Below are 72,089 nucleotides of genomic sequence, written 5' to 3'. Positions count from 1 at the left end.
CTAAAAGATTTTGGGCAAATCTTTATTAGTATATATGTTTTTGTTGTATAAGCACACGCTACATCTAATGAAATGTTGACGATGAATCTAAACTTGTGGATTTTGTATAAGTTTAAAGGACCTCTCATGTTTAAGATTTTGGAATGTTAAGTTTAATTCGTTTAACGATATGAACTTATGGTAAATTGTTGGAGTTCTGATTGTATAAATTACTTAGCTTGTGGATTTGTGGATTTATAAATGTTGTTAATGTTTGTTACGTTGGCTTGGGTTGCCATAAATGTGAATTATCGAGTGATGTGATATATGATTATAAACTGTACAGGTTTTATAGATGTGAATTTGATAAAATGTTTTTCAGTGTCCTCAAATGTTAGTTTGGATTCCGGATTGATTTATTTTCTTAAATTTTAATATCATGGATATATTTGAGGGGGCGTGACACATACAAGCCATAAATACAAAGACATCATGTCATGAAAGATAAGACCTCTTGAATTATAAAAGACATGATTCATTTTATCAATTCCTCTTCTTTTTATAAATAGCAAAAATTATAGGTCTACAAGGAAGATCATGATTTGAGTTTCAAACTCATTCAAATTCCAATCGTCAAATCAAAATCATTTTCAGGAGATTCATAAAAGGATGATCAAATAGATTCATCAAAGTCAATAAGATAGAGAAAAAGAATGTTCAAGAAAATTACATTTCTCTTTTTAATTATTTCAATTCATGTGATTAACTTTATTCAAGTGTGCAACTTTTTTTATTTATATCAAATAAAAATATGCATCAACATTTAGGATCGAAAAATAAATTTTGTCATAAAAACCATTCATCTTACTTATAACCAAAAAAGCCACTTTTATTACCGTAAAAATCAATAATCCATAAATCTCAAGAATCATCATATATAATTTTAAAATTTATTAAGCATGATCATTATGCATCATTACATTATTTCATCAAACTTAAAGCATTTTCAATCAAGTTCATTGTAGTCATGCATTTTTTTTTTAGGTGAATCTAACTTTTCATTCTTAGTTTCCATACAAAAGCCATGCATCATTTTTAAAATCGGAAGGCAATAAGAAAATCATTAAGATATACATTATTGCTTCTTAAGCACATACATAAAATTAATCATATTTGGTGTGCAAGCATTAGATTAATATTTTATTATATTTTCATACAAGTTTCATGATCATTTTCAAAAATTACTTAGAAAGATAAGCATGATTCCTAATTTTTTGCATTTTCATTACATTATGTAATTTTCAAAAAATAATTTTTCTAAACTAAATAAAAAAGAAAATGCATCATGGAAAGTATCAAGTAATTTCAAAATAAATTAAGGGGGTTTCGATTGCCTCATCATCGAATGTCGTTAAGGCATAGTTTGCCACCTTGTCTTTCTTGATTTTCTCCTCGTCTTTGGAGGAGTTTGATTCATCCCAATTTGTATTCTTCTTCTTGCGTTCATAGCAAGTAGTTCCGTTCTTTTTAATTTTTAATTTTTGTTTCATGAACTTTTTAAATTTCATTTGTAGTTCAAGTTCACCATCACTTGAGCTTATGCTCGAGTGGTCTTCGATTGTTCTTAGTCCGAAATCCTTCCTATCCTTTGGAAGGTGGTTCTTAAGTTCTTTACATATATTGCATGTCATTTCATAGGTCATCAATGACCCAATAAGTTCTTCGAGAGGGAAATGGATCAAATCTTTTGATTCTTGTAAAGCCGTTACTTTTGAATCCCAAGTTTTAGAAAGTGAGCATAAAACTTTACTAACAAGTTCAAAATTCGAAAAAGTTTTACTAAGAGCTTTTAAACCATTGACAACATCCGTAAAATGGGTGTACATGTCAACAACGGTTTCGCTTGGTTTCATATGAAAAAGTTCAAAATCATACATTAAAAGGTTATTCTTAGAATCTTTAACTCTATTCGTGTTCTCGTGTGTGATTTCGAGAATATGTCAAATATCAAAGGCCGTTTCGCATAAAGAAACCCGATTAAACTCCGATTTATCTAAGGCACAAAATAGAGCATTCATAGCTCTAGCATTTAAAGAAAAAGTCTTCTTCTCCAAATCATTCCATTCTTTCATTGAAAGAGAAGACCTTTTAAAACCAAATTCGACTATGTGCCATAAATCAAGATTCAATGAAAGCAAGAAAACTCTCATTCAAGTTTTCCAATAAGCGTAGTTCGTTCCATTGAAAAAGGGAGGACGAATGAAAGTGTGACCCTCTTAAAAATCGAAAAGAGCCATTTCTCTTGTATGTTAATCCAAGTAAGAAATAACGAAGCTCTGATACCAATTGTTAGGATCGGGGTCGGCACTAAGAGGGGGGGTGAATTAGTGTAGCGGTAAAATATCGTCGGTTTAAAATCTTTTGTACGAAAAAAACTGATTTCGATGTAAACTGATTTCGGAAGCTTAATAACTTGGAAGCGTATGAAAGCGTAGTGACTAAGTAAAGTAGTTTGCAGTATGTAAATGGTAAGAATAAAATGTAAACCAGAGAACACAGCAGTTTTAGAGTGGTTCGGTCAACGTGACCTACATCCACTTTCGACGAACTCCTCCGACGAGATCACCGACATCCACTAGAGGCCTTCCTTTAATAGGTGAAGGCCAATCACCTTTTACACCCCTCTTCTCCTTTTACCGGGTTTAGGAGATAACCCTTACAAGCACTCACTCTCTTCTCTAAACAAAAATCTAAGTTTAAGCTAGAGGAGGGAATACACTTATGATCACAGCAGCGTTTTCTCTCTTATAATCTCTTTGTGCTTGTGTGTTTTAACCAGAGATGGGAGGGGTATTTATAGGCTTCAAGTTGATTCAAACTTGGTGCCTAAAACTTTCCTATCCCGGGTTCCCCAAGCACGGACGGTACCACCGCCTGCGCTGGACAGTACCACCGCTAGTGTCAATCTGGCTGACACTGCCCTGGGCGGTACCACCGCCTGGCACCCTACTAGGGGTGATACAATCGCCCAAACTGGTGGTACCACCGCCTGACATAGTCTCGAAGATTGTGCCACGATGGTGAGACTTCTTGGGGCACTATTTGGGCCTCTTATTGGGCCTAACATAGTTCTTACATGGGCTTAGCTGGTGTCTAATTGGGTTAGCCCAAATCCAAGCCCAATTACGTGCTAACTATGAAATCCTAAGACATTGCTAAGCTAAACAAGTCCTTATGTCTATTCTTCCGATGATCTTTCGGCGACCTTCCGACGATCTCTCGGCAATATTCCGGTGGACTCCCAGCAAGCTCCTAGACTTCACGATGATCTTCTTGGTGAGTTTCGACGAGCTTCTCTGGCAAGCTCTGAGACTTCTCGGTTGGTTCCTCCAGAACTTCTGACGAACGTCCAGACTTCCGACGAACTCTCGAACTCCCAACATAATCGCGTCCTTGACTCCGGGACTTCATTTTGCTTTATGTCTTGCTATCAATGTTAATCCTGCACATGTAAAACACACTTTGATCTAGACAATTAATACTAAGCATTAATCAAGTTGTCCGGCATGTCATTGGTCACTCAATGCTTCATCTGATTCTTCGACACATCGTCCTCTCTTGCGGCCTATTGCCCAATCAACCAGTTGACTCCATGTAACATCCCCCATTTTTGAAAATTTAGTAAAAGGTTTGTTTGTAAAAAATAAGGATTATTTAATAATTATTTTATATTAAATGATTAAATATTTATGGCTAGGGACCTAAGAGTAAATATTAGAAGTTTGATATAATTTATTTAAGATTCAGATTTAAGTTTAAAAAAAAAAAAATTAGTGGACATGTGTCACTAGCTAACCTAATGGTGCCACCTAAATTTACTCTAAGGATGACACCTAGCATTTTTCATGCATGCTTGCCACCTTGCAACTTTGCAACCCTTGTGTTAACCAAAAGTAATTAAATAAGAGATTAAAGGAGAAACTAAATGTAACCTTCAGATACTGCAGCCAATGTGAGTTTAAGAAGAGAAGAGAAGGGAAGAAGAAGAAGAAGAAGAGGAATTGAAGAAGAAGCTTTGATTGAGGTTTTGCATCAACTCCCCCCATTTGGGAATCAAATTTGCTTAAGGCAAGTGTTCTAACCTCTTCCTACAGAATTCCTAATCTCTGTTTTCCTTTTAATTCTTCATAATGCAAAAGATTTCAGCTTAGTACCAAACCGTTCTTTCCTTTTGATACAAAGCCATGAATCTGAAATTTTTTGGTAATCTGACTTCTATACATTGTTTTGGATCTACTTTTTAGCACTAAACTCTGATTTAGGCAAAACCTATTCCATTTAAAAGTAGACTCAAATATCTTAATTTTGACACTAAGATTGAATGATTTGGAGTTTAAATGCCTACTAAGACTTCTGTTTCAATTAACCCTACAGATTCTGCAAAATAGGGACTGAAATTTCTGACCTTCTGTTACTAAATTGCTCATCACTCTTTAGAGGAAATTCTGAATTATACAAAGCTTAGTTTTTTGGAAACTAGATTCACATAACTTTCTTTTGACACCTAGTTGGAAATTTTGAAGTATGTTTGCCTTCTAAAACTTCTGTTTAAATCGATTCTATCAAGTCTGCAAAACAGGGATGATCAATTCTGACCTTCCTTTACTCTATTTGATGTAACTTCCTGTTAAGAATTCAAAAAATTATAAATCTGAGTTCATCTGAAAATAAATTGAAACAGCTTTCCAATGACACCTATTTTTAGTGATTTGGAGCATGCTTGGTCACTCAAACAATTCAGAAAATGTACCATTCAAATTCTGTCATAATTGAAAACTTTGTTGGGTTTTGCCTATTCAATTTTCATCCTATTGGAAATATGATTTTTGTTAAATTCTTCTTCAATTGAGCTTTATATTAGTCCTTTGAAGTTCTTGTATTGTTCATCCTGAAATTATTTTATATCTGAAATTTATTATGTAATGCTTTGTTTGCATTTCCTTGTTTGATAAAGGCACATGCATATCTTCGTTGTTCCGCATGTGCTTCTGATATGTGTCAATGTTATTGTTCATACTACCCTTTTTGTACTCTGGTGTCTTGTGGGATATTATGAACCTTTGCCAGAAATGGTAAAGGGAGTTATGCTTAGAGCCCGCGATTACTCTGTCGGCCCCATTGACTTCACTCAGACGTGGGTGGATGGAGCTCCCAAACGTGGGAGACTTATGCTTGGTGGTCATCCAGAAATGGATGGACCATATTATGTTATGATCCCACTTCACCTTCTATCTGTTTGATATAAAATTCAGAGCCGACCTAGCACTTGGGCAGGGTGAGAGGGCTCGAGTAGGAAAGGGCTACCCGTGGATGGAGCCGAGAACTCATCACGGCGTGGAGCCACCACTGAGTTAATTCTCACATGCACTATGCTAGAGTACGACGTTTGAGCTTCTATTTCATATTTGTTCTTTGATATGTTCTGAAATGCTTCTTATGCTTCTGAAATATTTCCATATGCCATTGATACGTTCTGAAGCATTTCATTCACCATTGATATGTTCCGAACTGTTTCATATGCCATAGATATCCAAAATGCTCCTTACGTCTTTGTTATGCCTTGAAATTATCATATGTCATCGATATGCTCCTTATGCCAATGATATGCTCCAATTTCCTTTCTTCTATTGTTATGTCTAATGCCTGTTTTTGAACGAGGTAAACCTTTGTGATTTTATATCAAATGAGATGACTTCAAATGAACACTTGTATTTCTGCTTTTGTTATCTTGATACTAAGCCTGCTTGAACTTCTCCTATCGCCATGGATATGTTAGTCGCTTGCTGAGCTCTTTATGCTCACCCCGTTGCTATATAAATTTTTCAGGGTAGCTTGTTATGCACTGAAAAGCTAGAATTGGGTTGAGGTAGTGGAAAGCTAGAAGGTTTTGGGGGCAAATCTTTCGTAATTAATAAGTTGATATTGTATAAGTTCTTTTGTGTGTATCAACGACAAATCTAGATTGATGTATCTTGTAAATATTTGGAAAGTACCTCTTGCGTTGGGATTTTGGGAATGTTAAAGTTTAAACTGTGTAATGATATAAACATGTAATACATGTTGGTTTTGTGATTGTATAGATTGCTACGCTTATGGATTTATGATGTGGTTATGGTTTAGTTGAGTTGGCTTTGGATTTTGTGAATCATTAAGTGATATTATAGTATGATTATAAACTACACAGGTTTTATAAATTGGAAAATTATAGATATGAATGACCTGAATGTTTTCTCAGTATCCTCAAATGTGTGAACGGATCCTAGAATGAATTGTTGTTGAATTATAATACAAAAAAAAAAGGAAAATTCAGCGGGGCGTGACACTCCACAACTTCGATATCTTTGGCACAATATCCGCTCTTCTTGGCCTGATGCCCGAATCCACGACCCGAAGCCTTCTGTCGATACGTCGACCGATCCTCCGGCCCGACATACAATCTTCTGACATGTTTTCCTCCAACACAACATGATTCTTCCTGCTTTAATTATCTCATCCTGATCAAAGCATCCTGCATCACTCAAAACGTAGATTAAAACATAAACACATATCGATTGGTTTCATCATCAAAATCCGAGATTCAATGGATACCCTTTCTTCTTCATCTACATGTAGATTGTTATAAAATAACCTAACTAGTCTAGGGTAGATAGGTTCACTTATTTGAAGAATTGGGAGAATATCTAGATTTGGAAACCATTGAATATGTTTCAAATCACTTAGTTCATCTAAATCAACATATTTTCCTTTATGAACATATCTAGATTCTATGGATGCAAATTCTAGGGCATGTTGATTAAAATCGAAAAGTAGGAAGTCATAATTTTTTTCTAATCTCCTCTTTCCTTTGTCCCTAGAGGATCTTCTAGAAGACATGAGTCTAAACACATAAATGATACCAAGAACTACACATAAGAGGCAAGATCTATTTATAAATTGAGAGAAGAGGTTTGAGAATTATCCTTGCAGTAATCTTCTTGAAAGGTTGGGATTGATCCTTGAATTTGACAAAGAGGAGGGTTTTCTTGAGTTTCTAGAGGAGGATCAAGGAGAATGAGGGGTGGAGAGGTGTTAGGAGAAATGTAGGAGGGCTTGGGGTCGGTTCTACCGTCAGCCCTAAGTGCCTTTTTATAGGGTAGAGGTTGCGGGTGGTGGCACTGCTAGCTGGACGGTGCTACCACCTGCAACCCGAAACAACTGGCGGTGCTACCGCCTGTCACCCGAGACAACTGGTGGTACTACCGCCAATTGGGCGGTGCCACCGCCCGCAGGTAGTGAGCACTACTCACAAGGTTGTGTGGGGCTGATGTGGGTGATTTCAATTTGAAGGAAGTTTTTGTTTGTGAAGCACACAACCTTATTTTCATCGTCATGTAAAAATTCACATCATAAGAGGAGAAGATTCATACGTTCATAATTGATCACATAAAATGCATGCCATACCCAAACATTATATAGAACTCATATGTTTACAATAAGTTCATGATTCATCATATAAAATTTATATGCTAGCATCGTAAAACTCATATGGAAAAATGCATATGGCTCATTGCGCACACTATAAGATCATGATTCATGTGAGTGATCCAAAGAAGGACCGAACACAGATTCATGATCTTGTTAGATAGACTTCGATCTGAAAAACAAAATTAAGGAAGGAATGAATCCGATAAATTTAAAAATCCAAAAGATGTGAGAAGGGGAATTAATGCATAAGAGTTCACAAGTTTCAAAATTTGAGAGATCAATGTTTAGTGTTTATCACACAAGATTGCATCATGAACTTATACGTATCATTTTGTGATTGATAGTTTTAATTCCAATGATCCCCTTTTTTGTTATTTTGGCTAGAGAGCTTTATGAGTCATTTTGGATCTCTGGTCATAAACCTTGAACACCCAAAAATAAGATACCATCTCTTGCTCCTAGTTTGTGATGGTATATGTTTCTATAAAAGAGGATGATTTTTAGGTACCCATTTGACCTTGGGTGCCTCAAAAATCGATCTTAATTGCTTATCATGTTGTCTTGAGTCATTTGAAGTTCTTTTAGGAACCCAAATCAATTTATGTGGACTACATTTCTTGAATGGATAATGATAAGCTACATGCCCAAATTTGCAACAAAAGTTACATTTCTTTTCAGGTGAAACATGCAAGGTAGAGCCTTTAACAAAGGTGGTTGGATTATGGTAAGAGCTACTCACAAATTCGATTTCACCTTTTCTATAAACGTGACTCCTATTGGCAAAGATCATATTCAAGGACTTGCTACCAACCTCAAATTTCTTCAAGGTATCTTTGAGTAGCAAGTTTTCCTTTCGAAGTATTTCTAAATCATGGCATTTCGTACATGGAGCTAAACTATCATTATGCTTAATTTTTAATTTATCAAAATCACTAATAAGAGAATCATGCTCCATTTTTAACAAATTATATTTTTTACTAATTGTTTTGCATACATCAAATAAATCATAAAAAGCATTTAATAGTTCATCAAATGATAAATTTACGTCTAGTGAACTTGTTATCTCACCTTTAATGGCCATTAGCGCATAGTGAGCAACTTGCTCGGTGTTAGTTGGCTCCTCTTCTTCGGATGCACTTGAGTCATCCCGTGTTGCTTTGAGAGCCTTCTTCTTTGGTGTCCTCTTCTTGGCTTGGGAATATTCACTCTTATAGTGTCCCAGCTTCTTACATTCGTAGCATATTACTTGATCTTTCTTGGGTTCAAATTTATTTTTAGTGTCATTTTTAAATTTGTTCCTTTTAATGTATTTTTTAAATTTTCTTATTAAAACTACCAAGTCCTCATCACTTGAGTTTTCTTTCAAGTGGTCTTCTTGTGTTCTTAGTGCAATATCCTTCGTGTTATTTGGAAGGGTGTCCTCAAGCTCTTCATGAGCTTTGCATGTCATTTTATAGGTCATTAGTGACCCAATTAGTTCTTCAAGAGGAAAATTATTTAGATCTTTGGTCTCTTGAATGACCGTGACTATAGGGTCCCAACTCTTTGGAAGGGATCTTAAAACTTTATTAATGAGTTCAAAATCCAAGAAACCTTTAACAAGTCCTTTTAGACCAATGATGACTTCCTAAATCGGGTGTACATGTCTCCAATGGTCTCACTCGGTTTTATTCGAAATAACTCATAAGAATGAACTAAAAGATTAATTTTTGACTCCTTCACTCTACTAATGCCTTCATGAGTCACTTCGAGTGTGTGCCAAATATTAAAAATCATTTCACAAATCGACACTCGATTAAGCTTATTTTTATCTAATGCACAAAACAAGGCATTCATAGCCTTGGCATTTAAAGTGAAAGTCTTCTTCTCCAACTCATTCCAATCATTCATTGAAACAGAAGACTTTTGAAAACTATTTTTGATAACGTTCCAAAGCATAAAATCCATTGTAATTAGGAAGATCCTCATTCTAGTCTTTCAAAATGTGTAATTCATCCCATTGAACATGGGCGGACGTGTAATTGAATGACCCTCTTGGTTGCTAGCAAATGTCATCTCTCTTGGGTTTAAAACCAACTGAGAGTGAACCTTGCTCTAATATTAATTGTTAGTATCAATAGTGGCACTAAGAGGGGGGATGAATTAGTGCAGCGGAAAACTTTCGCTATTTCAAAAAACTTATTTCGATTGAAACCGATTCCAATGAGAATGGTTTCAATTCAATCTATTTCGGAAAAAATTTAAACTCGAAACCTTTCGTGAAAGTGCAAGAGAAGACTAAGGTGATTTGCATTAATGTAAATTACATAAATAAAAAGCATCGATTTTATAAAGTCTTAATACAATTAAAGCCGAACTCGGAAGATGTTTACGTGAAAGCGTATGTAGATGTAGTTAAAGCACAAGAAGGAGGAGGGGCATGTTAGGACTCTAGCTAGAAGAGTCCTAATTGAGAGGGACATTCATGTAAAACCTACCTAAGCTGACTCCTATTAAAGAGGTGAAGTAGCCGACTAGGGTTAGGAGGTTGTTTCTTAGAGAAGAATAAGGAGTTGTAACGGAATAGGAGTCTTGAGTAGGAGTCCTATTAGGAGTTGGTTAGAAGTAGGAGTCTTGAGTAGGAGTCATATTAGGAGTTAGGGTTTAGAAGCCCTATAAATAGTTATGTATTCATCCTCTTTTTATAAGCAATAGATGAATCTTTTCTGCAGCCTTTGAGCAGCAACTTGGAGGGAGGAACCCTTATAGAGTTCCAAGGAGGCCGATCCCCTAAAGAGATCAACCCCAAGTTTAGAATCTGTAAGGGTTCTAACACCTGGTATCAAAGCAGTGTTCTTGGCATCTCACTACCCTTCCACAGCCATCTATCAACCCTCCACAGCCATCCAAAGCAATTCCCACAATTGCTTAAAAGATCGTCGCCGAATTCCGCCATCATCTCCACCACCGCGGATCATCCTTTGATCTCCCCGTGAATTGCAACAGGTTCTGGTTTTCTACTTTACTGCTGCTACAATTTAGATATCCTTATTCGAAAATCTAAAAAAAAAAAAATTTGTTCCTATATTACTGCATAAACTTTTCGTCACAAAGTTTTCATCTCTACGACGAAAGATACATTGCAGAATTCCAGCCGCATAGCACCATCTGTTTGATCTTGCTACTGTGCTTTTTCTATCCAAATTTCTACGAGATTTTTATGATAGCTTTGACACTTCCTAACAGTAGATTTTCCTTTGGTTTCATCGAAAAATTCTCAATATAAACTACTGATCTTTTATGTCCAATATGCTACACTTGAAAATCGATGCTGCAGAAAATTTCAGCCGCATAATGTTGCCTTAACCCATCTATTTGCAATCTTTTTTGAATGAAATTTCTTATACACTTCATAGATCATATTGGCTTCCATCTAAGATTGATTTATTGAGAAATTCATCTCTAAAAATGATTTTGTGTTGCTGTAAATTTTCGTCGTAAACCATTGAAATTTTTCGACGAGAATTCTGCAATCGCAACTTGCACCAATTTCCTTGCTGTTATACTGCCGAAATTTTCTTGATTAAATTAGACATCCTTGCTGTCATATAAACTGTGATTTTTCTATCAATTCCCTCCTCAATTCTCTCAAGATTTTGGTGAAAATTACGTCGAGAAACTGTTGTTTCTTCCACGACAATTCTACTCTTACAAGACAGCACATACTTGCTGCAACTTCCACTTATTTCTATCAAACCTTTGCTACCATCTACCACAGATCCAAAACTTTCATCCACAGCCCTAAAACTTCACCAAACCACACCCTCAAACTGCACCCAAAACAGCCACAAAACAAGCCTAAACTGCAGCCTATATCTACCAATCCACCAACCCTTTCGACCATCACCTCTCTCAACCTATACACGTCTTTAACCCGACAACAAAAGAGAAATCATAACATCACAAATTTGGAGGTATATACTATGGCATCTGAGGAGGCAATCAATGTTGAATCTCATGATCGACGGAAGTTCACCGGAAGCTCGCCGGAAGAAGCGATTGACGCACCGGAGCAAGTTGCAGTAAATGTCTTAGGGAATATCATAGTTAGCACAATGATTAAGTTGGAAATGGGAGGTGATCCCATTAACTTAATCATGGGGCAATTGGGCCCTTGAAAAACCCAAATTGGGCCGAATGGATCAACCCATTCGGACCCTGATTTCTGCCAAGCGATTGAACCGCCCAAGGCAGGAGGTTGCACCGCCTGGGCTCAGTCTCCGAGCGAGACTGGGAGGTTCAATCGCTCCAGCCAAGCGGTGGCACCGCCTGGGCTCAGTCTCCGAGCGAGACTGGGCGGTGCAACTTCCCCTAACAGGAGGTGGCACCGCTTGGGCTCGGTCTCCGAGCACTGGCTGAGCGGTGCAACTGCCTCAATCAGGAGGTTGTACCGCCTGAGCTCGATCTTTGAGCTTTGGTAGGAGGTGCAACCGCCCCTGACAGGAGGTGGCATCGCCCAGAGGCTCAGTCTTCGAGCTCTGCTAGGCGGTGCAATCGCTCCAATCAGGAGGTGCAACCGCCTGATCCCGAAATTCAAGGAATTGATAGTTTTGAGCTCCAAATTTGAACTGGGTTGGAGCCTATAAATACCCCACCCATTCAGCACTGAAAGCACACAGAATACACGCTAAAATCTTGATCTTGTTCTGTGATTTTTAGAGCTCAAAATTTTTGTAAAGGCCAAAAGTCCTTCTCCCTCTTTTCTTCCAAGTTCTGAGCTGTAAAGAGAGGAGAGAAAATTCTATAAGGGTTGTCTCCTAAGCCCGTCAAAAGGAGTGAAACTGTAAAAGGGTGGTTGGCCTTCGTCTATTGAAGGAAGGCCTCTAGTTGACGTCAGTGACCTCGTCGGTGGAGGAAGCCAAAAGTGGAGTAGGTCAAGATTGACCTAACCACTCTAAATCTCGGTTTGCATTTACTTTGAGCATTTTATCTTTACTGCAAACCTCCTTTAAAGCTTACTGCTTTCTGCGCATATACGATCGGGTTTCAAGCTTTGCACTTTTCGAATCAGCGTTTAGACGTAAATCTATTTTTTCGTACGATCATCATATTTTAGTTTGCGTTTACGTTTTGATTTCTATCTTAACTGCAAACTGCCTTAATATCCTTGCTTAAGCTGCATCTCACCTAATCAAGTGATTTACGAATCAGCATTTAGACGTAAATCAGTTTCTTCGTACGAACGTCATATTTCAGTTTGCGCTCATATTCTGGTTTTCATTATAACCACAAACTGCCTTCATACATTGACTTTCACGTCATCTCGCTTGATCTTAAGTTAAAGTAATCTTAGAATCGGCTTTCACATCGAAATCGTTTTTATCGTTCGAACGTTTTTATCGTCGAAAGATTTCCGCTGCACTAATTCACCCCCCACCCCTCTTAGTGCTCTTGATCCTAACAATTGGTATCAGAGCGGGGTTAACTCTCAAACGGATTAAAACCCAAGAGAGATGGCATACGCCGGAAACCAAGAGGGCCACTCTATTACACGTACACCCATGTTCAATGGGACGGACTACACCTATTGGAAGACCCGAATGAGGATCTTTCTTATTTCTATGGATTTTGAACTTTGGAATCTTGTCGAAAATGGATTTTCGAAGTCTTCTCTTCCAATGATCGATTGGAATGAATTGGAGAAGAAGGCTTTCGCTCTTAATGCAAAGGCAATGAATGCCTTATTTTGTGCACTTGATAAAAACGAGTTCAACCGTGTTTCGGTTTGTGAAACCGCATTTGATATTTGGCACACACTCGAAGTGACTCATGAAGGCACAAGTAGAGTGAAAGAGTCAAAAATCAACCTTTTGTTACACTCTTTCGAACTTTTCCGGATGAAACCGAGTGAGACTATTGGCGACATGTGTACCCGTTTCACAAATATCGTCGACGGTCTAAAAGGACTCAGAAAAAGTTTTTTGGATTTTGAGCTCGTAAATAAGATTCTAAGATCCCTTCCTAAGAGTTGGGATCCTAAAGTCACTGCTATTCAAGAGGTGAAAGATCTAAACAACTTCCCTCTTGAAGAACTAATCGGGTCATTAATGACCTACGAGATGACTTGCAAAGCTCATGAAGAGCAAGAAGACATCCTTCCAAAGAACAGGAAGGATATGGCATTAAAATTTCAGAAGACCACTTGAGAGAAAACTCAAGTGATGAGGACTGTGACGATGACTTGGCACTTCTAACAAGAAAATTTAAAAAATTTATTAAAAGAAATAAGTTTAAGAATGAAACAAAAAATAAATTTGAACCCAAGAAGGACCAAGTTATTTGCTATAAGTGCAAGAAGCCGGGACACTACAAGAGTGATTGTCCCCAAGTCAAGAAGAGAACATCAAAGAAGAAGGCGCTCAAAGCAACATGTGATTGTTAGGATCAAGAGCACTAAGAGGGGGGGGGGGGTGAATTAGTGCAGCAGAAATCTTTCGATAATAAAAAACGTTCGAATGATAAAGACGATTTCGGTGTGAAAGCCGATTCTAAGATTACTTTAACTTAAGATCAAGCGAGAGTCAATCTATGAAGGCAGTTTGCAGTTATGATGAAAACCAGAATATAAGTGCAAACTGAAATACGACGTTCGTACGAAGAAACTGATTTACATCTAAATGCTGATTCGTAAATCACTTTGATTAGGCGAGATACAGCTTAGGCAAGGATATAAAGGCAGTTTGCAGTTAAGATAGAAATCAAACGTAAATGTAAACTGAAATATGATGATCGTATGAAAATCAGATTTATGTCTAAACGCTGATTCGGAAAGTGCAAAGCTTGAAACCCGATCGTATATGCGCAGAAAGCAATAAGCTTTAGAGGAGGTTTGCAGTAAAGATAATATGCTCAAAGTAAATGCAAACTAAGATTTAGAGTGATTCGGTCAATCTTGACCTACTCCACTTTTGGCTTCCTCCACCGACGAGATCACCGACGTCAACTAGAGGCCTTCCTTCAATAGGCGAAGGCTAATCACCCTTTTACAGTTTCACTCCTTTAGACGGGCTTAGGAGACAACCCTTACAGAATTTTCTCTCCTCTCTTTACAACTCAGAACTTGGAAAAATAGAGGGAGAAGAACTTTTGGCCTTTACAATAATTTTGAGCTCTAAGAATTGTAGAAAAGATCAAGATTTCAGTGTATGTTGATTACCTTTCAGTGCTGAATGGGTGGGGTATTTATAGGCCCCAACCCAGTTCAAATTTAGAGCTCAAAACTGTCAATTCCCGGAATTCCGGGATCAGGCGGTTGCACCTCCTGACTGGAGCGGTTGCACTGCCTGGCAGAGCTCGAAGACTGAGCCTCTGGGCAGTGCTACCTCCTGTCAGGGGCGGTTGCACCTCCTGACTGAGGCGGTTGCACTGCCTTGCAGAGCTCGAAGACTGAGCTCAAGCGGTGCCACCTCCTATCAGGGGAGGTTGCACCGCCCAGTCTCGCTCGGAGACTGAGCCCTAGGCGGTGCCACCGCCTGGCTGAAGCGGTTGCACATCCCAGTCTCGCTCAGACTCTAAGCCCAGGCGGTGCAACCTCCTGCCTTGGGCGGTTCAACCGCTTGGCAGAAATCAGGGTCCGAATGGGTTGATCCATTCAGCCCAATTTGGATTTTTCAAGGGCCCAATTGCCCCAAGATTAAGTTAATAGGATCACCTCCCATTTCCAACTTAATCAATGTGCTAACTATGATTTTTCCTAAGATATTTACTGCAACTTGGTCTGGTGCGTCAATCGCTTCTTCCGGCGAGCTTCCGTCGATCATCCGATGAACCCTCGATGATGCTCCTGCGGACTTCCGGCAAACTCCTGGACTTGGGACGATTCACTTGGCGAGTTCCGACGAGCTTCTTTGGTAAGCTTATGGACTTCTCGGATTTGTTCCTGTAGAACTTCCGACGACTGTCCGAACTTCCGTCGAACTCTCAAACTCCCAACGTGATCATTGTCTTGACTCTGGCGCAACTCCTGCTGCATTTCTCACTTTCATCGTAGTTAATCCTGCACACTTATCTCAACATATAGATTAGATAACAAATGACAATTGACTTCATCATCAAAATCCGAGATTCAACAATCTCCCCCGTTTTGATGATGACAATCAATTGATAATGGAGTTAACCTTAACTCCCCCTGTCTATATGTCATACTTGAGATAAGTCATTCTTGAATTCAAAACCTAAGAATTCAAGAGACATATTGATAAGTTAAAATCATTTTAACTTATCAATACTCCCATCATGATTTCCATCATGATGTATCTCTCTGATGATGATGTCAAGGCTTGACATTCATTTTCAAATATAACAAGTTTGAATGATGGTAATAGTAGCAATTCATCATATAGTAAGATATCAACATGTAAAGCTGTGAAGTAAGATTTTGATATCATTACATGATGTACACATTTCAAATATTTTAGCAAGTATTGCATTTCTTCACATGGTATGATATCAACTCAAGGCATAATGAAAATTAATGTATGGCATCTGTACATATATCTCTTGGTGATGCAAGCATGGCATAATCATAGCATCAGTGTTTATAGTATCAATTCATATATTTCTCCCCTTTTGTCATCAATAAAAAGCATGGTAGTTGTGATATCAACAAATTATCAAGCATATAAAGGAAGGCATGATATGTAGATTACGTTAAATACTTCTTCCTCTTTTTTGTTATAATCCTTTTTGCATGAAGGAGGAAAGCCATTTGTGATACTAGCTATTTGTGAGTTTACTTTGAGTCAAGATATGTGTGTGAAACAGTTTTTTGCAAGTAAAAATCCATATTTCAAGATGGAATTCATAAGCAGGAATTATTTCATTAAATTCATTTCAGAAGAAATATTTTTCATAAGAATGTATGAGAAAATCTGATTTTTAGCATTCCAATTGTTAAGCGAATCCGAAAATGAAATGAACTCTTTCATGCATTCGGACAAGACTATGCTATAGATTTTCAAATACAATCATGAAGACAAAACATTTTTGTATTCAACACATAATTTCCAACATGTTATTTAGGCATGTAATGGCAATCAAGTGATTTGATCATTCAATAAAGTCCAAAAAATAATTTTAACTAGTTTATGTATTCGGACACATCAACATTCCTAATTCTCTTCTTATGAAATCAAATTGCTCTTCACTTAGAGGTTTTGTAAAAATATCAGCTAGTTGATGTTTAGTATCAATATCATGGCAATGTCATGACTTATCAACTGCATTGGTATATCTCTTTCTCAAATTATATTTATCATGGAAATCAAGGCACAAGGTTTTCAAAACATTTAGTTTCAATGTAAAATCCGAGATAAACAATGAGAGATGTTTGTAACTCTACATATGCTCACAAAATATATCAGGTAACCATATCAAGGATCAAGGCAAAGCCCATCATGGTAAGCAACATAAGGAGTTTACAATAACAATAGATGATTGTGTTCATATAAGCTCATTCATGAGGTGGAAAATTAAAGTGCCTAAATAAAGAGTCAAATTGTCGATGAATTTGCTGCAGCTCAGATAGGATTTGATCTTGTCGATGTTCAAGTCGTTCTTGTCTTTGTTCGAATCGGTCCATCCGAATCCCAATATCTTCGACAGATGATGTATGAGTTTGCTCAAATGGATGTGTTTCCTCAAAGGGACAGATCGGAGGAGATTGGGTACCCCTAAAGACTAGTGTTTCCAGTTCAGGTTCAGGTTGAGGGGGATCGGTTCTTCTAGGCATTCTAACCCAGTTATCGTTTCTATAAAAACATCTTAATCGATGAAGTAGATTTTTATTTATTATGCTAAACCTATCTACTTTTATTACTTCTTCTTCCGGTGGTATTAGAATATCATAGGCTTTCATTATTCTAGTGATTATACCACCATATGGGAGCATCATGTCTTTCTTAGATAGTTCTAACATGTTTTGTTGGATAAGATAACCAAGACAGATGTCATGTCCTTTCATGATCAAATACATAGTTCCTAATTCTAATTGGCTTACTTCATCATGATGGTATTGTTTAGGGAGAATGATGCAAGTTAGGATATGATGAAGTACCTTAGTGTTTAGAGGTAGTAGATGTTCACAACTTTTAGGAACAAATGCTAAGTTGGGATTGGCAAAAATTGTTCCTAAGGCTTCAACATATGTTGTTCCAACAGTTTCATCATCCCATGATCCTCTAAAGTAAAGTCCTCTACTTTTTATAGGAATGCCTATCATGTCGCAAATGAATTTATCCATAATGGAGATGTGTTGTCCTAAAAGATAGGTAGACATTCTTTCTTCTTCATCTATTTGTATGTTGTTATAAAATAATCTAACAAGTCTTGGATAGATGGGTTCATTAATTTGTAAAATAGGGAGTAGATCTAAGTTTGCAAACCATTGGATTATCTCTAAGTCTCTTAGTTCATTTAAATCTATATATTTTCCCTTATTGACACTCCTAAGTTCGAAAGAGGAAAACTTTTCAGCATGGTATTTTGAATCGAAAAGGGTGAGATCAAAATCTTCTACTAATCTCCTCTTTCCTTTGTCCCTTGAGGATCTTCTAGATCCCATAACTACTACTGTTTAGAAGAATAGTGATGAGCAAGAGTAAATGAATCAAAGACAGAATTTAAGGGCTTCTTAGAGAATACCTTAGTGAGATCTTCAAGAGAGGGAAGGATTGTTGATGTTTTGCTCCGAAATGAGGGGTATTTGGGATGCTATGAGGGGAGAAATGGGTATGGAGGAGCTTTGGAAGAGTAAAGAGGGGAAGGGAGTGAGTTGGGGTCGGTTTCACCGACGGCCCTAGCTTGGGTTAAAAAGGGCAGAGTTGCGGGCGGTTGCACCTCTGGCTGGGGCGGTGCAACCGCTTGCAACACGTGACAGCCGGAGGTGCTACCTCCAGCTGGGGCAGTGCCACCGCCTGCAGGCGGTGAGCACTTGTTCTGATCGTAATGTGATCTGATTTGAGAGTTTTTGACTTGAGAAGAATTTTCATTCAGAGCAATCAACTTTACTTACGTAATTACGTAAGAGTTTTCTTTTTAAGATGAGAACTTTTGCATGATCAAGATAGATCTTTTAACGTGCATACTCTCAATGTCGTACATATGTTTGTGACAGTTTGTTCAAGTTGGTAAGCCTTACAAGTTCATGACAAACTTAGTTAGTTCATGATATAGAGTTGGATTCGAAAGTTATGAACGGATGAAACTGATGGGTTCGAAAATCCAGAGGATATATGAATTGAGAATCATGCGTTTCTAATTCTGAAAAATCAAATAGGATTGTATCTAAATCGCATTTGTGATTTCTAATCTTTATCTGTTATTTAGGCCAGAGAGCATTGTGAGTTATTTTTGGATCTTGGGTCATGAATATCGAGAATCCAAGGAGCAGAATATTATTTCTTGCTCCAGCTTATAATTTTTTATGTCTTTACAGGAAAGGATGATTTTTAGGTACCCATTTGCTTTTGGGTGCCTCAAAAATAGATCTACATTGTTTATCATGTTGCATAGAATTTATCATGGTTCCTTTAGGAACCCAAATTAATTTATTCGGACTAATTTTCTTGAATGGACAATAATGTGTATTGTGTCCAAGTTTGCAACAAAAGTTGCATTTGCTTTGGTGTCGAACATGTAAGATGGGGCCTTTTATGAAGGTGGTTGGATTTTGGTGAGGACTTCTCACAAATCCAATTCCACTTCTTTTGGGAACGTGACCCTTGTTTGCAAGGATCATGTTCAATGACTTGCTACCAACCTTGAATTTCTTCAAGGTGTCCTTAAGTAGCAAGTTTTCCTTTTGGAGAGTTTCTAGATCATGGCATTTTGTGCATGAACTTAAACTATCATGATATTCAGTTTTTAACTTATCAAAATCACAAGTAAGACTATCATGCTCCTTTCTTAGCAATTTATATTTTCTACTAATAGTCTTGCATTCATCAAATAAGTCATGGAAGGCATTTAATAATTCTTCAAATGATAAATCTGCATCTATTAAATTTGTTACCTCCTCTCCGATGGCCATTAAGGCGTAATGAGCAACTTGCTCGATGTTGGACTCCTCTTCTTCGGATGCGCTCGAGTCATCCCATGTTGCTTTGAGCGCCTTCTTCTTTGATGTTCTTTTCTTGACTTGGGGACAATCACTCTTGTAGTGTCCCGGCTTCTTACACTCATAGCAAATAACTTGGTCCTTCTTGGGTTCAAATTTATTTTTTGTTTCATTCTTAAACTTGTTTCTTTTAATGAATTTTTTAAATTTTCTTGTTAGAAGTGTCAAGTCATCATCACAGTCCTCATCACTTAGTTTTCTCTCAAGTGGTCTTCTGAAGTTTTAAGTGTCATATCCTTCCTGTTCTTTGGAAGGATGTCTTCTTGCTCTTCATGAGCTTTGCAAGTTATCTCGTAGGTCATTAATGACCCGATTAGTTCTTCAAGAGGGAAGTTGCTTAGATCTTTTGCCTCTTGAATAGCAGTGACTTTAGGATCCCAACTCTTAGGAAGGGATCTTATAATATTATTTACGAGCTCAAAATCCGAAAAACTTTTTCCAAGTCCTTTTAGACCATAGACGACATCCATGAAACTGGTAAACATGTCGCCAATGGTTTCACTCGGTTTCATCCGGAAAAGTTTGAAAGAATGTAACAGAAGATTGATTTTTGACTCTTTCACTCTACTTGTGCCTTCGTGAGTCACTTCGAGTGTGTGCCAAATATCAAATGCGGTTTCACAAGTCGAAATACGGTTAAACTCGTTTTTATCAAGTGCACAAAATAAGGCATTCATAGCCTTTGCATTAAGAGCGAAAGCCTTCTTCTCCAATTCATTCCAATCGATTACTGGAAGAGAAGGCATCGAAAATTCGTTTTCGACAATATTCCAAAGTTCAAAATACATAGAAATAAGAAAGATCCTCATTCGGGTCTTCCAATAGGTGTAGTCCGTCCCACTGAACATGGGTGGACATGTAATAGAATGGCCCTCTTGGTTTCCGGCGTATGCCATCTCTCTTGGGTTTTAATCCATTAGAGAGTTAACCCCGCTCTGATACCAATTGTTAGGATCAAGAGCATTAAGAGGGGGGGGGTGAATTAGTGCAGCGGAAATCTTTCGACGATAAAAAACGTTCGAACGATAAAGACGATTTTGGTGTGAAAGCCGATTCTAAGATTACTTTAACTTAAGATCAAGCGAGATGATGTTAAAGTCAATCTATGAAGGCAGTTTGTAGTTATGATGAAAACCAGAATATAAGCGCAAACTGAAATACGATGTTCGTATGAAGAAACTGATTTATGTCTAAATGCTGATTCGTAAATCACTTTGATTAGGCGAGATACAGCTTAGGCAAGGATATAAAGGCAGTTTGCAGTTAAGATAGAAATCAAACGTAAACGCAAACTGAAATATGATGATCGTACGAAAAATAGATTTACGTCTAAACACTGATTCGGAAAGTGCAAAGCTTGAAACCCAATCGTATATGCACAGAAAGCAGTAAGCTTTAGAGGAGGTTTGCAGTAAAGATAATATGCTCAAAGTAAATGCAAACCGAGATTTAGAGTGGTTCGGTCAATCTTGACCTACTCCACATTTGGCTTCCTCCACCGACGAGGTCACCGACGTCAACTAGAGGCCTTCCTTCAATAGGCAAAGGCCAACCACCCTTTTACAGTTTCACTCCTTTTGACAGGCTTAGGAGACAATCCTTACAGAATTTTCTCTCATCTCTTTACAACTCAGAACTTGGAAGAATAGAGGGAGAAGAACTTTTGGCCTTTACAACAATTTTAAGCTCTAAGAATCACAGAAAAAAATCAAGATTTCGGTGTATGTTGATTACCTTTCAGTGCTGAATGGGTGGGGTATTTATAGGCCCCAACCCAGTTCAAATTTGGAGCTCAAAACTGTCAATTCCCGGAATTCCGGGATCAGGCGGTTGCACCTCCTGACTGGAGCGGTTGCACCGCCTGGCAGAGCTCGAAGACTGAGCCTCTAGGTGGTGCTACCTCCTGTCAGGGGCGGTTGCACCTCCTGACAAAGCTCGAAGACCGAGCTCGGGCGGTTGCACCTCCTGACTGAGGCGGTTGCACCGCCTGGTAGAGCTCGAAGACTGAGCTCAAGCGGTGCCACCTCTTGTCAGGGGAGGTTGCACTGCTCAGTCTCGCTCGGAGACTGAGCCCCAGGCAGTGCCACAGCCTAGCTGAAGCGGTTGCACCTCCCAGTCTCGCTCGAAGACTGAGCCCAGGTGGTGCAACCTCCTGCCTTGGGCGGTTCAACCGCCTTGCAGAAATCAGGGTCCGAATGGGTTGATCCATTCGGCCCAATTTGGGTTTTTCAGGGGCCCAATTGCCCCAAGATTAAGTTAATGAGATCACCTCCCATTTCCAACTTAATCAATGTGCTAACTACGATTTTTCCTAAGACATTTACTGCAACTTGCTCCGGTGCATCAATCGCTTCTTCCGGCGAGCTTCCGGCGAACTTCCGTCGATCATCCGATGAACCCTCAGTGATGCTCCTGCGGACTTCCGGCAAACTCCTGGACTTGCGACGATTCACTTGACGAGTTCCGACAAGCTTCTTTGGCAAGCTTATGGACTTCTCGGATTTTTTCCCGCAGAACTTCCGACGATTGTCCGAACTTCCATCGAACTCTCGAACTCCCAACGTGATCATTGTCTTGACTCCGGCGCAACTCCTACTGCATGTCTCACTTTCATCGTAGTTAATCCTGCACACTTATCTCAACATATAGATTAGATAACAAATGACAATTGACTTCATCATCAAAATCCGAGATTCAACAGGGATGACTCGAGCGCGTCCGAAGAAGAGGAGTCCAACACCGAGCAAGTTGCTCATTACGCCTTAATGGCTATCGGAGAGGAGGTAACGAATTTAATAGATGCAGTTTTATCTTTCGATGAATTATTAAATGCCTTCCATGACTTATTTGATGAATGCAAGATTATCAATAGAAAATATAAACTGCTAAAAAAGGAGCATGATAGTCTTACTTGTGATTTTGATAAGTTAAAAACTGAATATCATGATAGTTTAAATTCATGCATCAAATGCCATGATCTAGAAACTCTCCAAAAAGAAAACTTGCTACTTAAGGACACCTTGAAAAAATTCGAGGTTGGTAGCAAGTCATTGAACATGATCCTTGCAAACAAGGGTCACGTTCCCAAAAGAAGTGGAATTGGATTTGTGAGAAGTTGTCACCAAAATCCAACCACCTTCATAAAAAGCACCATCTTACATGTTCGACACCAAAACAAATATAACTTTTGTTGCAAATTTGGACACAAGACGCATTATTGTCTATTCAAGAAAATTAGTCCAAACAAATTGATTTGGGTTCCTAAAGGAACCATGATAAATTCTATGCAACATGATAAACAATGTAGATCTATTTTTGATGCACCCAAAAGCAAATGGGTACCTAAAAATCATCATTTCTAGTAGAAACCTATACCATCGCAAGCTAGGAGCAAGAGATGGTACCTTGATAGTAGATGCTCAAGACATATGACCGGAGATCCATCTCAATTCTCTAAGCTCACTAGCATAGACAAAGGCTATGTCACCTTCGGAGACAACAACAAGGGTAAAATTATTGGCAAAGGAACCATAGGTAACAAATCCAACTTCTTTATCGAAGATGTTTTGTTAGTTGATGGTTTAAAACATAACCTCTTGAGCATCAGTCAATTATGTGATAAAGGATATATTGTCAGATTCGAGTCTAATGCTTGCATCATTGAAAAACCACATAAAAACATGTCTATGATTGCATTAAAACAAAATAACGTATACACTATTGACATCAATGATTTGTGTAATGAAATGTGTTTTTCGGTTTTGAATGAGGATGCTTGGCTATGGCATAGAAGATTAGGTCATGCTAGCATGAAACTAATTACTCAAATATCATCTAAAGAACTTGTAAGAGGTATTCCTCATATCAAGTTCATCAAAGATAATGTATGTGATGGTTGCCAATTAGGTAAACAAATTAAGGGCAGTTTCAAATCTAAGAATCAAATAAGCACCTCTAGGCCCTTACAATTGATCCATATGGACTTGTTCGGACCAATCTCTACATCAAGCCTAGGAGATAGCAAATACGCCTTCGTCATTGTGGATGACTATAGCAGATACACATGGACTTACTTCTTAAAACAGAAAAATTAATGCTTTAGATATTTTACCAAGTTTTGTAAACTTGTTCAGAATGAGAAGGGTTCTATGATTTTGTCAATTAGAAGTGATCATGGTGGTGAATTTCAAAACCATGATTTCCAAGAATTTTGTGAACTCAATGGATACAACCATAATTTCTCTACTCCTAGAAATCCTCAACAAAATGGAGTAGTAGAAAGAAAAAAATCAAAATTTACAAGAAATGGCAAGAACCATGTTGAATGAACATAGCCTACCCAAATATTTTTGGGTTGAAGCCGTAAACACTGCATGCTATATTTTGAATAGAGTTCTAGTAAGACCCTTACTCACAAAAACTCCCTATGAGTTATGGAACAACAAAAAACCCAATGTTTTATATTTTAAAGTCTTTAGGTGTAAGTGTTTTATCTTGAATGCAAAAGATAACTTAGGAAAATTTGATGCTAAATCCGATGAAGGAATCTTTCTTGGTTATTCTTCGGTTTCTAAAGCTTTTCGTATCTTCAATAAAAGAACTTTAATTATTGAAGAATCCATTCATGTTGTCTTCAATGAGATTTCCGAAATCAAGAAAAACGATTTTGATGATGATGTTAATTTTGATTCCTTGAATTTAAATGAAACCCTGTCTCCAACTAGCAACTTGGATGCATCCACTTCCGAAACATCCTTACCCAAGGATTGGAAGTATGTAGATGCTCATCCTAAGGAGCTAATCTTAGGAGACACATCGAAGGGGGTTCAAACACGTTCTTCTCTTAAAAATTTTTGTTCCAACGTCGCTTTTCTCTCCCAAATTGAACCCAAATGTGTTGATGAAGCCATGAAAGATGATTCATGGATTATCGTAATGCAAGATGAATTAAATCAATTTGAGAGAAATGAGGTATGAAAGCTTGTTCCTAGGCCAAATGACCATTTAGTTATTGGTACTAAATGGGTTTTTAGAAACAAGCAAGATGAATATGGTATCATGGTTAGAAACAAGGTTAGATTAGTGGCTAAAGGTTTCAACCAAGAAGAAGGTATCGATTACGAAGAAACCTTCACTCTTGTGGCTCGATTAGAAGCCATAAGGATGCTCCTTGCCTACTCTAGTAGTAATAATTTTAAATTGTTTCAAATGGATGTTAAAAGCGCTTTTCTTAATGGCTTTATTTCCGAAGAAGTCTATGTTGAACAACCTCCTGGATTTGAAAATAATAGCCTCCCTAATCATGTATTTAGATTAACTAAAGCTCTCTATGGTTTAAAACAAGCTCCGAGGGCTTGGTATGAGAGACTTAGTTCTTTTCTTATTAAAAATAATTTCACAAAAGGCAAGGTTGATACTACATTGTTCATCAAGAATTTTAAAAATAATTTTCTCATTATTCAGATTTATGTTGATGATATTATCTTTGGTTCTACGAATGAATCTCTTTGTGAATCTTTTGCTAAAACTATGAGTCTTGAATTCGAAATGAGTTTAATGGGAGAATTAACATTCTTCTTAGGCTTACAAATCAAACAACTAAGCAATGGCATCTTTTTAGTCAAACTAAATATGCTATGAATTTGCTGAAAAAGTTTAATATGAATAACTCAAAAGCTATTAACACTCCTATGAGCACCTCCACTAAGTTAGAAATTGATGAAAGTGGAGAAAGCTTCGATCAAAAAACTTATAGGGGTATGATAGGAAGTTTACCTCACTGCAACTAGACCAGATATCATGTTCAGTGTAGGACTTTGTGCTAGATTTCAATCAAACCCTAAGATATCTCATCTCAAAGCAGTTAAAAGAATACTTAGATATCTTAATGGTACCACAAATCTAGGATTATGATACCAAAAATCAGAAAATCTTGAGTTAATTGCTTATGCTGATGCGGACTTTGTTGGCTGTAGACTAGATAGAAAAAGCACATCTGGAACATGTCAATTTTTAGGACATGCCCTTATTTCCTGGTCATCTAAGAAACAAAACTCGGTTGCACTTTCAACAACCGAAGTTGAATATATTGCAGCAAGTGTATGCTGTGCACAAGTTGTATGGATGAAAAACACCTTAGAAGATTATAAAATTCATCTTAAAAATATTCCTATTAAATGTGATAACACAAGTGCAATATGCTTAACGAAAAATCCTATACAACACTCAAGAACAAAACATATTGATATTAGACATCACTTTATACGAGATCATGTTACTAATCATGATGTAATCATAGAATTCATTAATACTAAACATCAACTAGCTGATATTTTTATAAAACCTCTAAGTGAAGAACAATTTGATTTCATAAGAAGAGAATTAGGAATGTTGATATATCCGAGTACATAAACTAAGTCCTTCGGACTTTATTGAATGATCAAATCACTTGATTGCCATTACATGCCAAGATAACATGTTGGAAATTATGTGTTGAATACAAAAATTTCCATAACAATAAGCATGTTTTGTCTTCATGATTGTATTTGAAAATCTGTAGCATAGTCTTGTCCGAATGCATGAGAGTGTTCATTTCATGTGTGGATTCGCTTAACAATTAGTATCCTAAAAATTGGATTTTCTCATACACTTATATGTGAAAAATATTTTTCTGAAATGGATTTGATGAAATGATTCCTGCTTATGAATTCCATCTTGAAATATGAATGATAGTGTTTTTACTTGCAAAGATTTGCTTCACATACATATCTTGATACCTGAACCATGATTTAATCTTTCATCGGTTTTAACTTCACTCAGTGTAAACTCACAAATAGTTGGTATCACAAATGGCCTTCCTCCTTCATGCAAAAAGATTATAACAAATAAAAAGGAAGAAGTATTCAAAGTGATCTACATATCATGCTTGTATAATTGATTTCCTATCACTTACTATTGAAAAATAACATGAACCGAGTAAAGGCATGAACAATTATCACACTGATGCTTAAAATTTGCTTATATTGTTCTCCTGGTATCACAATTACCATGCTTTTTGCTGATGACAAAGGGGGAGAAATATATGAGTATTGATGTCATGCTCGTATCACCAAGATATGTTATGATTGCTATAATCAGGTCAAGATATCAAACAGAAAACTTGCATCGTAATTTTACGTATTGATATCTTACCATGTGATGAAATGCAATAATTGCTAAAACATCATTTGAAATGTGTGCATCATGTAATGATATCAAAATCTTACTTCGTAGTTTTACATGTTGATATCTTACAATATGATGAATTGCTACTATTACCATCATTCAAACATGTAATGTAAAATTTGAAAATGAATGTCAAGCCTTGACATCATCTTCAGAGAGATACATCATGATGGGAATCATGATGGGAGTATTGATAAGTTTAAATGATTTTAACTTATCAATATGTCTCTTGAATTCAAAGGTTTTGAATTCTAAAATGACTTATCTCAAGTATGGCATATAGACAGGGGGAGTTAAGGTTAACTCCATTATCAATTGATTGTCATCATAAAAAAGGGAGAGATTATTGAATCTCGGATTTTGATGATGAAGTCAATTGTCAATTGTTATCTAATCTATATGTCGAGATAAGTGTGCAGGATTAACTACGATGAAAGTAAGACATGTAGCAGGAGTTGCGCCGGAGTCAAGACAATGATCACGTTGGGAGTTCGAGAGTTCGACGGAAGTTCGGATAGTCGTCGGAGGTTCTACAGGAACAAATCCGAGAAGTCCATGAGCTTGCCAAAGAAGCTCGTTGGAACTCGCCAAGTGGATCGTCGCAAGTCCAGGAGTTTGCCGGAAGTCCGTAGGAGCATCACCGAGGGTTCATTGGATGATCGACGGAAGTTCGCCGGAAGAAGCGATTGACGCACTGGAGCAAGTCACAGTAAATGTCTTAGGGAATATCATAGTTAACATAATGATTAAGTTGGAAATGGGAGGTGATCCCATTAACTTAATTATGGGGCAATTGGACCCCTGAAAAACCCAAATTGGGCCGAATGGATCAACCCATTCGGACCCTGATTTCTGCCAAGCGGTTGAACCACCCAAGGCAGGAGGTTGCACCGCTTGGGCTCAGTCTCCGAGCGAGACTGGGAGGTGCAACCGCTCTAGCCAGGCGGTGGCACCGCCTGGGCTCAGTCTCCGAGCGAGACTGGGCGGTGCAACCTCCCCTGACAGGAGGTGGCACCGCCTGGGCTTAGTCTCCGAGCACTAGCTAAGCGGTGCAACCGCCTCAGTCAGGAGGTTGCACCGCTTGAGCTCGGTCTTCGAGCTCTGGCAGGAGGTGCAACCGCCCCTGACAGGAGGTGGCACCGCCTAGAGGCTCAGTCTTCGAGCTTTGCTAGGTGGTGTAACCGCTCTAGTCAGGAGGTGCAACTGCCTGATCCCGAAATTCCAGGAATTGACAGTTTTGAGCTCCAAATTTGAACTAGGTTGGGGCCTATAAATACCCCACCCATTCAGCACTGAAAGCACACAGAATACACACCGAAATCTTGATCTTGTTTTGTGATTTCTAGAGCTCAAAATTGTTGTAAAGGCCAAAAGTCCTTCTCCCTCTTTTCTTCCAAGTTCTGAGCTGTAAAGAGAGGAGAGAAAATTCTGTGAGGGTTGTCTCTTAAGCCCGTCAAAAGGAGTGAAACTGTAAAAGGGTGGTTGGCATTCGCCTATTGAAGGAAGGCCTCTAGTTGATGTCGGTGACCTCGTCGGTGGAGGAAGCCAAAAGTGGAGTAGGTCAAGATTGACCGAACCACTCTAAATCTCGGTTTGCATTTACTTTGAGCATTTTATCTTTACTGCAAATCTCCTCCAAAGCTTACTGCTTTCTGCGCATATACGATCGGGTTTCAAGCTTTGCACTTTCCGAATCAGCGTTTAGACAAAAATCTGTTTTTTCGTACGATCTTCATATTTCAGTTTGCGTTTACTTTTTGATTTCTATCTTAACTGCAAACTGCCTTAATATCCTTGCTTAAGCTGCATCTCGCCTAATCAAGTGATTTACGAATCAGCATTTAGACGTAAATCAGTTTCTTCGTACGAACGTCATATTTCAATTTGCGCTCATATTCTGGTTTTCATCATAACTGCAAATTGCCTTCATAGATTGACTTTAACATCATCTCACTTGATCTTAAGTTAAAGTAATCTTAGAATCGGCTTTCACACTGAAATCATTTTTATCGTTCGAATGTTTTTATCGTCGAAAGATTTCCGCTGCACTAATTCACCCCCCCCCCCCCCCCTCCTCTTAGTGCTCTTGATCCTAACAATCAATGCTAAATTCGAAGCCTTTGAGGCACGAATGGAGGATACGATTCGGACACTCTTTACTGAACTCAGATTGGGCCGACCACTAAGCCCAAAGAAATCACATCAAGGAGAGAGCTCTGCCCAATCGCACCAAGCCCGAAGAGATGACTTCCAAAAGAGGGGAGGTTCTATGATCGATCCCAACTATCCACGCATGAGGGCGGACTTTCCTATATGGGAAGAAGGAGACCCGATTAGTTGGATTTCGCGTGCGGAGCGATATTTTTGGTACCACAAAACTGCGGACGCATCTATGGTGAAAATTACAACTATACATCTTGAAGGGGATGTCATACAGTGGTTTGACTGGTTTGAACACACTTATGGAGTTCTTTCATGGAGACAATTCAAAGAAGGATTGTTGATCCGTTTCAGACCAACAGATTACGAGAATATTGACGGACAATTAGCAAAGATCCGACAAACCTCCACCATTTAGGAGTACCAAACTAGATTTGAAAGGTTATCTAATCAAACTCGTGATTGGTCTCAAAAACAGCTATTGACGACCTTCATTGAGGGCTTGAAGCCAGAGATCCGGGGAGAAGTTAAAGCGCGACAACCGTACACGCTTATGGCAGCCATCTCTTTCGCACGACATCAAGAGGAGCAATTGAATCATGAAGCTTGGAGGACTAGAGTTGCTCCTCAACCAGAAATACTGAAGCCCTCAGCCCCCCCTACTGTCGATCGAGTCCTTGCACCAAAGAAGTTGACAAGAGAAGAGCTTCGAGAGCAATCTGCGAAGCGGTTATGTTGGCATTGCGACGAGCCATGGAGTTACAAGCATTGCTGTAGAAAAGGGAGACTTCTTTTGATTGAACCAGTAGAAGAAGAGGTTATTGAGCATTCAAAAGAGAGCCTTAAACATAACGAAGAAGATGCGGAAGAAGAGCCACAACCGACCAACGTTACAGTACACATACTAGCTGGCTACTCAAACCCACAAATGATGAAAGGGAGACTTCTTATGATTGAACCAATAGAAGAAGAGGTCATTGAACATTCAGAAGAGAACCTTGAACATAAAGAAGATGCGGAAGAAGAGCCACAACCGATCACTATTCTCATCGACATGGGCAGTACTACTAACTTTCTAAATAGTAAGCTTACTATTCGGATGGCATTACCTATCGAGAATCACTGCATGTTTGATGTTAAGGTCACCGACGGACGGATTTTGAAGTGTGATCGTAGGCACCCGCAAGAGAAACTATTGCTACAGGACCAAGAGATAATTGCATATTTCTTCCTTCTCCCTCTTAACGATCATGAGGCCATGCTCAGAATTAAATGGTTGACGACATTAGGTGATGTTTCTTGAAATTTTATGAAACTAATTATGAAATTTTACAGTAAGGAGAAACAGGTGATATTGCACGGGAAACGTGGGGGCGACATAACAACGATTTGTACACAACAAATGGAGAAGGTTTTACATAAAGCATACAGCGACTTTTTGGTACAACTTGAAAAGCAAACTAAGGGAGAGCCAACAGAATTTGAAGATCTAAATCTACTTCCTTTGCTTGCTGAATTTTCAGATATATTTGACGAACCGCGCAACCTACCTCTTACCCGTCGACATGATCATTGTATAACGATTCTTCCAAGAAAATCTCCAGCAAATGCTCAGCCATATCAGTATCCACATCTCCAAAAGGATGAAATAGAAATGATTATAAAAGAGATGCTTGAAACATAAGTTATTCGGCCATGTTGCAGCCCCTACTCTTCACCGGTGCTCCTTATACGAAAGAAGGACGGAACATGGCGATTATGTGTTGATTACCAAGCTCTCAATGGCATAACCATCAAGGATAAATACCCTATTTCAGTAGTAGATGAATTGCTAGATGAAAGGGAGCACAAATCTTCATAAAGCTGGACCTTCGATCCGGGTATCATCAAATATGAGTATGCGAAGAAGACATACCGAAAACCACCTTTTGAACACACAACAACTACTATGAATTTTTGCTTTCTTCAAAAGAAGGTGGAACATCTTGGGCATATCATATCAGAGGAAGGTGTGGTAGTAGACCCCTTCAAAATTGGAGCAATGCAAAACTGGTCGACCTCGAGAAACATAAAATTGCTACATGGCTTTCTGGGTTTAACAGGCTACTACCGCAAGTTCATGAAAAACTATGGAAAGATCAATGCACCACTTACTTCCTTACTGGAAAAAGATGTCTTCCAATGGTTGGACAGAGCCTTCGCTTCCTTCGACAAACTTAAGGCAGCCATGACGACGACGTCGATGCCAACACTACCAGATTTCAACCGACCCTTCATTAATGAGGCCGACGCATCTGGAGTCGAAATTGGAGTCATTCTCATGCAAGATGGTCGACCACTCGCATACACTAGCAAGACATTATCTCCCTCCCATCAAAATAAGTTAATATATGATAAGGAGATGCTCGCCATTGTGCGCGCAGCAACGAGGTGGAGACCCTACTTGATTGGTCGACGATTTCAAATTAAAACCGACCATAAAAGCCTCAAGTACTTTTTGGAGCAAAAGATATCATCCCCTGAGTAGCAAAAATAGGTAACAAAACTTCTTGGATTTGATTATGAAATAACTTACAAAAAGGGGAAAGAGAATATTCTTGCATATGCGCTTTTGCAACTACCCGAGCAAGCTGAAGTTTCGGTTGTTTCACTTTTGACCAGTGACTTCCTTGAGGATATTAGATGGAATGGCAGGAAGATTCAGAGACTAGTAAGATTATAAAAAATTTGGAGGAAGCACCAAGCTCCGTGGCTCATTACAATTGAGACTCAAAAAAATTACACTATAAGGGACGCATTGTGCTTATGATAAATTCTACTTGCATCTTCACGAGCATATTTTGGACAAAGTTATTATATATGCAGGGTACTAAATTAAAAAGGAGTACAACATATCACCCACAAATCGACGGCCAGACAGAAGTTGTAAATAGGTGCTTGGAGACAGCCCAAAGTCACCCGACAAATATGACTATCCAAGGATAACTCCAGACCCAACCAAGTACCATTATTGATCGACGGATCGTGACTCGACAACGACGACCCACTACTAAAGTGCTAATACAGTGGGTGAACCTACCAACAGAAGATGCCACTTGGGAGAACTATGACGACTTGAAGATCAAATTCTCAAAATTCATGAATCGTCAGCCTCGAGGACAAGGCTGATTTGAAGAGGGCGGGTCTGTTAGGACTCTAACTAGGAGAGTCCTAATTGAGAGGGACAATAATGTAAAACCTACCTAAGCCGACCCATATTAAAGAGGTGAAGAAGCCGGCTAGGGTTAGGAGGTTATTTTTTATAGAAGAATAAGGAGTTGTAAAGGAATAAGAGTCTTGAATAGGAGTCCTATTAGGAGTTGGTTAGAAGTAGGAGTCTTGAGTATGAGTCATATTATAAGTTAGGGTTTAGAAGCCCTATAAATAGTCATGTATTCCTCCTCTTTTCATAAGCAATAGATGAATCTTTTATGTAGCCTTTGAGCAGCAACTTGGAGGGAGGAACCCCTATAGAGTTTCAAGGAGGCCGATCCCCTAAAGAGATAAACCCCAAGTTTAGAATCTGCAAGGGTACTAACAGGGTAGTTTAATATAAAAGAAAGTTGCTTAAAGTAAATGCAAACTGAGTTTTAGAGTGGTTCGGTCAACGTGACCTACATCCACTTTCGGCTTCCTCCTCCGATGAGGTCACCGACGTCCACTATAGGCCTTCCTTCAATAGGCGAAGGCCAACCACCTTTTACAGCTTTTCTCCTTTTGTCGGGTTTAGGAGATAACCCTTACAAGTTTCACTCCTCTCTTGAATGATCTCAACACTTAGAAAAGAAGGAGGAGAACTCTAGCACTTTTACAACTCTTTAAAACATCAAAGACTCAAGAATATATCAAGATTTCGTTGCCCTTTCATGCAGAAAATGGTGGGGTATTTATAAACCCCAATGACTTTCAAAAATGGAGCCAAGAAGTGTCTCATCCCAGATTTTTGGGATGCTGGCGGTACCACCGCCATTACTGGGTGGTACCACCGCTTGATAGAGCTCGGAGACTGAGCTTTGGCTGTACCACCGCCTGACAGGGGCGGTACCACCGCTGGCAGCAATAACTACCGACGGTATGAACGCCTGATAGGGGTAGTACCACCACCTAGAATTCCTGAGAGACCGAGTCTCCTAGGTGTTGCCTCCGTTGGCCAGGATTTTAGGGTCCTGGTTGGGCCTTGAATCTGGCCCAAACTAGCCCAACTTAGGGCCCAATTGGTCCCTAATTAAGTTAGTGGGATTACCTCCCAATCCTAACTTAATTTAGGCCCTAACTATGATAATTAAGATATAATTACTGTACTTCATGTCCCGGTGCATCAATTGCTCTTCCGGTGAGCTTCCGGCGTACTTCCGGCGAACATCCGACGAACTCTCGGCAATGCTCCGCCGGACTCCCGGCAAGCTCCTAGACTTTGTGACGATCTTCTTAGCAAGTTCCGACAAGCTTCTATGGCAAGCTCCTGGATTTTTCGGTTGGTTCCTGTAGAACTTCCATCGAACTCTCGAACTCCCAACGTGATCTTGATCTTGACTCCGGCACAACACCTGCTTTATGTCTTACTGCAATCGTAGTTAATCCTGTACACTTTTCTCAACATATAGATTAGATCAAACAAATTACAATTGACTTCATCATCAAAATTCGAGATTCAACAGACTTTGTGACGATCTTCTTAGCGAGTTCCAACGAGCTTCTATGGCAAGCTTCTAGACTTCTCGATTGGTTCCCGCAAAACTTTCGACGAATGTCCGGACTTCCGACAAACTCCCAATGTGATCTCGATCTTTACTTCGGCATAACACCTGCTTTATATCTTACTGCCATCGTAGTTAATCCTGCACACTTTTCTCAACATATAGATTAGATCAAACAAATTATAATTGACTTCATCATCAAAATCCGAGATTCAACAATCTCCCCCTTTTTGATGATGATAATCAATTAATGATAGAGTTAACCTTAACTCCCCCTATCTATATGTCATACTTAAGAAAAGACATTCTTGAATTCTAGCCATGAATTCAATAAACATATTGATAAGTTAAGTTCATTTAAACTTATCAATACACACATCATGATTCCTATCATGATCTAACATTTTTAAAATGATGTCAAGGCATGACATCCATTTTCAAGTCTGATCATAATGAAGAAAAGTTAACATACAAACATTTCAAGTGTAAAATTACATACATTTATCATCAATTTACCACATCAATTTACCACATTTAGGTATTATTTCTCCCCCTTTATCATCAACAAAAAGGAGAACAATTCAACAATGCAAGTGTGGTAAAAATTCATGTCACATTTCAAATTTAAAAAAAAAATTCATACCAATCATATTTCAAGCATTCATGACATGGTATCATTCAAAAGTTCTCAACATTAAAAGTTATAAAGATTAAGGAGATAGCTTTCATTAACTTCTTCCCCTTTTTTTTTATCATCAAAACTTTGCATGAAGAAGGAAAGAAAGGAGGAAAATCCATTGAGAACCAACTTTGAATGAAGTTAAAAATGATAAAAGAGTTTCATTAAATCATGCTTCAATTTTCATAAGGATCAAAATATTCATGTGAAATCAAATCCTCGTTCTTGCAAGTGTTCATCTCATAAAAAATCATAAAAGTTCTTCTTTCATTAAGAAAGAATTCATGTGAAAGAATCATCATATGAAGGATAAAAGAAATTCTGAGAATTAATCTTCATAATGAGAGGAACATCACATCAAAATCATTTCTCAATAAAAACTCACAAGAGATAAATCCGAGAGATGCATTTATTAATAACTTCCATGAATTGTAAATACTTCATACATTTATAAAATATTTTGTCATAGCTATTCATCACTACTTGCATTATGATAACATGCTCATCATCATAGAAACTTTTTGCATCAAGGCACAAAATTTTCAACATCAAAGTAAATATGTTATTGAAGCCCACAACCTTATCATCATGTAAGATTTACATCATAAAATTATCAGCATATAATTTAAGTGAGTGATTAAAGAATCAAGAAAGTCCAAAACCGAAATTTAATAGATTCATGCATTCGGACAGATTAACATTCCTAACTCTCTTCCATTAAAATCAAATTGTTCTTCACTTAAAGACTTTGTAAAAAGATCGGCTAATTGATGTTTTGTATCAATAAACTCTCGGATTACATCATAATTAGTGACATGATATTGTATAAAGTGATGCCCAATGTCAATATGTTTTGTTCTAGAGTGTTGAATGGGATTCTTTGTTAAATATATTACACTTGTGTTATCACATTTTATGAGGATATTTTTAAGATAAATCTTATAATCCTCTAAAGTATTTTTCATCTACACAACTTGTACACAGCATGCACTAGCTGCAATGTACTAGGCTTCAGTTGTAGATAGTACAACCGAATTTTGTTTCTTGGAAGTCCAAGAAACAAGTGCGTGTCCTAAAAATTGACATGTTCTTGAAGTGCTTTTTCTATCTAATCTACATACAGCAAAATCCACATCAACATAAGTAATTAGCCTAAAGTTTTTGGATTTTGGATACCATAATCCTAGATTTGTGGTTCCTTTAAGATATTTAAGTATTCTCTTAACTGCTTTAAGTTGAGATATCTTAGGATTAGATTGAAACCTAGTACAAAGTCCTACACTAAACATGATATCCGGTCTAGTTGCAGTGAGATAAAGTAAACTTCCTGTATAAGCTTTTTGATCAAAGCTTTCTCCACTTTCATCAATTTCTAACTTAGTGGAGGAGCTCATAAGAGTATTGATAGCATTTGAGCTATCCATATTAAACCTTTTTAGCAAATCTAAGGCATATTTTGTTTGATTTGTAAGCCTAAAAAGAAAGTTAATTCCCCCATCAAACTCATTTCAAATTCAAGACTCAAACTTTTAGCAAATAATTCACAAAGAGATTCATTCGTAGAACCGAAAATGATATCATCAATATAAATTTAAACAATAAGAAAATTATTTTTAAAATTTTTGATAAATAATTTAGTATCGACCGTGCCTTTAGAGAAATTATTTTCAATATGAAATGAACTAAGTCTCTCATACCAAGCCCTTGGGGCTTGTTTTAAACCATAGAGAGCTTTAGTTAGTTTAAACATATGATTAGGGAGGCTATCATTCTCAAATCCGGGAGGTTGTTCAACATAAACTTCTTCAGAAATAAAGCCATTAAGAAAAATAATTTTAACATCCATTTGAAACAACTTAAAATTATTCTTATTAGCATAGGCAAGGAGCATCCTTATGGCTTCTAATCGAGCCACAAGAGCGAAGGTTTTTTTGTAATCTATACATTCTTCTTGGTTGAAACCTTTGGCCACTAATCTAGCCTTATTTCTAACCATGATACCAAATTCGTCTTGCTTGTTTCTAAATACTCATTTAGTACAAATAACTAAATAGTCATTTGGCATAGGAACAAGCTTCCATACCTCATTTCTCTCAAATTGATTTAACTCATCTTGTATTGCAATGACCCATGAATCATCTTTCAAGGCCTCATCAATGCATTTTAGTTCAATTTGAGAGAGAAAAGTGGCATTGGCACAAAAATTCTTAAGAGAAGAATGAGTTTGAATACCTTTAGATGTGTCTCCTATAATTAGCTCCTTAGGATTAGTATCTACATACTTCCAATCCTTGGGTAAGAATGTTTCGGAAGTAGATGCATCTAAGTTGCTAGATGGAGAAAGGGTTTCATTTAAATTCAGAGCATCAAAATTAACATCATCATCAAAATCATTTTTCTTAATTTCAGAAACCTCATTAAAAACAACATGAATGGATTCTTCTATAATCAAAGTTCTTTTATTAAAGATACGAAATGCTTTAGAAATAGAAGAATGGCTAAGAAAATTTCCTTCATCGGATTTAGCATCAAATTTTCCTAAAGCATCTTTTTCATTCAAGATAAAACACTTACACTCAAAAACTTTAAAATATAAAACATTGGGTTTTTTATTGTTTCACAACTCATAAGGAGTTTTGGAAAGTGAAGGTCTTACTAGAACCCTATTCATGACATAGCATGCCGTATTTACGGCTTCGGCCCAAAAATATTTGGGTAGGCTATGTTCATTTAACATGGTTCTAGTCATTTCTTGTAAGTTTCTATTCTTTCTTTCCACTACTCCATTTTGTTGAGGATTTCTTGGAGTAGAGAAGTTGTGGTTGTATCCATTAGATTCACAAAATTCTTAGAAATCATGGTTTTGAAATTCACCACCATGATCACTTCGAATTGATGAAATCATGAAACCTTTTTCATTTTGAATAAGTTTACAAAACTTAGAGAAATACCTAAAGCAATCATTTTTGTGTGCTAAGAAGTAAGTCCATGTGTATCTACTAAAATCATCCACAATGACAAATGCATATTTGCTACCTCCTAGGCTTGATGTAGCAATTGGTCCGAATAAGTCAATATGGATCAATTGCAAAGGTCTAGATGTGCTTATTTGGTTCTTAGATTTGAAGCTACCTTTTATTTATTTTCTTAGTTGACAAGCATCACACACATTATCTTTGACGAACTTGATATGAGGAATTCCTCTTACAAGTTCTTTAGATGAAATTTAGGTGATTAGTTTCATGCTAGAATGAACTAATCTCCTATGCCAAAGCCAAGCATCGTCATTCAAAACTGAAAAACACATTTCATTACAAAGATCATTAATGTCAATGGTGTATATGTTATTTTATTTTAGTGCAATCATAGATGTGTTTTTGTGTGGTTTTTTAATAATGCAAGCATTAGATTCAAATTTAATAATATATCCTTTATCACACAATTGACTAATGCTCAAGAGGTTATACTTTAAGTCATCAACTAACAATACATCTTCAATAAAGAAGTTAGATTTGTTACCTATGGTTCCTTTGCCAATGATTTTACCCTTGTTGTTATCTCCGAAAGTGACATATCCTTCGTCTATGCTAGAGAGCTTAGAGAATTGAGATGGATCTCCGGTCATATGCCTTGATCATCCACTATCAAAGTACCATCTCTTGCTCCTAGCTTGTGATGGTAAATGTTTCTATAAAAAAGGATGATTTTTTAGGTACCCATTTGACCTTGGGTGCCTCAAAAATCGATCTAAATTGCTTATAATATTGTATTAAGTCATTTGAGGTTCTTTTAGTAACCTAAATCAATTTATGTGGACTATATTTCTTGAATGGATATTTGTACGCAACATGTCCAGGTTTGCAACAAAAGTTGCATTTAGTGTGAGGTGACACATACAAGGTAGGGCCTTTAATAAAGGTGGTTGGATTTTGATGAGAGCTACTCATGAATCCAATTCTGCCTTTTCTATGAACGTGACCCTTGTTGGCAAGAATCATATTCAAGGACTTACTACCAACCTCAAATTTCTTCAAGGTATCTTTGAGTAGCAAGTTTTCCTTTTGAAGTATTTTTAAATCATGGCATTTTGTGCAAGGAGCTAAGCTATTTTCATGCTCAATCTTTACTCTATCAAAATTGCTAATAAGAGAAGTATGTTTCTTTTTCAAAGAATTATACTTTTTACTCAAAATTCTATATTCATCAAATAATTCATGAAAGGCATTTGAAAGCTCATCGAAAGTTAAATTTATGTCTAATCAACTTATTACCTCATCTCCAATAGCCATTAGCGCATAGTGAGCAACTTGTTCGCTCTTAGTTTGCTCCTCTTATTTGGATGCACTTGAGCTGTCCTATGTTGCTTTGAGAGCCTTCTTCTTTGGTGTCCTCTTCTTAGCTTGGGGATATTCACTATTGTAGTGTATCAACTTCTTGCATTCATAGCATATTACTTGATCTTTCTTGGGTTTAAATTTATTTTTAATGTCATTTTTAAATTTATTCCTTTAAATGAATTTTTTAAATTTTTTTGTTAAAAGTGCCAAGTCATCATCAAAATCCTCATCACTTGAGTTTTCTTTCAAGTGGTCTTCTTGTATTCTCAGTGCTATATCCTTCCTGTTCTTTGGAAGGGTGTCCTCAAGCTCTTCATGAGCTTTGTATGTCATTTCATTGATCATTAGTGACCCAATTAGTTCTTCAAGAGGAAAATTATTTAGATCTTTGGCATCTTGAATGGTTGTTACTTTAGGATCCCAACTCTTTGGAAGGGATTTTAAAACTTTATTAATGAGTTCAAAATCCGAGAAACCTTTACCAAATCCTTTTAGACCATTGACGACATCCGTAAATTGGGTATATATGTCTCCAATGGTCTTACTCGGTTTCATTCGAAATAACTCATAAGAATACACTAAAAGATTAATTTTTAACTCCTTCACTCTATTACTTCCTTCATGAGTCACTTCGAGTATGTGCCAAATGTCAAAAGTCGTTTCACAAATTGATACTCAATTAAACTCGTTTTTATCTAATGCACAAAATAAGACATTCATAGCCTTTACATTTGTTAGTTTGGTAAGTCCCATAGTCCCACATCGGGAAAATCAGACTTATTGTCTCGTATTGGAACTATAAATAAGGGTCTGAGCTTTGAAGTCAGAGGCACCACAAGAGTACCACAAGTGGCACCACAAGAAAAACCTAAGTGTTTGCTTTGGGTTTAAGTCCACACTCAATTAAATAGTTTGGGCTTATAGTTGAGGTTTTTCTTATTTAGTATTTTTGGGTGTTTGATGGCCTAGGAACATCTTCCTAAGGCATTTGTAATTGTCTCTTTTATAGTAGTGATTTGCTCCTCTTTCGTCCGTGGATGTAGGTCAAGGTTAATTGACCGAACCACGTAAATCTGGTGTTCTTGTCGCTTCTTTTATTCTTCCGCTTTATTGTCTTTGTTGTGTTGTCAAAATTACCTTGTGGTAAATTTTCTGGGGCTAGCTCTAACAAACTGGTATCAGAGCCTGGTTTCGAGATCTTTTGGCAACGATGACAATAACAAAGATTGTTGTCAAGAAATTCGACAGAAATGTCAACTTTGGCTTATGGCAACTCAAGATGGAGGCCATTCTGGTTCAAGACGAAGTTGATTTGGTACTACAGGGAGCCGAGAGCATTCCAGATGATATGTCAAAAGAAGAGATGATATGTCAAAAGAAGAGCTTGCGGGTATGGATAAGAATGCCCGATCAAGCATCATTTTAAATCTCTCTGATGAGGTTTTACGAGAGGTAGCTATGGAGACTACGGCTAAGAGCATGTGGGACAAGCTTAAAGCCTTGTACATGAAAAGGACAGTGGAGAATCGTCTCTACTTGAAGCAGAGTCTGTATATGCTTCGGATGATTGAAGGTACATATATACTCTCGTATCTTGATAAGTTTGATTCTTTGGTTATAGATTTGGAGAATATAGATGCAAAAATTGATGATGAGGATAAGGCTTTGTTACTTTTGTGTTCTCTTTCCCAATCTTTTAAGCATTTCTGTGATACTTTGATTTATGGAAAAGAAACAGTTTCGTATCAAGAAATTAAATCTGCACTGAAATCTAAGGAGCAGATAGACAGAGATATCACTGGGGAAAGTAGAGGGAATCAGACTGAGGGTCTGGTTGTTAGGGGGAGAATGGATAAAAGAGAATTTGACAGTAATAGATCTAAATCTAGATCTAAATCCAGACATAGAAATTTGGAATGCAGATATTGTCATAAAATGGGGCACATTAAGACTGATTGCTTTAAATTGAAAAATAAATTAAAGCAAAAGGAAAAATTTGTTGAGAAAACTATTGAATCCGCTGAAGTTAGTGTAGCAACTGATGAGAATGTTGGAAATATTTTCTCTGCTATTGATGACAGGACGAGGTCTAAAAATGAATGGATTTTAGATTCGGGTTGTTCTTATCACATATGTCCCAATAGGGATTTGTTTTCCACATATGAATCTTGTAATGGTGGAATTATTTTGATGGGCAATAATGCCGCATGTGATGTTATTGGTAGAGGCACAATCCGAATTAAAATGCATGATGGTATTATGAGGACGCTCACTAATGTTAGACATGTTCCTGATTTAAAAAAGAATCTCATCTCTTTAGGCACCCTAGAGGCCCTTGGGTGTAAATACACAACGGAAGGAGGAGTTATGAAAGTTTCTAGAAGTGCTCTTGTTGTTATGAAAGCTTGTAGGTCTGGTAGCTTGTATATTCTACAGGGAACTACTATCACAGGTTTGGTTGCAGTTTCGTCATCATCATTGTTTGATTCTAACATCACCAAATTATGGCATATGCGTTTGGGTCATATGAGCGAAAAATGTTTGAGTATATTGAGCAAAAGGGGTCTACTTTACGGACAGAGTACTGGGCCACTTGATTTTTATGAACACTGCATTTTTGGAAAGCAGAAAAGAGTCAGCTTCACTTCTGCGGTAGTTCACAAAACGAAAGGTACTCTTAACTATATTCATTCAGACCTTTGGGGTCCAGCTCATGTTCAGTCTAAGGGTGGTGCTAGGTATATGTTGACTTTCATTGACGATTATTCCAGGAAAGTTTGAGTTTATTTTTTGAAGCATAAAAATGATATTTTTCTAACCTTTAAACAATGGAAGGTTTTGATTGAGAAGCAAACAGGTAAACAGATTAAGCGGCTTCGAATGGAATTTTGTGAAGGTGATTTTGAAGAATTCTGCAAAAATGAAGGAATCGTTCGGCATCGCACTATTAGGATGACGCCTCAGCAAAATGGTGTGGCTGAACGTATGAATAGAACACTCTCGGAGAGAGCAAGGTGTATGATTTCAAATGCAAGGTTGACAAAGGACTTTTGGGCAGAGGCGATTAATATGACCTGTTACGTTGTCAACCGTGCTCCTTCTGCAGCACTTAACTTTAAAACTCCAAAGGAAGTTTGGTCAGGTACTCCTGCTGATTACTCTAATTTAAAATTTTTTGGGTGTCCAGCATACATGCATGTAAATGAAGGAAAATTAGAGCCTCGAGCTAAAAAATGTATTTTCCTTGTGTATGCTTCTAGGGTGAAAGGATATAGATTATGGTGTTCTGATCCCAAATCCCCAAAATTTATAATCAGTAGAGATGTTACTTTTGATGAATTGTTTATGTTATCTTCCAAAGAGGATTCTACTAGTTGTACAAATGATAGTGCGCAGAAGCAGGTGGAGCTTGAGATTAGTAGTTCAGATTCTTTTAAGTCGAACTCTTCTACTCAAAAGAATGCCAGTAGGTGGTCCCGAGTCTACTGACGCAAATGATCCAGAGGAAGAGCAATATTCCATAGCCAAGGATAGACCACGGAGAGATATTCGACCACCACAAAGATATGCAAATTTGGTTGCATATGTTTTGTCTGTTGCAGAAGAAACAAGTGAAGTTGGTGAGCCTATTTCTTACTCAGATGCAGTTTCTTGTAATAATTTTGCTAAGTGGTTGATTGCGATGAATGAAGAAATAGAATCTCTCTATTGGAATAGAACTTGGGATCTTGTGAAGCCATCTTCGGGTAAGAAAATTGTTGGATGCAAATGGGACACTATTGTTGAGGGAAAGGTCCTTGTTCAGAAAATTCATACGAAGGACAATCCAGCTGATATGCTTACGAAGCCTCTTCCGGTTTACAAGTTCAAGCAGTGCTTGGACTTGGTTGGTGTTCATTATTGGTGATTGCCCGTTGGGGCTATTATGAAGAAGGTGGAGCAAGTTTTGTTGGGACATGCCAAGGTGGAGATTTGTTAGTTTGGCAAGTCCCATAGTCCCACGTCGGGAAAATCAGACTTGTTGTCTCGTATTGGAACTATAAATAAGGGTCTGAGCTTTGAAGTCAGAGGCACCACAAGAGGTACCACAAGTGGCACCATAAGAAAAACCTAAGTGTTTGCTTTGGGTTTAAGTCCACACTTAGTTAAATAGTTTGGGCTTATAGTTGAGGTTTTTTTTGTTTAGTATTTTCGGGTGTTTTATAACCTAGGAACATCTTCCTAAGGCATTTGTAATTGTCCCTTTTATAGTAGTGATTTTCTCCTCTTTCGTCCGTGGATGTAGGTCAAGGTTAATTGACCGAACCACGTAAATCTGGTGTTCTTGTCGCTTCTTTTATTCTTCCGCTTTATTGTCTTTGTTCGGTTGTCAAAATTACCTTATGGTAAATTTTCTGGGGCTAGCTCTAACCACGTTTAAAGTAAAAGTCTTCTTCTCTAACTCATTCCAATCGTTCATTGGAAGAGAAGACTTTTGAAAATCGTTTTCAACAACGTTCCAAAGCTCAAAATCTATTGAAATTAGGAAGATCCTCATTCTAGTCTTCCAATATGTGTAATCCGTCCCATTAAACATGGGCGGATGTGTAATTGAATGACCCTCTTGGATGCCGGCAAATGCCATCTCTCTTGGGTTTTAAAACTAACCGAGAGTTAACCTTGCTCTGATATCAATTATTAGGATCAAGAGCGGCACTAAGAGGGGGTGAATTAGTGCAGCGGAAAACTTTTGCTCTTTCAAAAATTTTATTTTGATTAAAACTGATTCCAATGAGAATGGTTTCAATTCAATCCATTTCAGAAGGAATTTGAACTTGAAACCTTTCGTGAAAGTGCAAGAGAAGACTAAGGTGATTTGCAGCAATGTAAATTGCACAAATGAGAAGCGTTGGTTTCGTAAAGTCTTTGTACGATTAAAGCCAATCTTGGAAGATGTTTACGTGAAAGCATATGTAGACATAATTAAAGCACAGTAAGGAGGAGAGGCAGTTTGCTATAAAAGAAAGTTGCTCAAAGTAAATGCAAACCGAGTTTTAGAGTGGTTTGATCAACGTGACCTACATCCACTTTCGGCTTCCTCCTCCGATGAGGTCACCGACGTCCACTAGAGGCATTCCTTCAATAGGCGAAGGCCAACCACCTTTTACAGCTTTTCTCCTTTTGTCGGGTTTAGGAGACAACCCTTACAAGTTTCATTCCTCTTTCTTGGATGGTTACAAGGCTAAGAGATAAAGAAGGATAACTCTAACTTTTATAACACTTTAAGGCTCAAGAACTCAAGATTATGCCAATAGGTTTCGTGCCCTTTCATGCAGGAAAGGGTGGGGTTTTTATAGGCCCCAATGGCTTCAAAAATGGAGCAAAAAAGTGTCTAATCCTAGATTTTCAGGGTCCTGGTGGTACCACCGCAATTACTGGGCAATACTACCGATTGACACTTGACACTGGGCGGTACTACCACTCAATTTGGGCAGTACCACTACTTGACAAAGCTCGGAGATTGGGCTCTGGCGGTACCACCGCTTGACAGGGGTGGTACCACCGTTAGCACCAATAACTACCAGCGGTGCCACCGCTTGACAGGGGTGGTACCACCGTTAGCACCAATAACTACCAGCGGTGCCACCGCTTGATAGGGGCGGTACCACCGCCCAAAATTCCTAGGAGACCAAGTCTCCCAAGCGATGTCACTGTCGGCCAGGAATTCAGGGGCTGAATGGGCTGGTCCATTCAGCCCAATTCTATCAAGAGCCCAATTGGCCCCTAATTATGTTAGTGGGATTATTTCCCAATCCTAACTTAATTTACACTCTAACTATGACAATTAAGACATGTTTACTGCACTTCTTATTCCGGTGCATCAATTGCTCTTCCAACGAGCTTCCGGCATACTTCCGGTGAACATCTGACGAACTCTCGGCAATGTTCAGGTGGACTCTCGGTAAACTCCTAGACTTTACGATGATCTTCTTGGCATGTTCTGACGAGCTTCTATATCAAGCTTCTGGACTTCTCGGTTGGTTCTAGTAGAACTTCCGATGAACGTTTGGACTTCCGATAAACTCTCAAACTTCCAACGTGATCTCGATCTTGACTTTGGCACAACACCTAATTTATGTCCTACTGCCATCGTAGTTAATCCTGCACACTTTTCTCAACATATAGATTAGATCAAACAAATTACAATTGACTTCATCATCAAAATCCGAGATTCAACAGATTATTAATGTCTTGATCGAGGTCTTTTTAGGTCAAACTATGTTGGTATTAGGTCGAAATCATGTCAATATGTCAAGAAAGCCAATGGGCCTGGACTTGGACTGAATTGAGCCCATTAGAAGGCCAAAATAGTGGCTTTGAATAGGCTTAGATGGTGGTACCACTTGAGTTGGTCAACAAGCACAAATAGTACTTGTCAGTGCTATCGGTGGTGGGACGGCCTGTGTATGCGATGGCATCACCTAGGGCGATGGTGGTACTACCCAGAATTCAAAAATTATAATTGTGGTACCGCCAAAAAGTTTAAAATTATAATGTTAAAAGTTGCTATGGTAGTACCGCCAGGTGTTAGCGATAGTACCGCCCATACCTCGAAATTTTGAAGGATTTAAAATTTTTGACTCTGTTTTGACGCCTTTTGGGGTATATCATTAAGGCTTGTTAATGGAATATCAATTTTTAAGTTTGTAAAAGGTTGTTGCTCTCTCTTTGAGCATTATTTAAGTTTCTTCCTCCTCAGACATAAAGGTGATTATAAGTTATAGGAGATAAGAGATCTTATAAAATGTGAAGATTCTCTCCTAAATCTATTTAAAAAAAAAAGATGTAATAAGGATAGTTGAGCTTTGCCCATTGGAGAAAAGATCGATAGTGAAAATCGGTGACCTCGAGCGAAGAGGAATCGGAAGTGAATGTAGGTCGGAAAGATCGAACCACTATAAATTGGTTTGTATTCATTTTACTTTTTCTTTTGATTTTACTCACATTTTCGATTAATCGATATAGATTTATTGTTTAAATTTTAAAATTAGACAAAGATTGCTATTATTGTCATTACGATACTATTAGCACATAAAGTGAGCTTAGCACTCTTACATTCTAATCAAGCAAAATTTCGTTTATCCACAATATGTACACAAGAAAAATGAAAAATGATTACCAGAAAAAAAAAATACCATCCATTAAGATCATGTATTAAAACCCTAGGAGTGATCTAAAATAGTTAGAAACTGCACACACATGAATGAATTAATTGGTTAGACAACATCGATTCAGGACCGGTAGGTATAACAAAATACATTTAAGTAATCAAAAGATAACAATATACATTGATCTAATGTCCATCGATACTAATCGATACAAGTCAAAAACACAGGTTGCAGAATTACAAGCAACTATAGTTTCAAAAATGTGTTAATATCAGGTATCAAACAAAACAAAGTTGCATACCGTTATCGTAATCATGATGACACTCTAATTTGTTTACTACTTTCAATGCTCACCCAACATGTTTTTTAATGCATCGTTAGAACATGATGCGAGGGCTGTGTTGATGTACCACAAATATGTACGAAAGGATAAAGGGAATATATCAAAAATAATAATAGGCATCAAAGGCACAAAGTGAAGACATAATTTGAGTTTAAACACAAGAATGATGCAACAGTTAGGTAGCAAATAGTTTCAGGTGCACCATGATGTATCATTGCATCTGGCGCGTAATGAACCTTAACACCGATTAAAAAAAAATTAAAACTCTAATTGAACAGCCGATTTTGGATGATATTTCTATCAAACAGAGTTCGAATACGTTATGTCTATATCTACAAATTTTACTACAAAAATAAATTTCTTGTTCAACCTGACACTAACTACTATCGGCTGACATAATTATCTTGTAAGTCATGTTTCTCAAACAACTCTTGATCAAAGAAGTTGGACTATCCTTGTTTTCACCTACCGAATAAGTTATTCTTAACAGAGAGGTCAGATTAACAACCTTTGGCTATCCAAACCTTTTTATATTTGGTACCATGTGATGATGACTGATACCTTAGTAGAATAATAAAACAAAATGAATCTAACTTCATGCTCATAGATTTCAAACCAAGTCTATTTCATAATATACCTTGTACTACTACTCTACAGCCTTAAAAATCTTCTCTGTCACAATCAAGATTAATTGTGCATTTTTATCCATTTACATTAGTGTGTTTATTGAAATTTGGGACATGAAAATTTATGAATCAAGAATAACTCACCAGATTAGAGATTTAAGCATGTAATTGTTTCATAAGTGTTTTTTCATTCTTTCTTGAGGGAAAAAGTATTTTAGCTTGTGATTTCTCAAGTCTAAATGATCTGTGAGGTAGAACAATGCAGCAAAAGGTAGGTGATAGTTTACATTTACCCTCTTTTACCAATATGATATATTCTTAGGATAATTATCCATTGTCTACCGCAACATTCGAATCAATGGAAGAGAAACTATCCATTGATAACAGTGTTGGTTGAAGCAAAGAAGCTTGTTTATAGTCTACTTGAGAAAGAATTATAAAGAACAGTTAGTGATTCAACAATGCAACTATAGAAAGGTCTATGCTCTTCGATGATCATTACTTGCTCTCATGACAAGATTAAAATCACATGCAATCTATCACAAAATTCATATGAATATGTAGCGACAGAGAGGAAGTATCAAACACAACCCAAGAACAAGAAGTGTCAATGGTCGTCAGACGGAGACAAGAGAACCATTGGAGAGGAAAGGAGAGTAAAAGGTTTCAATCCATTGCCAAAGGCTCGATGATCGTTGAAGTTGTTGATTGCGGGAGAGAACTCATCAAGGAAGACCCTAGACCGAACCAGCTCGTGGCTCGATCCAACTTGATTTAGATCGATTTAAGGGCATTATTAAGATTTTAAATAAAAAGAGATTAAAAATCAAAATGGGTAGCGTCATATGGTAAAAGTTTATTATTATGAGCTTTTTTGTTGGGTAAATTATCTTTCTTCTCATTTTATAATATATTATTTGCTTAAAATTTTAAATTAAAATATTTTTTTATTTAGTTTTACTCGAAGAAAAGGAAAAGTGAAGGAAGATGAAAGAGAGGTAAGGAGACCTAAACCCATTAATAAATTCTGAATAAAGAGATACCATTATCCCGTAAAAGCATATTAATGAGGGTTTTTTAGTAAATTCCCTAATTATTTCAAAATAAATATTAAAACTTATGCTTGGCATGACCGCGTGTAGGAGGATGGTTGCTCGTCATGGCTTTGTTCGTCATCCATTGTATTGCCACGCGATGCGATGGTACTTCAATTGTTGATGATCAGTTTTGGACCATTTTGGCTGCATATGTGACCAATTGGATCGATCCCTCATAGTGAAACAACCTAAATCTTACCGAATTCTTAAGATCTGTTAATAGGTCGTCCTCATACGTAACATTTATCAATGTTATAATTAACACATGGACCATCTCAACCAAAAGAAGCACACACGCACCGCATCATATATTTGACACACACATTAGACCATGATTTATTTGACGAATGCCTTTGTTTCCATCTCAACCGTCCCCTGTTTTAAGCTGAAAGAAGGACAGTTGAGATGGCAGGATTGGATTGGCTGAATGGTCATAGATGCACCCATTATAACTCGCCCTCCTCCAAACTCCGTTTCCCGAAGAGGCCGTCAATTTCTGCGGGCGCTCTGTGTATCGATCTTGATAGCTCAGGTAAGCGACTCTAATGCCCTTGCTTCCTAGATTTTCTCCTCCTTTATAGGGTTAATTGCTTCGAGCTAATTTAACAAGGAGGATTTCTATTGCGATTCACGTTGATCTTGTTCGAATTGTATTCAAATAGAGTAGTATCCCTGTGATTGCGGATTCCACCTCTTATTTTATCTCCCTAAACCCTAACCTGATGCCACTACAAGAAATTTTTGTGGGAGATGCACTGAAGCGACGCGACTGTCCGAGATTTTTATTTTGTTACCTTTTGACCTTTGAATCTGTTTATCTTACCACTTTGCTGTCGGTGATTCTCATGGTCGTCCATTGTTCATGTGGATCTTGATGTTATGGCATGATCCAAGAGTTACCTGAATACTAAGAGATTATAATAAAGTGCCTGTTTTTGCATTAGTTGTATGTTCTACCTTTCACTTTTTTTTTTTTTCAGAAAAGGAACTAAGCTTTAGTAATTATAACGAAAATAAACACGACTGTTCGCATAATAGTGAACCAAAAAATCCAGCTTTGGAGAAAACACTACAAACCAAAAATTAGTAGTTTTGGTGGTCAGAGCAAAGGAAGCCAACCAATAGTTACCTGAATACCAAGAGATTATAATAAAGTGCCTGTTTTTGCATTAGTTGTATGTTCTACCTTTCACTTTTTTTTTCAGAAAAAGAACTAAGGTTTAGTAATTATAACGAAAATAAACATGACCGTTCGCATAATAGTGAACCAAAAAATCCAGCTTTGGAGAAAACACTACCAACCAAAAATTAGTAGTTTTGGTGGTCAGAGCAAAGGAAGCCAACCAATAGTTACCTGAATACTAAGAGATTATAATAAAGGGCCTATTTTTGCAATAGTTGTATGTTTTGCCTTTCACCTTTTTTTTTCAGAAAAGGAACTAAGATTTACTAATTATAACGGAAATAAACATGACCATTCGCATCATAACGAACCAAAAAATCTAGCTCTCGAGAAAACACTGCAAACCAAAAATTAGTAGATTTGGTGGCCAAAGCAAAGGAAGCCCACCAATAGTTACCTAAATACTAAGAGATTATAATAAAGTGCCTTTTTGCAATAGTCATATGTTCTACCTTTCACATTTTCTTTTTCAGAAAAGGAACTAAGCTTTAGTAATTATAATGGAAATTAACACGACCGTTCGCATCACAGTGAACCAAAAATTAATAGTTTTAGTGGTCAGAGCACAAGAAGCTAACCAATTAGCTATACCATTTGCCTCCTTTAATACATGGATAAATTTACATTCATAAAAAGAGGATAAAAAACTTCAAATCTACAGACCAAAGAAAGGATACCCCAAGGAGGAGGGGTGTGTTGGTTCAGAACGTTGACCAAGACTTTCAAATCCATCTCAATATGAATCTTAGGCAAGCCCTCTTGGACTACACCCTGCCAAGCCCCAGCAGCTGCCTCACTATCACAGACTTATCTGGTTTTGCCTAAGTCGTGTGGTACCCTTGCGTGTACGTTCGCAAAGGTCAGCCTCCTCGAAACCTCCTATGGTCCCTTAGGACCTACAAAAGATAAAACCGATTAGAGAAATCATCTCACTCGGGATCCACAAGCAATCATTTTAGTAAACACTTCATAGTCAATGCAAATTATAAACATACTTTACAAGCTCTTAACGGTTGCATAACAAAGGGTCCAAAATAGTCCTCTATAGACCGAAATCCCCACCCACATGACACAATTTTTATTTGCAAGCATAGGACGGCCACTAAAACCAAAGAAAAGGGGGCTGCTAAGCCTATTGCTAGCCCTTTATATCGACATATATAAGCATTACATCGAACACCCTGTTGACAATTTTGTCCGTGACATTCTCCCCACTTATTCCTTCGACGTCCTCATCGAAGCCCTTGTTGACGTTGCAACTCCTCGCCTTTGTTGAGTCTTTAATCTTCTGCTCTAGCTGCAATGTGCTTCTTGGCTCCCAACTACTCTCCGCTGCTGTTGTTGAGTAGTCGAACTTTTAATCCGTCATGCTACTTCAACTCGCCAATGACTCTGACTTTTGTATGGGGTTGGCCAAGTTGTGTTGATCACTGTTGGTTCCTACGGATCCTTCAGATGAAGGAAAAAACCATCCTAAGTATGCGCCAATCACTCAAATGCCTCATTCCACTTGAATTGGGTGGATGCCTGTTGGAGCTTTAACGAGCATCGCCTCACAAACTTTTGAAGTTTTTAGGTCCTTCCATAAAATTTGTCCATCGACTTTTCTTTCATTTAGTTGTCACTTCCAAATAGGTTTGCATCACTTTCACTTTCGATCGGCATTCTATTGGGAAATGATGCGGATAATCTACTCTCAGTAGCCCTGATCACCATTGGTGAGGATTTGACAACTATTGTCTTCTATTTGGTTTCTTCGAATGGTCTTTGAATATGTGTAGAGCTCCTCTGCTGGATATATAAGAGAATTATGGTACTCGGTTTCGCCCATTCTTTTAAGAGTTGAGAAGGCAAAGGTTATTTTGATTTCGTCCGTCTCCTCTAGGGTTGTACTCTATATATTGAGCTGGTTACTAGCTTTCGTCCGCTCTTTGCTCACACTTCTGGAGCACTCGAAGTGTTTGCACCCCTTACGTTGAGTTAGCTACTGTGATTCACCTTCTCAATGCCATCGAACTTATGGAATGCAGGAAGTTTTCACCCCAACTTGGAGTAATTCTCTAATAGTTTTGGTCGCCTTTGCAATTGTACCGTCTTCTCCATTAACCCCGTCGCCTATTCTACTGAATAGCAAAGGTACAGCACCGAGTACTACCTGCTTCGTTTCTTGATCATGCACTCTTGCATCGGCCCGAAGTCCTCTACTTTCGGCTATCTTGATGAAAAGCTCGTTGACACCAGTGTTACGAAGTTTCCTGGCCTCTGCCCTTCATCCTTATCTTGGTACTTGGAGTTTGCCTCCGTATTCTCCACCTCGGCACCTTTCACGACCATGCGCTCTCCCTCCATGAGAGCAAGGGATCGATGACTTCATGGAAGTCCCGCCTCTGCGATATCATGGCGCTGTCATGCTTATGCCCCTACTATCTGTCGGCTCACATCTGTATCCCTTTCTTCACGATCGGTAGATCTGTCTCTGTGGCATTGTGGCACTCCTCCGAGTCCACCTTCATTTTAATCGATACGTGGTTTTGGGTAGCTAAGTCCCTCTGGACTCGTCGTTTCCTCGCCCCTTTCGACCCCCTACTTCAACTCCTCTGTGTTCTCCGAGCAATTTCCCTTGGTCGATGGAAAGATAGGCTACAACTCTCATGCATGGCCTCTGCCATCATGTTGTAGGGTTTGCACTAATTCTGTTCTCCTTAGCTTCCTTGGTAACAACCTTCGTTTACTCGGCCTTGTCCTCTGACTTGCTGGGCTCCTTAAGCGAATATGAGCTCTGGAGCAGTTCAACTCTCCAACCGCTCTGGTCATACCTCTGCATGATCAAGTCTCTCCCATGAGACTCACTGGTACTTACATTCGGTATACTCCCTCGGTGGTACATAACCCCCATATGCTGATAACCAAGACTTTTATCCGATGCAGAATTCGATGCACGCACGAAAGACCCGCCTCTTCGATACCATGACATTCACTCTTTGAATCTATAGTCTTTCTTGCCGTCGTGTTGTTCACCGAAGTGGAGATCCCAGCAGCTCCCGATCATACCTCCGTATGATATAGTCCATCGCAGGGCTAGATTCTTGTGTATCACATTGCCACAAATTGAGAAGGCAAAGCTTACTTTGATTTCGTCCGCCTCCTCGAGGGTTGTACTCTATGTATCGAGCTGGTTAGTAGCCTTCTCCCACTCTTTGCTCACACTTCTGGTGCACTCGAAGTGTTAGCATCCCTTGCGTTGAGTTAGCTACCGTGATTTACCTTCTCAATGCCATCGAACTTTTGGAATGCAGAAAGTTTTCACCCTAACTTAGAGTAAGTTTCTAATAGTTTTGGCTACCCCTGGGATTGTACCGTCTTCTCTATCTACCCCGTCGCCAACTCTACAGAGTAGCAAAGGTACAACACCGCGTATTGCCTGCTTCGTTCCTTGGTCGTGCACTCTTGCATCGACCCGAAGTCCTCCACTTTCAGCTATCTTGATGAGAAGCTCGTTGACACCGGTCTTACGAAGTTCCTTGGCCTCTGCCCTCAGCCTTGTTTCGGTACTTGGAGTTTGCCTTTGTATTCTCTACCTCCTCGGCCCCTTTCACGACCATGTGCTCTCCCTCCATGAGAGGAAGGGATCGATGACTTCACTGAAGTCCTGCCTCTGTTGTACCATGGTGTTGTCATGCCCACGGTCTTACTATCCGTCATCTCGCATTTGCATCCCTTTCTTCGCGATCGGTAGATCTGCCTCTGTGACATTGTGGCACTCCTCCGAATCCACCTCCGAGGAAGCTAGAAAACCCGATCTCAAGAAATATTAATTTGAGCAATAAAGAACGAGTAATAGAATTCAACATGTACCAAGATGGTCAAGGAGGAGAGCTTTGAGACATCCTTCTAGTTGGCTTAAGTTGTTAAGAGGTCGATCTATAGGTCTTAAGTTGCAAGTTGGCTTAGGAGAGGAGAGGAGAGAGATGAGGGATAATTTTGGACTTGCTCCAAGTCCTCTAACTCACATCCTTTAACTTGCATTGGAAAAACTATGGCTCGCACCACTTGCATGTGGGAAATATCATTCTTATTCATTCAAAGACTAATAATCGCATTATAATTCTTGACCTTTTTATATATGGCCCAAATACAAGAAAAAAGGAGTAATTAAAAAGGGAGAAAATGAAATCGTATCAAGATGATTAAATATATTGTATGTAGTCATTTTTGAAACGATAAGCTTCCAAAATTATTCTTTAAAATAATATTCTTTCTTTGCACGATGCTCTTCCTTTTTTTAAGAAGATTCTATAAAATAATATTTTTTCCTTGTGGATGATGCTATTTTTTTCTTGCAATATTATGATTTTTATTTATTTTCTTCTTCTTTATTGTCAATTTGAGACATAATATCATGATTGCATAGGATGTTATTGTATGGCAACTCGAATACAAGTTCACCATCAATCCAAAGAAATTTGGATCAACCATTTTTCTCTCCACGTCTGTGAGATATGGTTTGAGTTCCATCATGATTGGCCAACCCAACATAGCGAGTGCATTTGCATTTTTGATCGAAAGACGATGTGACACCATGACAAGCCACATGTGTGGGGTCACTAGTACATTATGACTAACCGCTCCACAATAGGACAACGTGAACCACATAGGGTATCCCTCAACACCATATTATCTAAGCACTAACACCACAATTCCATGAGATGCCTACTAAACTCGCCTCCTCATAAGAAGCTTGTCTTTGTACAAGCGAAAGGGAGGAGGGAGGGAGAGGAGATGGATACAAACAAACATAGATACAGATACACATCTCTCTTACTCCCTTATCAAAAGAGAAGACTTCACAGCACCCAAAGGGAGGAAGAAAAAGAAAGAGGGTCACCAACTTACTTGAAGGACTCCCATTCCAATAGAAGGGAGAACATGAAAACCTCCCTTCTTCATCTTATTCTAGTATATTTCCCTTCACTCTTTTTATTCCATCAGCTATGAGTTCATATTGCTTTTTCTCCCATCGATAAAAAAGCCGAAGAGGTCAAATCTTAGTTGGCAACCTGAAACAGGGACGCTAGCCTGATTCTGGGCAGTGGTGCCTCTGCTTTCTCCTCTGGTTCTCTCGACTAAAGCAGGCTATAGATTGACTAGTGGTTGAGGGATCTTACTATAACTAAAGGAAGGATCCTTGGTGGCCGTAGACAGAAAGTATCTCTCTTTGCAGTAGAATTCTGCTGCTGCAAGGCGTTGACGGGAGGAAGAAGGCTGATTTTCTCTCACGACTTGGTTTCTCATGGGGCTAGCTTCTTTTCTCCATGTGTTCAAGGCTGCGATTCCCGTCCTTAAGTAGCAGCGATTGGCTAGAATCATGAAGAAATTGGGACACGTTTGAGATTGGGCGATTGGCTACAATCATGAGGAAATCAGGACTCGTTTGAGATTGGGTGACGAGGTATTCCTAGGCGCACAAGGAGTTGCACACGTCTCGTACCATGCAACTTTGTTCTGGTCATCCATCTTTGTCGGGGCTCGAGTCCTACTTGGACTAGGACTTGCTAAATTGTGTGCTGATGTGTAGCTGCTTGGATAAGTTCCCCCTTGCTTCAATGGTTGAGATTAGACATGACTCAGATGGGCTACAATCTGGTTTAAAGGTTGAGATTGGGCTTGATTTTTGCTTGATTTGATTGGGATCGAATTGGAGTCCAGTTTGACTGGATTTGAGTCCAATTCGAACTCCGCAAGATCGTCCCAGATCAGTAGTAGTTGGCTGAAATGGTTTAGCCGAATCAACTGCATCAAGCCCAAGTCGAACCCAAGCTTGGTTGAATTCAAGCATGTGCCTGGGTTGCACCCACTTTAAATCAACCACCTACACCAACTTGAGGCCCTCTATCATGCCCTGGAACCAGGGATTAGATTGATCCCACTGAATGTCTATGGATTGGGCTAACTTGAGTCTAACCTCAGGTAGCACAACCCAAGGGAATTCAAGGTGTACATATATAATATGTTACATTAACCTGTCATGCCACACAACGATAGCTAAACGTTCATAATTATAGTTGATAGCAACCTAAACTAACATAATCTATGAGTTTCAACACAAAAAAAAAACAATTAAAATGAAAAGCAAGTAACAAGTCTGCTAACATATGTTCCCTAACAATTTCCTACTTCTATATTTGCTTTTTAATAGAAGTCCTGGACCCATTCATTTGATTCGGTCACTGCTACTTCATGATTATCAACAGTTTCATTCATGCTTGTGTGGAGTTCATGACTTGCCCTTATATCTAAAACTGGTCCTATCATAGGCATAGAATAAAATAAACAAGAGTGGGATGACTATTTACAACAAATACTTAATAAGCACATGCCTCCCTTATAGGACGGATAAGTAAAAATTTAAACATAACTATTCATATCACATTAAAAATAAAAACAATAAAAATAATAATAATATCATATGCATTTCATAGAGTTAAATCAATAAGTGTAAGAATAAAGAAAAAAACTCAAACTCATCACATTCATTGTGTACTTATATTCATGTATTGCTGCATTACCTTTTTCTTTCTTTATTTTGCTTATATCATATATCATATACTTTTCATATTCCTTTCAGAAAATACAATAATTAGACTGTCTGGTACGTACTAAACCGAGAGAATCAAATCCTACTCTGTGGACAACATCCTTGGTGGACTTAAACTCCATCCTAGGTTTTGAGTCACGGGTTTACCACCCATGGGCACATTTCTTACAAGAAGATAACATCTGATAACATATTTTCTTTATAATTCCCCTTACAAGACTACTACTAGGTTTCACTCATACTACCTCATTTTCTTTGTCTCGGTGGACTTAAATGCCATCCCTTCATCGGTCCAAAGGTTTACCACTCTTGGAATCCACAATGAGGTATAAACCCTTTTAGTAGAACTAATGAGAACGAACTTAAAAATATATAAATACATATATAACAGTACCACTTGTCTTCTTTGCTACTTGCTATAAAGACATGCATTTTCACATATATTAATTTATGACTAAAATAAAAATTTCATGATTGAAACAATCATATATGGACAACGGTTTAATGACTAACACATCATGGAAGCATGTCATGGTACAAATATTAAAAACATGAATCATTTTTAAAGCAAAGCCTACTTTGTCATATCAAAGAAATAGAAATACATGCTTATTCTGATTTTAAAAACACCTATTCAGGTTGACGAGTCACTTATCTCAAACATTTGATTATTTAATTATACAATGACCATAAAAAGAAATTTTACCTTTTCTCTTTATATTTGGTTTTACCCTTTTTTAATATTTATTATTTTTTTCTTAATTGATTAATTAATCATATTTATTACATATATATATGCATCTTTGTTTGCTTAATTCTATATATACATGTATATGTCTTTAATCATTTCATGAACTCCACAAAAGACACTGACTCATAGTGATCATGAAAAATTCAGAAGCAATTCTACATGCAAACCTTATTGTGAGCCCAACTATGATTAAATTAAGTTCAGGTTCTTATGGAGATTGGAGCAGCATAAGGAACTTCTAACTAAAATAATCGGATGCATGAGGAGATTGTTGTTATCCTAAGGTCTGTGCAAATTAAGCATATGTTACAACTTGTAAAACATCGACAAGAAAAATAATGTGAGAAAAAGGATGGAGAAAGACTAGACAGTGGTTAAAAGCAAAGAATATTGTTGAACACAGAATGAGAGTTCCCTAAATTGTACAATTGGAGAAACATGCTAGCTTCTCGGAAGGAATCTTGTTCAGTTGTTATGCTTGGTAATAAAAAATATTATTCATGATGATGTCTCTTGCAGACCACTTGCATTAAATTCAAGACCATGCTTAGGGAAGCAACTCTTAGGTTGAGCTAAACTATATCATATAAAAGAATCTGTATCCATTTCTTTACTCAATAGAATTGGACAAGTCAAAGAAGGAAGCAGTACAGAGAACACAAATCAATTGAAAAAATGTACCAAGCTGTTAATAGATAATAAACTATAGAGGGACTTAAGCATCAACACAGATTATAGTCCTAGAGGATCCAACAAGTGCTTACATGCATCTTGCTGTTACATGCTACAGAAGTGCTTTTTATAAACTACAAGAGTCAAAGAAGGTAGTGCTTATAATAAAATATATAAGTTAAAGAATGGAATGCTTTTAATAAACTACAAAAATGCTTCTAAGAGAATCTGGCAAGTGTTTTTTTTTACATGCATCTTGTTGTTGGCTGCAAAGGAACATGTCAACTATCTTGAGTTTTCTTTTCTGTGTAACATGGAAAAAGCTACTATGATCTTTGATTACATCAAGAAACCTCTATAAAAAAGAAACGCTGCTGACACCAATTTTTTTTAAGATGGATTGCAGATTTCTATTTGCATCATAGCTAGCACCATAAATGTCATATCTATGTTTTGATAACATCAATAACAAAACAAAAGGATGAAAAAATGATGGATCTTACCCGATCCCTTGGTGATTCTCCTCTTCGTCTCTAGATCTAGGGCTTCTTGATCTTGACGAGGGTGAGTCGCCACCACCAACAATGGCACCTCCACGTGTCCAAGGTGAAAAGAGAAAAATAGGGTTGGGCTCCTTAAGTAGAAAACCCTAACTTTTTTCCAATATTGCCCCTATAATATTATTAAACCCTTTTGTCATCCTAAATAATAAAAATACTATTCTAACCATTAAATTGCTTATTATTACACCCTTGCTCCTTGTCTCGCCTCTCTTGAGCACCTAGGTGAGCGATCCTTAATAATACTCTTAAGCTAAGACTCCGCAGACCACATGGCCTCATCTTTAGAGTAGCGATGAAATTTTGCCAAACTAACCCCTCATGTTAAAGGAGTCTCGGTTCTCATTCATGATATAATAGGTGGGTTGCGAACCATAAAGGATACCCCATAGCGCTGTACGAGTTGACAATGACTCTTCTTGGCTATGCATCGTGATTTCTTGACACACTAGCGACACTTGCCTCCTTATAAGAAGCTGGTCTCCATACACACAAAGGTGGGAGGGAGTGATAGATGGATACATACAGACATATGTAGGTATCTCCCTCACTTCGCTATCAAAATAGAGGACTTCTTAGTTCTTAAGGGAGGAAGGAGAAAAAGAGTTGCCAACCCACTCGAAGGACTCCCATCCCCATAGAAGGGGGAATCGATAAGACCTTTAGCCTTCTCTCTTTTTATTCCTTCAGCTATGAGCGCTAGAAGGGGGAATCGATAAGACCTTTAGCCTTCTCTGTTTTTATTCCTTCAGCTATGAGCTCACGTAGCTTGTTCTAGGATGACCTCTGACTTGAGCATCAAATGGGGTTTTTAGTCAATCCCTGATCCCCTTTCTTTTCTCTCCTTGCTTTTCAACTGTTGTTTCAGAAGTGCACGTGGTCAAGGTGGGGCACCTTGGCGACCTCTATTGCAATTGGATTGACGGAACTGTGGAGTGTTGAAATGGATCGACTTGACTATGTCCTCCAAATGGATGGACAACCAATATCCGACGAGGTGTAACCATCATTTGGTAACACACATGGATGGAATATCTACATTTATATACAAAGACCTTGATGGCTGATATAGAAGTTCCTGCAAACTGTCATGTGAGCTGTGGCAAACTACTTTTCTGATGAAATAAGTACCTAAATATATTTAATAATTAAGTTCTATATGAATTGATAGGCACAACAATTCATTAATCTGATTTCGATGTGTTCCGATTCAGTTGGTTAATGAACTTCTTCAGGTGTGGCAAGCTGTAAACTCAAACTTTTTTGCCCCCTATCTGCGATATACTAAAGGTTGAGTAATACAAGTGCATTTTAGAATACTGGACGTCATGACCAAACACAGAGATCTGACTTGATTTAGGTGCATCTTAGAATGTTTCTTTTCAATTTCTGTTCACTGGTGAATCACTAGAAAATTTTCAAATGCACCCTTGCAGCATTCAGGAGTTTCACTTCTATTGTGGATCTTTTTTCTATTAAAGTACTTTGATGCCACAAAGGATCCCAATATAATGTGTTAAGAATTTGAAAAGAATTTAGGGTAACCATGTAAAAAGTTCCATTAATGAAACATTTGGGCACCAAGTTGTCATCAAGTTGATTGTTCAGGAGATGGAGATTTAGCCTTTGACATACCTAATGTCTAGTTTGCCTCTTGTAAAAGTTGGTAAGGATGTGTGCTGTCATGCTTGTTTCCTTGTGATGTTTTGACAAGTATTGTTAATGGAAGTGATCCACCTGTTGTGGAATGATTTTGACATGGAGAGGTAGAACCCATTTATTGTTAATGGAAGTGATCCACCTATTGTGGAATGATTTTGACATGGAGAAGTAGAACCCATTTATCTGCTGTTCTATCATCTTATCAAGACTGTTCTCTAGCTTATGTAAATCACATAATTTCTTGTTCTTTTGTCCAGCTTCAGTCAATCTGATGTCCCGTTTACGTAATGTGGCACTTGCAACAGGCTTGCTGGCCTTTGCAGCTGCTGGCTTATTATTTCCATTCTTCCTCGCGTAAGTGAAACAATAAGGTTTCACAAGGACTTGTTTCTTTTTTTATTCTGCTGAAGCTAAGATTTTACAATGACCTTTTTCTTACACCAGTGTTTTATTTTTTTTGAAGGACATCAAGAAGTAAACCCATAATTGATGCTTCAAAGCCTCTGCCACCTCAGGCTACTTTTAGAGGGCCCTATGTCAATACAGGATCTCATGATATTGGGCCAGACACCACCACTTATACCAAAAAATGACTCTTTTTTCTGGTTCCTGCAATCTTTCAGGGTTGCCTAGAGAGAAACAGTTTAATGTGTATGATGCTTCTTGTCATCCATCCTACATGAAGATCACATTTGATGCCAAATTTCTTTATGAATTTTAGGGTCTTTTTGTTCTAGAGAATACCAGATTGTTGTTTACTGTTCACGGACTGGTGCCTCTGCCTTTTGCTTTCACGGTAACTTAAGTTGTATGATCAATTGTTCCATTGTTTCTCTTGATGATAATACTTTACCTATCGCTTGTCTTGCATGTTTGTCTTTGGGCTTCTTCTTTGTTTGTTGGCCATTAGTGGATCGCAAGAGGATTGACGCTTGTGGATAAATATTATCGGCATCTATTGACGAATATCACTATGATGATTGGTGATCTAGGCAAATTCAGTTAAATTAAATTTATGACAGTGATCATCTTGTTTTCAAGGAAGTACTGCAACTTTATGATATCAAAATATAGTTTGTTTAACAGTTAAACTAGGATGCTAGATAACAAGACTGCACCTATGTTCTACACCATGAAAGTGATCAAAACTAATGAGAAACCAGCAAAATTCATGGTCACGAATCTGTTTTCCATTCCCTAATGTTCTCATTCTTCATTCCAAATTTGTTGCCGTATTTGTTCCTCTGGCTGTTAAAGTCGGTGACACTGAATATCAAGTCACACCTAGATATACACTAACCAGTATCCACACAAGATTTGGAGCTCATAGAAATCGGTTGTTGGCATTATTGCAAGACAAAAACAAACACCAAAAACTGGCACCGAAGAGAACAGTGGTGTGTGATTGGTTTGTTACTGGAGCCAGTTTAGTCACCTTGCAACTTGGATACCAAAAAGATAGGTTGGCCAGACAAAGCTAAACAAGCATTGTTTCTCAAAATTAATGTGAGCCCGGAAGAGGGGTCGTTAATCCTTTGTGTTGCTGTAGATGCATATGTGGCACAGATAAAACGTAATTCCTGTCATATAAAATTTACGTGGGCAATTTTCCACCCACAAACCCGCGAGCAAATATTTTCATGGCCCAAATTCGTGCACTTTTCAAGAAACAAACTCCTCGGCGACACACGGCTATTTCTTGTAGATGCTCCCTTGTACATCACACAGTTGTGGGGTTCAAGCATCTGGTATGCTATCCATTTTCTTATTGCCACGTCACGGATTAACTTCGCGGCAGAGTGATTGATTGATGACAGGTGATGATTGATCAACATCTATACACAATTTCTTATTTTACACGCTTCATGCTTAGGCAATTAGAGATCAAATTGGGTCTCCGATTGAGCGGGCACGAACTTGTTCGTGTAGATGTGCCCATCAAAGATGAGGCAGCCACGTCAGTGGGACCGGGACTCGGAATCGGACTCGGTGACGAGAATTTGACAAGTGTTAATGAACGAAAAGTACCGTGGATGAGTCAGCACGGTTAGGTCTGCGGGTCGATATTGGGAGCTTCTTACGGGGTGAGTAGGTTGATGAGGTGGCCACGCCCTTGGGAAGGAATGTTGGCCGGCGTTGGTCGGGATCCGGGCCGGCTCACTGCTCTCCTTTGTGCGATAGAAGGTATCTCTTGGGTCAAAACGCTCACCGCTCGAGGGTGTCCGCCTTCCTGCAAAATGGCCTTCGTTGGGTGCTTCTCAACTTTGGCCCCTCCGTCGAGCAAGTCAGTGGAGTATTTGATATCTAGTTTTTTTCTCCTCCCCCTTGGCCGGGCGTCAGCCAGGGGTTTATATACTATTGTGTGAGGATTGGTTGCGCCTCGGTTCGGTGTGGTCACTGACCCTTATGGGATGAGATAGCTTTTCTGACAAGTTGGCATCTTGGGGGATGCCTGAGTGGCGTCAGACGGGCACTGCCCCGAGCCCTCGGGATAGTCGTGTCGCATAGTATCTCGGTATGAAACCTGGCTTGACGTGCATCACGGGGTTCTGATGGCATGCGGCATTGGATTCTGATATTGGTGGGGACATGTTAGGACTCTAGCTTGGAGAGTCCTAATTGAGAGGGACATTCATGTAAAACCTACCTAAGCCGACTCCTATTAAAGAGGTGAAAAGGCCGGCTAGGGTTAAGAGGTTGTTTCTTGGATAAGAATAAGGAGTTGTAAAGGAATTGGAGAGTTCTAATTGAGAGGGACATTCATGTAAAACCTACATAAGCTGACCCCTATTAAAAAGGTGAAGAGGCCGGCTAGGGTTAGGAGGTTGTTTCTTAAAGAAGAATAAGGAGTTGTAAAGGAATAGAAGTCTTAAGTAGGAGTCCTATTAGGAGTTGGTTAGAAGTAGGAGTCATATTAGGAGTTGGTTAGAAGTAGGAGTCTTGAGTAAGAGTCCTATTAGGAGTTAGGGTTTAGAAGCCCTATAAATAGTCATGTATTCCTCCTCTTTTGATAAGCAATAGATGAATCTTTTCTGCAGTCTTTGAGCAGCAACTTGGAGGGAGGAACCCCTATAGAGTTCCAAGGAGGCCGATCCCCTAAAGAGATCAACCCCAAGTTTAGAATCTGCAAGGGTTCTAACACCTGGTATCAGAGCAGCGTTCTTGGTTTCTCTCTACCCTTCCACAGCCATCCATCAACCCTCCATAGCCACCCAAAGCAATTCCCACAATTGCTTAAAAGATCATCGCCAAATTCCGCCGTCATCTTCACCACCACGGATCATCCTTTGATCTCCCCGTGAATTGCAACAGGTTCTAGTTTCCTACCTTACTACTACTGAAATTTAATTATCCTTATTTGAAAATCCCAAAAAAATTATTCCTATATTGCTGCATAAACTTTTCGTCATAAAGTTTTCATCTCTACGACGAAAGATACATTGCAGAATTCCAACCGCATAGCACCGTCTGTTTGATCTTGCTATTGTATTTTTTCTATCCAAATCTTTACGAAATTTTTATGACATCTTTGACACTTCCTAACAGCATATTTCTCTTTGGTTTTGTCAAAAAATTCTTAATATAAACCATTGATATTTTATGTCTAATCTGCTATACTTGAAAATCTGCACTATAAAATTTCAGCCGCATAGCACTGTTTGTTTGATCTTGATACGATGTTGTTTCTATCCAAATCTCTACGAAACTTTTATGATAGCTTTAACACTTCATAACAGTATATTTTCCTTTAGTTTCATCAAAAAATTATTAATATAAACTACTGATCTTTTACGTCCAATCTGCTATACTTAAAAATCTGTGCTGCAGAAAATTTCAACCGCATATTGTTGCCTTAACCCATCTATTTGCAATCTTTTTTGAATGAAATTTCTTATACACTTCATAGATCATATTGGCTTCCATCTAAGATTGATTTATTGAGGAATTCATCTCTAAAAACGATTTTGGGTTGCTATAAATTTTTATCGTAAACCGTTAAAATTTTTCGACGAGAATTCTGCTATCGCAACTTGCACCAATTTCCTTGCTGTTATACTGCTGAAATTTTCTTGATTAAATTAGTCATCTTTGCTGTCATATAAACTGTGATTTTTCTATCAATTCCCTCCTCAATTCGCTCAAGTTTTTGGTGGAAATTACATCGAGAAACCGTTGTTTCTTCGACGACAATTCTACTCTTACAAGACAGCACATACTTGCTGCAACTTCCACTGATTTCTATTAAAACTTTGCTGCCATCTACCATAGATCCAAAACTTTCATCCACAGCCCTAAAACTCCACCAAACCATACCCTCAAACTGCACTCAAAATAGCCACAAAACAAGCCTAAACCGTAGCCTACATCCACTAATCCACCAACCCTTTCGACCATCACCTCTCTCAACCAATACATGCCTTTAACCCGACAACAAAAGAGAGATATTAACATCACAGATTTGGTGACATATACTATGGCATCTGAGGAGGTAATCAATGCTAAATTCGAAGCCTTGGAAGTGCGAATGGAGGATAAGATTCGGACGCTCTTTACCAAACTCAGATTGGGCCAACCACTAAGCCCGAAGAAATCACATCAAGGAGAGAGCTTTGCCCAATTGCACCAAGCCCGAAGATATGACTTCCAAGAGAGGGGAAGCTCTATGACCAACCCCAACTATCCATGCATGAGAGTGGACTTCCCTAGATGGGAAGAAGGAGACCCGATTGGTTGGATCTTGCACGCGGAGCGATATTTTCGGTACCACAAAACTGCGGATGCATCTATGGTGAAAATTATAGCTATACATCTTGAAGGGGATACTACACAATGGTTTGACTGGTTTGAACATACTTATGGAGTCCTTTCATGGTGACAATTCAAAGAAGGACTGCTGATCCGCTTCAGACCAACCGATTATGAGAATATTGACGAACAACTAGCAAAGATCCGACAAACCTCCACCATTCAGGAGTACCAAACCAAGTTTGAAAGGTTATCTAATCAAACTCATGATTGGTCTCAAAAACAGCTATTGAGGACCTTCATTGAGGGCTTGAAGCCGGAGATCCGAGGAGAAGTTAAAGCGCGACAACCGTATACGCTTATGGCAGCAATCTCTTTCGCACGACATCAAGAGGAGCAATTGAATCATGAAGCTTGGAGGACTAGGGTCGCTCCTCAACCAGTAATATTGAAGCCCTCAGCCCCCCCTACTGTTGACCAAGTCCCAACACCAAAGAGGTTAACAAGAGAAGAGCTTCGGGAGTGATATGCGAAGGGGTTATGTTGGCATTGTGACGAGCCGTGGAGCCGTGAGCATCACTGTAGTAAAGGGAGACTTCTTATGATTGAATCAATAGAAAAATAGGTCATTGAACATCCAGAAGAGAGCCTTGAACATGAAGAAGAAGATGTAGAAGAAGAGCCACAACCGACCGAAGTTACGGTATATACACTAGCCGGCTACTCAAACCCACAAACGATGAAAGTTGGAGGCCTTCTTAAACAACAATCGATCACTGTTCTCATCGACACGGGCAGTACTAATAACTTTTTAAATAGTAAGGTTACTATCCAGATGGCCTTACCTATCAAGAATTACAATAGGTTTGACGTTAAGGTCGCCGATGGATGGATTTTGAAGTATGATCATAGGCGCCTGCAAGTGAAACTATTGCTGATCATGAGGCCTTACCAAGAGATAATTGCATATTTCTTCCTTCTCCCTCTTGATGATCATGAGGCCATGCTTAGAATTAAATGGTTGATGACATTATGTGATATTTCTTGGAATTTTATGCAACTAATTATGAAATTTTACAGTAAGGAGAAACAAGTGATACTGAATGGGAAACGTGGGGGCGACGTAACGATGATTTGCATACAACAAATGGAGAAGATTTTGCATAAAGCATACAGCAACTTTTTGGTACAACTTGAGCATCAAACTAAGAGAGAGCCAATGGAATTTGAAGATCTAAACATACTTCCTTTGCTTGCCAAATTTTCAGATATATTTGATGAACTGCACAACCTACCTATTACCCGTCAGCATGATCATTATATAATGATTCTTTCAGGCAAACCTCTAGCAAATACTCGGGCCATATCAGTATCTACATCTCTAGAAGGATGAAATATAAAGGATTGTAAAAGAGATGCTCGAAACAGGAGTTATTCGGCCATGTTGCAACCTCTACTCTTCACCAGTGCTACTTGTATGCAAGAAGGATGGAACATGGCGAATATACATTGATTACCGAGCTCTCAATGGCATAACCATCAAGGATAAATACCCAATTCCAATAGTAGATGAATTGCTAGATGAAAGGGAGCATAAATCTTCATAAAGCTGGACCTTCGATCCAGGTATTATCAAATACGAGTGTACGGAGAAGTCATACCGAAAACTGCCTTTCGAACACACAACGACCACTATGAATTTTTACTTTCTTCAACAAAAGGTGGAATATCTTGGGCATATCATATCAGAGGAAGGTGTGATAGTGGACCCCTTCAAAATTGAAGCAATGTAAAACTGGCCTACCCCGAGGAACATAAAATTGCTACATGGCTTTCTAGGTTTAACAGGCTATTATCGTAAGTTCGTGAAAAACTATGGAAAGATTAATACACCACTTACATAACTCCCTTAGTTGGTGACACTTTTAAGAAAACATGCTCACCAACTTCGAATTCTAGATCTCTTCACCTTCGATCTGCATAGCTTTTCTGACGACTTTGAGCTGTTAATAATCTTTGGCGTATAATTCGAATATTATCATCATCTTTTTGAATTAATTGAGGCCCCAAAAGCTTCCGTTCTCCCACCTCATCCCAATATATAGGTGATCTGCACTTTCTTCCATAAAGAGCTTCAAATGGAGCCATCTGTATGCTAGAGTGGTAACTATTATTATAAGAAAACTCAATTAGATGCAAGTGCATATCCCAACTCCCACCAAAGTCTAAAGCGCATGCTCTTAAGAGATCTTCAAGAGTTTGTATTGTTCTTTCAGATTGGCCATCAGTTTGGGGGTGAAAAGCTGTACTAAATTTTAACTGCGTGCCCAAAGATTTTTGTAGACTTCTCCAAAATTTAGAGGTGAATCTTGGATCTCTATCTGAGATAATGCTAACTGGCACTCCATGATATTGAATGATTTCCTTAATATATAAGCTTGCTAGTTTATCCAATGAATACTTCTTGTTAATAGGAAGGAAGTGAGCAAATTTAGTAAGTCTGTCTACTATTACCCAAATTCCGTCATATCCTTTCATAGTCTTGGGTAATCCTGTCACAAAATCCATAGTGACTTGCTCCCACTTCCATTCAGGAATCGAAATCCTTTGCAACTTTCCCGCAGGTACTCGATGTTCTATCTTCACCTGTTGACATATCAGACATTTAGAAACAAATTCTGCTATATCTCTCTTCATACCACGCCCCCAATAGTTTTGGCGTAAATCTCAATACATCTTAGTAGTCCCGGGATGGATATTAAATTTTGATCTATGTGCCTCCTCTAACAATTGCATCTTTATTGGATCGCTTTCGGGAATACAAAGTCGATTGTGGAATGTAATAGAACCATCTTCGGCTTGGAGGAATTCAGGTCTAGATCCTTGAGCTATTTCCTTAACTATCATTTGAAGATATATATCTTCCTTTTGACCTTCTTTAACCTTTTTCACCAAAAATGATTGTGCCATTAAACACACAAGAAAACCTTTATTTGTCTCCGATAAAAGTTTAAGTTTTAAGTCTGCTAACTCCGTTATCATAAAATTTCTTTGAATATTCATATAGGCTACAAGACTATAGGTATTTCTGCTTAAGGCATCAGCAACTACATTAGCTTTCCCAGGATGGTAGTTGATATTAAAATCATAATCCTTTAGAAAGTCCAACTACCTTCTTTGTCTCATATTTAAATCTTTCTATGTGAAAATATATTTGAGACACTTATGATCTGTGAAGATTTTGAAAGTCTGTCCATAGAGATAATGCCTCCAAATTTTCAGTGCAAAAATGATAGCTGCTAGCTCTAAGTCATGAGTAAGATAGTTCTTTTCATGAGGCTTTAATTGCCTCGATGCATAAGCAACTACCCTCTCGTTTTGCATTAGAACGCAACCAAGCCCTTGTAGTGAGGCATCACTATACACTACAAAACCTTCTCCCCCTGAAAGAATCACCAAAATAGGAGCACTAGTTAATTTCTTCTTTAATTCTTGAAAACTTTATTGACATTTATTATCCCACATGAATTTTATGTTCTTTTGTGTCAACTTGGTCAATGGTGCTGCTATTTTTGAAAAGCCTTCTACGAATCTTCTATAGTATCCAACCAAACCCAAGAAGCTTCTAATCTCTGGAACATTAGAAGGCTGCTTCCATTTTATCACATCTTCAATCTTGTGAGGGTTAACAGATATACCAATGCTCGAAATTACATGACCGAGAAACATAATTTAATTGAGCCAGAAGTTGCACTTGCTTAACTTGGCATATAGTTTCTCTTGCCTTAGGACTTCCAGAACTGTCTTAAGATGGTGTTCATGCTCTGTTATACTTTTGGAGTAGATTAGGATATCATCAATGAACATAATTACAAATTTATTAAGATAAGGGTGGAACACCCTATTCATGAGGTCCATGAAGACAGCTAATGCATTTGTGAGTCCAAAAGGCATTACTAAGAATTCATAATGACCATATCTTGTTCTAAAGGCAGTTTTTTGTATGTCTCCTTCCCTTATCTTCAATTGATGATACCCGGATCTCAAATCAATCTTTGAGTATACTTGAGAACCTTAAAGTTGATCAAACAGGTCATCTATTCGGGGAAGATGATATTTATTCTTTATAATCATTTGGTTGAGCTGTCTATAATCGATGCATAGTCGCATAGATCCATCTTTCTTCTTCACAAATAAGATAGGGGCACCCCAAGGTGATACACTTGGTCGAATAAAACCCTTGTCCAAAAGCTCTTGGATCTGTTTCTTTAACTACTCCAACTCAATTGGTGCCATTCTATACGAAGGTTTAGAAATACGTGCAGTACCAGGTAGAAGATCAATTGTAAATTCAATCTGTCTATTTGGTGGCAGTACAAGTAGATCTTTAGGAAAAACATATGGAAATCCCGCACAATAGGGATGTCTTTTACTATTGGCTTCTTAGATTCTTCTCCAGAAATGAAAGCCAAGTATCCCTGACATCCCTTCAGTAATAGTTGGGTAGTACACAAGACTGAAATAATAGAAGGAAACTTTTCTTGAATCCCAATGAACTTGAAAGGTGGTTGTTCTAGAGGTAAGAAAGTAACAGTCTTCCGAAAACAATCGACACTTGCATGGTATGCTGAAAGCCAGTCCATACCCAAGATAGCATCGAAATCTTAAAATTCTAGTAGAATAAGATCTACTAGCAAATCGTGACTTTCAATAGTGATAACATAGTTTCTATATATCTGATTAACTACCAAAGAGTTTCCAACTGGTGTTACTACCATTAATGCATTATTCATTATCTGACGATTCTTATGCAATTTCATAGCAAAATAGGGTGATATAAAAGAATGCGTAGAACCAGAATCAATAAGCACAGATGCTGGCATACCACAGAGTGTGATGATACCTTTAATAATAGATCCCGAGGCTTCAGCATCTTGATGAGTCAGTGCGTAGACTCTTGCCTGTCCTTCCTCACTGGGTCGTAGCTGTTGTCGTCCAGTTGTTTGGGGTGGAGCTCGGCGTTGATGTTGCTTCCGTGGTCAATCCTTTGACATATGCCCCGGTTGTTGACAATAAAAACATACGCGTTGTCCCATGGGGCATGAGGTGGAAACATGATATGTCTTTCCACAGAAATAACATCTTATAACAACTTGATTGTTAGGAGCTCCTGCTTGTTGATGCCCAAACTGTTTATCTTTTTCTTTCTTTGAGGGTCCAAAATGTGATCCCCCATACATAAATGGTGTAGCACTAAAAGGTCGCTTTCGATCCTTTGCTTGTTGTAATTCATTATCCAATTTCTCTACCACCAAAGCTCGATTTAACACTTCAGCATATGTTGGTAAAATTAGTACTGCAACAGACTTTCTAATTGATGATCAAAGTCCCCTCTCAAAATGACGAGCTCTTTGACTTTCATTAAAAGCAATATATGGAGAGAACTAAGCCAACTCAGTGAAATTATGATCATATTCCATTACAGTTCTATTTCCTTAGTCGATGCTAAGGAACTCTTGTTGTTTCTCAAAGTGAACTGAATCAAGAAAGAACTGCTCATAAAATGCATCTTTAAACTGCTCCCAAGTTACCACATTACCTCCCGCCTCTAACATCCTCCTTTTTGTGGTCCACCAAGTGTCTGCCTTCCCTTCCAAAATGAAAGAAGCGAAAGGCACTTTTTGATTTTCCCTACATTCGATAGCTTCGAATGTCTTTTCCACTTGACGAATCCAACGTTCAGCAAAGATTGGATCTGGCTTGCCCTAAAAAATTAGTGGTCTTAATCTCTTAAAGTGATCTAAAGTATTATTCCTACCCCGTGGAATTTCATCTCGTTCCTCCTGACGCTCAAAGTATCCTCTAATAGCATTGAGGACTTCGTGTACGTCATCTTGAGCATTGACGGGTGCTAGGGCATGAGGGGCATTCTGCGAAGTCGGAGAAGCTAGCCCATAATTAGTGACAGTTGTATTGGAGGACTGGGTTTGCTCTACGATACGTGGAGCTTCCAAGTTATTATTTGTTTGAACACCTCTCCGAGTGCGTACTCCAGTAGCATTACGACCATGAGCACCCCGAGTGACAGGAGCACTAATCTCTGGAATTGGCTCCATTACTCCTATAATAGGTTAAAGACAATCATCGGTTAGAGTCAATCAAGGGACCTAATACACCTACAGGCCCTAGACCATGCTTTGATACCATAAAAAGATGTCACATCCTGGATTTTTTTTTTATTTCTTTTAAATCTTTCCACACATTTAGGCCAAATAGATAAACATCACTTTATTCATCATTCATAAACATTTATTACAATTCATTTATTACAATCCATTTATTTATCGAATCATAAATAGAAAAGTAAACATAGTGATGTTAACTTCAATAATCATCCAAATGGCTCTACCTAGCAGTAGAGAAAGGTCCGCTCTCCACTGGAATCCGATTTAGTACTAGAGGGAGGCTGCTCTGAAAATCAAAAATAAAGAAAATTCAGCAACGCTGAGTAGGAACCCCAAAAGTCAACTCAAAATGTATACATGATCAAAATTCAATTAATCATCCCATTGGCGTATATCAAATACCCGAAGGAGCACTCCCCCAATAGCGGATGGAGAGGCTTTATCCTACGGGATGAGTTTGTGTTCTCCCAACAGCGGATGGAGGCAAATTCATATCGCACTCCCAACAGTGGATGGAGTGGTGTCCCACACCCGCCAAAGTGGGGACACGTTCCTCCCAACAGCGGATGGAGGAACTATCCAGCCACCACGTCTGACGGCCCGCTAATCCCCAAAGGGAATCGCCCTACTTGCTCTCGGTAGGGAAATAACATAATCTAACACCGGTCATGTACATATTGGGATGAAATAACATATTTAAAATATTTTTTTTTCAAATATCATCAATATCAAATAATACAATTTAGCCCTTAATTGACTTGAACTCTAGTTCAATCGATCCAATTGAACTCAATTTACTAGAACCTAACTGAACCGATCTCTAATCCTTATTTAATTGGTCAGGAACCACCCTAGACTAGTATAATTCGGACTAGATTAGGTTCAATTTAGGTTAAACTAACTTGAATAAGTCAATCAATTTGGAATCACCCTGAATTGATCTAAACTAATCAAGTCTAGTTTAGTTCAATCAATATTTGGGCTCAAATTCAATAATAATATTGGGCTAGATTGGGTCAGCCCATCTATTGGTCAGCCCATCTATTGGTCAGGAACCAATGCTGGCTCAGCCCTGACCCATGGACTAGTCATGTGCGTCGCATGTGACCGCCCATGATGGTTGGGCTGGGTTAGCTTACGGGCCAAGGCCTGACTCATGGGTTGGGCTTGGCCTACGAGTTAGGCCTGGTCTACTGACTAGGCCTAGCCAATGGGCTATGGCCTGACCTATGGGTTGAGTCTGGCCTATAAGCAATTTCAATCTAAGTAATATCTCAATATAAATTCATTAACAATATGAACAAAAATATAATAACACATTAAATGATAGATAAGGAGATAAACTTTAATACAAGAAAATAACATCCTATGAATAGAAATCATAACACATTAAAAGATAGACTGGAAGATAAGTTTTAATACAAGGAATAATCTTCTAAATTCAAATAAAAATCATGCTTTCAACACATATACAATTTCAACATATTCTAGTCAAAATTTAAATCATTAAAAATAACATATTTTAAATTTTAGATCAAAGAATATCAAACAAAATTTTAGATAATATATTTTAATCTAACAAGATTTTTAATCCAAATAAGATTAAAGATGAACTGTAATGCTAGGAAATATCATATAAAACATATAAATTTTGAACATATTTAAATCTACAATAAAAACCTTAATTATGGGTCAAAGAATATTATAAAAACTTTAACTGATTACTTT

At 38.1% G+C, this 72,089-nt stretch overlaps 1 protein-coding gene across 1 annotated transcript; it reads left to right on the top strand.

Annotated features, from left to right (window-relative positions):
• The first annotated feature begins 48,384 nt into the window (after positions 1–48,384).
• Positions 48,385–60,300, top strand: LOC103974298 (uncharacterized). Its single transcript, XM_018821790.2, has 3 exons — positions 48,385–48,539; positions 59,688–59,784; positions 59,894–60,300. The coding sequence occupies exons 1-3, from the start codon at positions 48,413–48,415 to the stop codon at positions 60,021–60,023; spliced, it is 354 nt and encodes a 117-aa protein (XP_018677335.2). The 5' UTR covers positions 48,385–48,412; the 3' UTR covers positions 60,024–60,300.
• Positions 60,301–72,089: the final 11,789 nt, after the last annotated feature.

Source organism: Musa acuminata, chromosome BXJ3-9 (assembly GCF_036884655.1).
Source record: "Musa acuminata AAA Group cultivar baxijiao chromosome BXJ3-9, Cavendish_Baxijiao_AAA, whole genome shotgun sequence".
Classification (NCBI taxonomy): Eukaryota; Viridiplantae; Streptophyta; class Magnoliopsida; order Zingiberales; family Musaceae; genus Musa; species Musa acuminata.
The sequence above is the reverse complement of the archived record's forward strand: the minus strand, read 5'-3'. Positions and strand labels throughout refer to the sequence as shown.

Bases quoted from the DNA above. Each gene is read 5' to 3' on its own strand.
- LOC103974298 (XM_018821790.2), top strand. From the start codon at position 48,413: ATGGCAGGATTGGATTGGCTGAATGGTCATAGATGCACCCATTATAAC. The intron at 48,540-59,687 runs GTAAGCGACTCT...TCTTTTGTCCAG, and splicing joins TATCGATCTTGATAGCTCAG to CTTCAGTCAATCTGATGTCC. The intron at 59,785-59,893 runs GTAAGTGAAACA...TTTTTTTTGAAG, and splicing joins TTATTTCCATTCTTCCTCGC to GACATCAAGAAGTAAACCCA.